The sequence below is a fragment of the Stylophora pistillata genome, chromosome 3, assembly GCF_964205215.1.
Source record: "Stylophora pistillata chromosome 3, jaStyPist1.2, whole genome shotgun sequence".
NCBI classification, from domain to species: Eukaryota; Metazoa; Cnidaria; class Anthozoa; order Scleractinia; family Pocilloporidae; genus Stylophora; species Stylophora pistillata.
The window spans coordinates 28894356-28966222 of record NC_142521.1 but is presented as its reverse complement, the minus strand read 5'-3'; the positions used below and the strand labels follow the sequence as shown (position 1 = coordinate 28966222).

Genomic DNA, 71867 nt, shown 5'->3' with positions numbered 1-71867 from the left:
AGGAAACAGAAAAGAACATAAAATAAACTAAAATAAAAGAACAGTTATCTCAGCATCAATCAGTGTTTATCATTGTTCATGTCCCAAACTGTCTCTTACTTCCGAACAACTGGTTACAGGTCTAGTCTGACTAGTCTTCCACTTCGGGTTGTATAAAAGGGCTGGTCTTTGGCTTCCGCTATGTCTGATGAAGGTGGTACATCTCCAGCTGGGATTTCCTCAGGAGCTGAAGGACTTAAGTGGGAGCCCTGTGGTGAACTCTCCATTTGTGGGCTTGTTGGGAACGTGGGTCCTGCATGTGATTTGTCTAGCTCAGGCGCTATCTGCTGTACGATGTGTCCTTGACGTTTCAAGTATCCCATATGGGACTTTGTTGAGTCGTTTTTCAGAGGTATTCGGTAACGTCTGATTCTTTGGCCGCCCATGTCTACCACATATGACCTAAACAGGGCATGTTTCTGAACTACTGTTGCCGCGCTCCATTCCTTTGACCCTGGCTCCGGTTTGACTCTGACGTGATCACCCGATCTGAGTGGTGGTAGCTCTTTGGTACCCTGGCGGTCATTGTAGTACTTTGCTTATCCTTGCTATGTTTCATTCTTGCCTTTATCTTCTGGGTGTTTTGTGTTTTAGGCTCCAATAGGCTACGTGCTATTGGTAGTGTTGTTCGTAGCCTGCGTCCCATAGAGAGCTGTAATGGGAACAGTCAATTCCTTGGTATGTTACTCCATCGAGTACAACAAGCTCATCCCGGGTGTCCCAGTTTTGGCGGATGCTGTGTGGGACTTGTTGCTTTGTTTCTGGCCAACCAGCTTGAATCATAGCATACAGCTCGTGCAGTTCATTTGCTATGTTCTGTTGAAGTTCTGCATACTTCGATTCAGAAATCGAGATTCTTTCCAACCTGTTTACTTGTATCCCTTCTTCTTCCGGTGGTGCCTCATTTAGACTTGTTCGGCTGCGGGTGTCTGCGAGGACTTGCTTCTTGTCTGAAAGATATTTCACTTTTAGATCATAGCCACTTACTTTCAGCATCATTGCCTGCAATCGTAATGGTGATGTTGCTATGGATTTGCGCAGTATCATTTCTAGGGGTTTATGGTCAGTCTGGACCAAAGACTCTTTTCCCAGAATGTACTCTCTGAATTTCTGTGTACTGAGCACGATTACCTACATTTCCTTCTCTATTGGCGCCCAATTAAGCTCTAATGCTCTAAGTTTACGGAATGCATAGGCTATCGGCTTTCCATCTTGCAGTAGGACAGCACCCACTGCGCTCTTGCTGGCGTCACATTGTATAGTCACATCTTTTCTGACCTCATAGTAGACTAGCTTAGGGGCTTCACAGCACATATCCTTAAGCTTTTGAAACGCAGCTGCTTGTGGCTTGTCCCAGTGGAAGAGTACATCTTTTCTGGTTAGTTACCGCAGTGGTGTTTCGACTTTTGCCAGCATGGGGAGGAATTTGGCGAAATGCTGAATAGACCCTAGGAACCGACGCACGTCTGCTTTCCTTTCAGGAGGGGGCATGTCCTTCATAGCTCTTACTTTTTCTGGATCTGGTTTGAGGCCTTCTGCTGAGATAATTGGTTAGAGCGCCGGATTGTGTTGTGCGGGAGGTCGAGGGTTCGAGCTCCGGCCGGACTAATACTCATGGTCTTAAAATAAGTGAGGAGAATTTGCTACCTTTCTATAATCAAGAAATGGATAGATATTCTAGTCTTCTCGGATAAGGACAAGTAAACCGTACGCCCCGTCTCCTGCAGGGCTAGGGGGGTAGGAGACGTTAATTCCCACGCACGAGATTACTGTGTGGTGGATGTCCTCCCCTGGGTGGGATGGAGGGGTGTTGGCCCTGAAAAACCCCTATGGGGAGTGGTCAATTAACCTATTTATGTGTAATGAGGCCCACATATTGAACCTGCTGTTTTCGTACTCTGACTTTCGCAAAGTTCAGCTTGAGGTTGTAGGTTCTGGCGCGGTTAAGAACTGCTTCGAGGACTGAATCGTGGTGAGCAATGTCATGTCCAGCGATGAGTATGTCATCCATGATGGCATATGCATGATCAATATCTTCCAACATTTCATCCATAGCCCTTTGATGCAGTTCTGGAGCTGATTTGATTCCAAATGGTAGTTTTAACCATCTGTATCTGCCTATTGAGGTGTTCATCGTTGTCAGTAGATTGGACTCGTCGTTTCACTGCTTTATTAAGATCTCTTGGGTCAAGGCAGATCCTGATCTTCTCACCTCCATTCGAAACTATGATGGAGTTAACCCAGTCAGTGGGCTGTGAGACTTTGGCTAGGTGTCCTTCCTTTTCCATCTCTTTGAGCTTGGCAATGATTTTAGGAAGGAGTGCTGCAGGTTGTCTGCGAGGCCCATGCACGACAGGTGTTGCTTTGGGGTCAATCTTGATAGAGTAAGTTCCAGGCATGGCTCCGGATGCACTTTGTAAATTTGGGTACTGATCAAGTAGCTCTTTTAGTTTTGTATCAAGATGTGTCTGTAGGTTATGTACCCGCTGAACCAAGTTGACTTCTTGACAAACTTTGCCTGACAGTATTGGCTTCTGCTTACTATCTATGACAAAGAAGTTCACATGTAACTCCCTGTCCTTAAATCTTATGGGAAGAGTGGCGTAACCCTTTGGTGTGATTCGGTGTTGGCTGTATGACACCAGTGTCTTCTTGGTTTGTTTGATCTGGGCAATGGGTGCTCCTTGCTTGAGCTGAGTGGTGTAAATTACACTTGCATAGGCACCAGTGTCAAGTTAACAATGCAGGGTATTTTTGCTCACTTCGACAACTTCCCACCATTCACCATTTTCATAGGTTTTCTGCTTGTCTCTGAATCCATTCATTTCTAGGCTTGCTATATGTAGTAGTTGTACATTGCTGTCAGAGCCCTCCTCATTACTAGAGAAGTCTTCTCCGGGGTAGACCATTTCCTGCAGTGTGTTGACATTTTTTTTCTTACTTCTGCATACTTTTGCAAAGTGTCCAGTTTTTCTGCACTTGTCGCAGGATTCATTTTTGGCTGGCATTTTTCATGTGGCTTGTGAGGATTGTATCCACACCTATCGCATTTTGAACTTGGTCATGTTTCTTCTTTGACGAGCCATTCTTCTTAAACGAGCAATTCTTCCATGCAAGTTTATTGACTTCCACGTTCCGGTCTTCGCCAGATATCACTTGTATTCCATCTTTGGTCGCTTCGAACATCCGACCGATGTCAATTGCCATTTCCAGGATAGGGTTTTTACTTTTTTCTAAGCAGCGTTATCTTACTCGTTCGTTCAGAGATTTGCATGCAGTGGCGTTTCGGATCAACTTATTTGACTCTGTCATGTCCAGACCACGGGCCAGGAGCTTAAGATCGGTGACAAAGGAATCAAAAATTTCCCCTTGTAACTGGCGTCTTCGATCAAATTTAACTGCCGCCATAATCGGGTTTTTCTTTGCTTCAAGATGTGCTTTTAACTTTCCGACTACTCTATGGAGTATGTCCTTTTCATTTACATTTTGTGCACTTTCTCCAGATCCAACTTGCACAGTTTCCCATTGGAAGGTGAGGTAAATTTATCGGCCTTTGTCGCCGACGAAGCTCATAAGGTTGCATATTTTTTCTTTCTCAGTGCATTTGCTGAGCGGCCCTCCGAACGTGAATTCGCAGTGTTGGTAAAATCTCTACCATTCTTTGCTTAGGTCCGCAGTGGCCCAGTTCATTCTAGGCCAGTTGAACGACGAATTGGCGTATCCTTCAACAATCTTGTTGTGTTTGGTTTTACTCATTTATTCGTGTTTTTCTCGTTGCCATGTTCCCACCAATAACGTAGCTCCATTTTCTGCCTTTAAAAGCACACACAACCCACAATTCCTCTATTCGCTCCGACGAAGGGCTAACGCTCGAAACGTCAGCCTTTGTAATCGTTACGGTAGCCAATTTACCATTCAAACTTTGTTGATATATCCAAATTATTTGGTTTTACTCAGTGGCGCTCGTAATCCCACTTTTGACACCAAGCGACATATTCGTGACGCAGACGCCATGTTGGATCTCCAATCCAAACCGCGTGGTTTAATGTGATTGTTTAACAAAAAAGAACTCAACAATTACATAACTGTGAATAATGGCCAGCGGTATTGCCATATATAACATACAGTACCGTCCCCGTCGTAGCTCCCCGTCCTGGTATCTTAAGGTCCCTTCTATCTAATAGCGAGGAGGACGCGCTCGCGTTCTTTGATTATATCAACACCAGGCATGGAAAGGGAAATTGATGAGAAATTATCGTTTCTAGACATATTATTAGACAACAATCATCCATCCATCGTCACTAGTGTATATCGCAAGAAGACGTTTACTGGTCTTCTTACTCATTATTTCAGCTTCGCCCCTTTGATTTACAAACTGGGTTTAGTCAGAACATTGGTTGACAGAGTATATAAGATCAATAATTCCTGGGTTGGTTTTCATCTGGATGTTAAGAAGCTTATTTTCTTGTTACGGAAAAACTGTTTTCCATCTTGGGTCATAGACGGGATCATTTACAGGTATCTAGCTAAGAAAAACAATCCTTCTCTTACTGGGAGGAGCGACTCAACTTACTCCGGAAAACCTTCTTCGCACTATTATAAACTTCCTTATGTTGGCTGGTTTTAAAAAATCGCTAAGACTAAGTTAAGACAACTACTCAACGTTATTGTAAAGCTGATTTGGATGTTAAATTAGTCTTCAGTACGTTTAAACTCGGTAACATGTTTAGTGTGAAAGATTCAGTACCGCTAGGTCTACGTTCGCGTGTCGTTTATAAATTTTCCTGGGCTGGCTGCAATGCCAGTTACATAGGTGACACCATTCGCCACATTTGTACACGAGTTTGTGAGCACCTCTTGTCGGACAAGTCTTCACATATTTACAGACACCTGCAATCATCAAGGGCCTGTCGTGACTCTAATGATACAGAATGTTTCACGATCTTAGATTCTTCTGCCTCAAAATTCCAATTTAAGATCTAAGAGGCATTGCATATTAAGTGGGAAAAACCCATTATTAATGAGAGATTGAAGCATCAAGATTTATCTCTTTCCTTTGAATTATGTTGTTTCTTTTATCTTTTATTAGTTATTTATTTATTATTATTATAAATTTTTTTTGGTCTAGTTATGCACGAGCTATTTTTATTTTACGCATATTTAATATTCAAATTGGCTTAAGTCCTGACACGTAATAGGCCATTTTACAGTTGTGTACTTAGTTGCCAAGCCTTTGATTCAGAGTGAGGCTGAAGGTGACCTTGTCGTGATAGAGACCTGTATCTAGTTAGTATGACCACAAAGTGATTTACATTTGAAAGGCAGCAAGGTTTGTATCATAACAAGGTCATCCCTAACCTCACTCCCATTCAAAGGCTTGGCAACCAAGGACACAACTGTAAAATGGACTATTTGTAACGTACCTTAATATAAATTCAAATGTACAACCGTTAAAAGCTCATGTGCAACTGAAGATGACATGAGAATGTCGAAACATGTCTTGTAAATTTAAATTTAAAGTTTTCGTTTCTTTATTGAGAGTTATTGTCACTCTGCTGTCTTCACGTATATTTCATTTAACGATATACAAATCAACGTTTGGAAAATCCAAGATGGCGGATGCTGACATGTTTGTTTCGCAGCATTCGTAACGATTTCGCTTAACAGCAGGGACCGCGGAGGGGGAGGGGCCGGTAGGGCCGCGGCCCCACCACATTTTTGCGCCCCCACCACCTTTTTGCGCCCCCACCCCCACTTTTTCCGCTAAAAAGAAAAATAATTACTATGATTTTATTCCTTTTGTCGATTTTTAATATGAAAAAATTATTTTCAACCGTCAGCCCGCCTACTTTACACCTCGCTCCGTGGTCCCTGAACAGACCTCATCGTTCGCACCGATTCATCCACCTAAAGCTTTCTTTAGTTGCAAAATAAGTCAAGGTAAGACATACAAAACCCAAAGAGTTCTGGTCGCCAAATTGGCGACTAATTTTTTAATCTTGGTTGTACGATAATCTTAGTCACATTGGCGACGGTATTAGACGCAATTTTGTGCCCTGATGGGGAGAAGCTGTACTCGTTAGTAACTTCTGGCAGTTAAAGAGTTGTCTGTTTATACTGTTAGGTACTGCTTCTTGATCATCCACGGATGAATATACGAGATACTGCAATTATAGACCATTCCAAAAAATATAGTTACGGTATGAAAGCTGTTCTTGGGGCTAAATCTTTCAAAGAGAGATAATTTATTGTGGGTCTGTAGTTTGCACTGATAGTGTATACAGTCATACTGAATGACTGGTGTATGGGTAAACAGATTAACTCCGTCCCAAACACTGTCAAATAGACAGTGATCTCCATTACAGGCAGTAACCGTTAAGATTTACTGCTATTAGTGCTCCAGTAGTACTCCCTACAAATGCATGGCATGAAAACACTTGGAGTTCTTGTAAGTTCAACAGGCGAAAGAATTGTTCCACTGGTTTTAAAATTCATTTTACCTTATATTTTGCTTAAATTACAAAAGGACACCAAACAGAAACTAATACAATGAAACTGACTTGCGGTTTAATTGAAAACATAGAGTAAATGCACACAAATGGCTTGTGTGTGAAAATGTTCATCAAGCTGAGACTGGCTTGAATTTTGAACGCGATTGATACAGAGGATGGAGGGATTACTTAGAAAAATACTAAATTCAAAATGTGAGGTTTAAAAATTTAATGCTGAGGTCAGTGAACTCTCATTTATAAGCAATGATCCAAAAATTTCTATGAATGTGCCATAGTTTTTAGTTTTAGAAACCTGGTAACATAATTTAGGTAATTTATTATTTGTATAATCTTTTTTCTCTAGACAAAAACCCCTTCACTGAGAAAACTTGCCGAGCAGTTACTGAATATCAGCATTCAAGGAGAACATTCTTCTTTAAGTATAAATGGTGTTTCTCTCTTTAGTAATAAGGAGAGATATAGAGCCGAAAACTGGAGCAGGGAATAAAGAAGGTGAGTTTTGTGGAATCCTGTTTTCTCTGATTTGTTTTCTCTTGCTGATCAAGGACTATCATTGAAAATTAACTGGCCAAATTTCCATACTTGTTAGATTTACAAGCAAAAACAAAGCTGGTTTTGGTGACTTAAGGCCAATTTTGAACAAAAACATTTGGAAAAAATTTACATTCTTGTCTATATTTATATCTATACCAGGTACAAGGTGCACAGGTAGCCATATATCTCTACACTCTGCACAGAAAACAGTGGGAAAGACAATTATATGAAGCTAAAGTAAAGCTTTCTAAGAAAGCACTTGTAAATAGACTTGTTACCACAAGTCATGATAGATAACTGAGCTACTGGAATGGTAAAACAGCAGTACATCATGGAATTGGTTGCAAAATGAAAGGCACAGGGCTACTAAGTAACATGAACCTCATCGAGGTCATTTTTTTACTGGCAGAGGAATTGTGTTGGAGACTTTTTAAGTCAGTGAATTCAAAGAGTTTGTCCCTTGCATGGTTACTTTCATTGAGTATTAGGCATCAGAGACTTTCTTTGGGCATAGCGAGGTTTATCAAGAACCTCAGTTACTCAACTTTGAGGAAAAAGTTTGACTGAAATATTCCAAGTCTCCTAAAGAGACATCTAGCTGTCCATTTTACGATAAGATAGTGAAGCGTAATCAGAGACTTTCTTTGGACACAGCGAGGTTTATCAAGAACCTCAGTTACTCAACTTTGAGGAAAAAGTTTGACTGAAATATTCCAAGTCTCCTAAAGAGACATCTAGCTGTCCATTTTACGATAAGATAGTGAAGCGTAATCAGAGACTTTCTTTGGACACAGCGAGGTTTATCAAGAACCTCAGTTACTCAACTTTGAGGAAAAAGTTTGACTGAAATATTCCAAGTCTCCTAAAGAGACATCTAGCTGTCCATTTTACGATAAGATAGTGAAGCGTAATCAGAGACTTTCTTTGGACACAGCGAGGTTTATCAAGAACCTCAGTTACTCAACTTTGAGGAAAAAGTTTGACTGAAATATTCCAAGTCTCCTAAAGAGACATCTAGCTGTCCATTTTACGATAAGATAGTGAAGCGTAATCAGAGACTTTCTTTGGACACAGCGAGGTTTATCAAGAACCTCAGTTACTCAACTTTGAGGAAAAAGTTTGACTGAAATATTCCAAGTCTCCTAAAGAGACATCTAGCTGTCCATTTTACGATAAGATAGTGAAGCGTAATCAGAGACTTTCTTTGGACACAGCGAGGTTTATCAAGAACCTCAGTTACTCAACTTTGAGGAAAAAGTTTGACTGAAATATTCCAAGTCTCCAAAAGAGACATCTAGCTGTCCATTTTACGATAAGAAAGTGAAGCGTAGTCAACCATAAACTAGGGCACCATCGGCAATCAAATTAATTCACTATTTTACCAAATTGTCCGTACTTAAAATATGGATTTCAAATAATTTGGAAATAACACATTGGTACAGTACAAAAACTAATATGATGGTAATTAAGTCCTGTTGTATTGTAAGCAGTTTGATTTGGCTGAATAGTTCGCAAAGCGGTACAAATTTAAATAAATTTGAGCACACTAAATACAGAATTCTACTAAAAATTTTTTAATTACTATGAACTATTTGTAAATATCAATGTGGAAAACAAGTGAAGGTATCTGAACTCATTGTTTTCTTATATGTTGGAGTTGTGCATTGTTGACTTATGTAAGCACTTGGGAATTTTTAAGAACACTTAAGAGGTGCAAGAAGCATGGGCTGTACCTCAACAATCCAAACAGTGTGTATTTCATTTGAATTTTCTTTATTACACTTTGAGCGTGACCAAATATTTTATCTTGGTCAGAACTATACACTATGCTAATAATCTGTTCATGTTGTCCTTCTGCAGCATTGTTAAAGTTTACAAACTGTTCAAATGAGGCCTTAAACAGTTGTAAAAAGTAAAATTTAAAATTTAAAATTCAAGCTTTCGCCGATCATTGGCATCATATGGTCTGGCATGCCCAGTAATATATTGTAGTGGTTAGTATTCCTAGCGAGAAAGGTTTGCTTTTTGTACCACCATTAATAATACCAATAGAACTGTTATATTACGTCATACCACGTGCTTCCATCGGGCCTCGGGCCGGGGGAGTCTAAAAAAGTATTTGTTTGGGATCCGCCATATTGTGTACTGATGTGCGGTCATCTTGCTAGTGCTTGTTGCGTTGTTAAATAAAGAACTTTAAAGGCGATAATGTATCAAATACTATAATATTTATTATATGGATATCAACGGAAGCAAATTTACGATACTGCACACAAACGTGGGGTTGGCGACTATTTTACTCTAGGAACAAGTTTGTACTCTAATGGACGTACATCCAAAGCGAGTCCACTAGGATCAGACGACAGTTCCCTTCCAGTAATAAACATTAAGGATGATCACAGCTGCAGTATTCAAAAGGTTACTAGAGAAGCTCCTGATTGTGATACAGCGGTATCCTTTCCAGCAAGTCTTAGACTTTCCGTTCAAAGTATCAACTAGAAACAGCTCTTTTGTATTTATTAACTTACGTGATTGAAAGAACTACTCTCGCCACAATCATCACGACGCCCCATAGCTTGATCCAGCCTCTGTCTTGTCGACAAGCAGATCATTGTGTAATGATGAAGGGCGCCAATTCCTCTGGTATATACAGAAGATTGTTCCACCTATTCCCAATACAGCACAAAGGCTCGCAATCACAACAATCGCCGCAATCCAACCAGGTGTACTGTTATTAGCTGGGCATATCTTCATGGAACTTCTACAGATATGATCGTTGCAGCAAAACATATTATCGTCTGTTCCACAGTCCCAACTAATAATACAAGACTCTCCATCGCATGTTTTTCTACACACACTTGTCTGTAATCTTCGGCGGCAACAGGCATGTGTACCGTTCTTACAGTCCGAGTTGTATTGACATTCGTCGTCGCCATAACTCGCCTCTAGAGAAGCAGTTAACAGGAGCAAGAGAGTAACTAATCTATACCAAATCATTCTCGGTTGTAAGAGTTCAACCGTTGAGTAGGCGAGGTTGGAGTTTGCGCGATGTAGTTGATGACGTGTTTCGGTATTTCGTGACTACAGTGAAGCGTACTAAGCGTTGGACGTATATACGTGCGGTTTTTTATGATTTTGTTTCCTCGAAAGCCCATTTTTTACGACTCCATGGGTTTTGTGTTTTAATTTTGACGAAAGTTAAGAGTGGCGATAGTACTTTTTCCATGGATTTGCGAAAAAGGCCCTGAACATGCATCGGGTGTCACGAAAGCTACGACCTAAGACCTCTCGAAAACTAAGATCCATCGGAATCAGGCTCGTAGCGTCCTCTACGCATATACGCACGTGAGTACTTGAAGTGATCAGAAAAATTTGAAAACAATGTGGTGTCTACGCCAAGTTTGCTCAAAATAAGGGCAAGACGCTTTGTTCTTTGCTTGTATTCACGCAACTATTTCAAACAAGAAATAAAGAACGCAGTATTTTTCGCTCAGTTTACTTAGGTCTCTAGATCATATGTACTTGTGCGTACTTGAAAAAATGACCACGCTACGCGCCTGGGAATACTTTTGGGTACGGTATATTTTAAAAGAAATAAGAAAGAAGAAGCTAAGGTGATCTTTACAACCTGGAGGAGCTACAACTTGGGAGATCGTAAATTTAACTTGAGATGTTTACATGCAGGCTACTGAGCTGCTAAATTAAACGTTGAATATGGACAAGTAAACTTTTCTCTGCTAAATTTACACTGTCTATTTAATTCAGAAAGAAAAAGTGAGCTTTCTGTTTCTCTTTTCGCATTAAATAAAATTCACCACGCATTAGTGCGGACGGGGCTTGAACTGCCGAGTGCGTAATTAACAGTGACTAATACGTAGAAAAATGTCTCTCGAAAACTAAGACCCTTCGAAAACTAAGACCCCTCGAAAACTAATACCACTCGAAACCTAAGACCCCTCGAAGACTAAGACCCCTCGAAACCCAAGACCCTCCGAAAACTAACACCCCTCGAAACCCAAGACCCCTCGAAACCTAAGATCCCTTGAAAACTAAGACCCCTCGAAACCTAAGACCCCTCGAAAACTAATACCACTCGAAACCTAAGACCCCTCGAAAGACTGGTTCAGGGTTTAGGTTTCCGCACTTGAAAAGCCCTCCTAAACTAAGACCTCCGTTTGAATTCATGGCCAATTACAGTGCAATTAAATAACCCAATACCTGAATACAGTTCGAGTCACGACTTTTGATAATTTCACGATACAGATGGACCCCGATAATTTGAAGTCCCCGCTAATTCGAAGTAAAATTCATTTCCCTTGGTTTTGCCCCACTTTTCTCAGTCATTTTACCTCGGATAATTCGAAGTCCCCGCTAATTCGAAGTAGTTTCTGTTCCCTTAGGTCGGATTTTACCCCGATAATTCGAAGTTAAGTTACCAGCTGAATGAAAAAGAACAGACGCTGTCGGAAATTAGAATATATATTTATGTAATAACAGTTTCGAACATTTCACAGCTCGTTAATCCCTTTATAATTGTGTAAAACAGTTCTCTGTGCATTAATCCCTTTACTGTATGTGCGGTGCTTTATAAAAGTTATTAACATGTCGATGTGATGAAAATCCATGTGCCTAAAGAGTTGACGAAAAATCCAATTTTAGTCTTTCAGCTTTGTGAACTCTCTTTCAAGAATACTGACGTATTTCTTCTCTCCTTCAAACAAAAGTTTGCATGGCAATTGGATCCCTTCACCGTCGCCAAGATTAACAGGCATGCCTGTCACAATAACAGTGCATGAATTTCTATTATCTACTCTCAGAAAATAAGAGATTGTCTTAGCGAATCGTCCACTCTTTCCCTTCTTCAGATGTCCAACAATGGTTTCTTGATCTTGCATCACACATGCGGCATATTTGTCCACTGGCTTATCGGGCTCTCTTCTGGTTGAAAGTTTTTCATTCACTGTTGGTTTCCAGATTTCCTGGTAGTCGTGATATCCCTTTATGTAGGAGTTAATCTGAAGCGAAGCAACATTCCTTGGGCAAACCATTATTTAAGCAGAGCTTGATTTAGTAAATTCAAAGACAGTATCTGGCAGTTGAGTGCGTGCGTCTAATGACAAGGACGCGATGTGAGTAAACAATGCACGCTAAATCACACTTTTTAGCGGAAGTGGATGACTTTGTCGGTATCGTTTTTCAATTTAGGCTTTTTACCGAGGTGCTAATTGGCATGTATTTCTGTGCTGGAGCTTGTGCGGTGATAACACGGCTATAGAAAATGGCAGCATCTCAGTTTGTTCCGAACGCAGAAAATATTCTACTAAAAGTGTTCGTCAAAAATATGAGGCTTTGAAATTGCTTGAGAAAGGTAAAGCCAAAAAAGATTTTGCAGCTCAGTTCAAAGTACCACCGAATACAATCTCAACATTGGTAAAGAACAAGGACAATACTGTAAAAGCCTTTGAAGGAGGGAGTCATCGAACTCAGTTTTGGCTGAAAGCGAGTACTTGCGATAACTTGGATAAGGCCTTATATAAGTGGTTCATCAGAGTTAGAGATCAAGGCGTACCTGTCGGTGACCCTTTACTCAAAGAGAAAGCAAGAAAGTATGCCGAAGAGCTGGGAATGGAAGATTTCAAAGCATATAATGGTTGGTTTGACGGCTGGAAGAATAGGCACAGTGTTACATTTAAAACAGTCTCGGGCGAAGCAAAATCATGCACAGCAGATATGACTGCATCTTGGCAAGAAACAACTTTGCCGACTGCTTACAAATTACGAACTGCGAGACATTTACAATGCAAATGAATTCGGTCTTTTTTATAAAGCTTTGCTAAGTAGATCGTTGCACTTTGAAAAGTGAGAAATGCATTGGAGGAAAGCACAGCAAAGAGCGCATAACTGGGTTGGCCGCCGCAAACGCTGAAGGAGAAAAACTCCCAATGTTTGTGATCGGAAATTCCGTCAGGCCTCGGTGTTTTTCAGGCGTGTTAAACTTGCCCTGTAGATATCGCGCCCAGAAAAAGAGCTGGATGGACAGTGACTTATTTGAAGAATAGGTGCGAGAACAGGACTGGAAGTTTGAGAGTGAAGGGAGAAAGATTGCCTAGATTATTGACAATTGTCCCGCCCACCCACAAATCGACAATTTAAAGGCAATCAATCTTGTATTTTTGCCGCCAAATACGACATCCAAAACCCAGCCCATGGATCAAGGTGTTATACGGTCAAGCAAAACCCACTACAGGTCTGGTTGTGAGCGCAAATTTATTAAAGCGATCGACAAGAACAAGCCAATGACAAAAATTACTGTTCTTGATGCAATGGTCCTTCTGACACTAGTCTCCTCGCAGCAGTTTTTTTTGGATGTCCAGCACCGCTCCCCCAAAAGAACGGCTGCTGACAACCGAACTACATTCCTTTCTCCGAATTGGCCAATCACAGCTCGGGTTCCATTTTTAGGAACCTTTTCGCCCCAGACTCACCTTTTAAGACTCGTCCAATCAGATATCGTTTTCTATCGCGATCCTCATGTGGAAAACACAAGACAAATGGCGGTGCTTGAAGGAGCTTTTCGCAAAGCGTCGTCAAAGTTCAAAATTTTCGAGCTTAATGCTCACCAGAAGCTTGCAATTAGAAAAGTTTTAGTCGAGAAAAAAAATGTTTTTGTCAAGCTGCCTACAGGATCCGGGAAATCGTTAAAATATCAAGCACTCCCGCTCGTGTTTGACCATGTTACCGATGAAAGTGGTCATATTATTGTTATTGTTGTTGCGTTGTACGAACGTGCGGAAACACTCGATAATTCGGGCCGATTTCATGTACCGGTGATAAGAAGCCACGAACATAACTAATCGGGTTCGCTCCAGCTTGCAGCGGACTGGCAAATGAAGAAGTACAAGTAGTGTAGGAGACGTTGGCCGACCTAAATTGCAGTGTTCTCGAAGCCTTCGCCCGGTTTGTTGACGGCAAGCACGCGCTTTTTTCCTCCTGATCTCTATATGTAGGTCGAAGCAAGAGTTTAGCCCTTGGCCTCGATTGAAAGGCGTCTTGTAATTCGTTTTGATTATTGATGTAATTTACTGTTTCTTTTATATTCTGACTTTTATAATCTGTAGTAACCTCTTGAAGTAGTGCGTGAAAAGAGTTTCAGTTCAGTTTTTAGCTTCTTCTACTTTCTCAGTTGCTCGCTGAAACTTTAACAACCGCTCTAACAATCTAGCGTTCGTGTCGTTGGCGTAGCAGTTGACGTCTATGTTAAGCGTAGATTCTATAATTTCAACGAAATAGTGAGAATTTCTCCCAAGAATATATATTCTATCTTTACCAGGGCACAACAATGAACATGTGAAACATTTTGAGCTCTCACTGACAAATTTCTTCAGTGTTTCTCCCGACATGATAGCTAGATCATCTGCCACATCCAGATTTTCTGGTATGTGATTGGTCTGTTCAATAGACCGCGAACAAACCGCAAGGACAATGAGAAAGAAATGTAGTTCGGTTGTCAGCAGCCGTTCTTTTGGGGGAGCGTTGCGTGACATCCAAAAAAACGGATGCGAGGGAGACTATTCTGACACAGGCCTGGAGCACGATTTCAAGGGATGCTATTCGCAACTGTCTTAGGAAGGGAGGCATCGGGGCAAAGAGCAACAAAGCGCAATCGCTGACGAAGCTGACCCATTTAAAATCCTAGAAAAAGATTTCGATGCATTGAGACAGAAAGACGCGGAACTGGCACCGACAGAAGTAAGAGCTGAAGATGTCATTGAGGCAGATGACGGCGTTATGACATCGGAAAGTGCGCTGTTAAGTGATGAAAAAATATTAGAAGAATTCAGAGAGCGTGACAGCACAGTGATGGAAGTAGATGATGATAGTGACGAGGATGACTCCGAGGAGAGACCACAGAAGCCAGCAAGAGCACAAATAACCGAGGCTATCAACACGCTTTCGTCCTATAGTCTGTTTGCGGCAGATGGAGCTGACGAGATTCGTCGAAACATGAATCAGATCGCATACATCATCGAGAAAAACATTTGCAATCTCAGAGGCAGCTCGCAATTGACAGCTTTTTAGGCTAAGCACCTTTTATGTTGAATAAAGGCTGATAGTTTCGAAAGAAACTATTTGCGGCTGCGTCGGTGGGAGTAAGAAATAATTTGGATATATCAACAAAGTTGAAATGGTAAATTGGCCACCGTAACGATTACAAAAGCTGACATTTCGAGCGTTAGCCCTTTTATGTTGGTCATTGTTCTGCTTTTTGTTTGGTCTTATGAAATTTTAAAAAAACTGTTTTGTTAATGAAAACATTTGAAATACGTTCAGGGATTACATACTGTTCACTAATATCGCGAAAATAGGGTAAATAAAGTTATGCAGGGGTAAAAATTGCGTATTTATTTTTGACCCCTATAATTCGAACCCACGATAGTTCGAACTATTTTGCTTTTCCCTTGAGACTTCGAATTATCGGGGTCCAACTATAGTTCAAGTCAGTCCTCAACACTTAGCTACTTATATAGAGCATTCTCTCCAAATGCCGCGTTTCGAGCGAAAGGCCGTTTTGACCATCATGCTTGAAAATTTTGGTTTTGCGGCAAAGAAAAAATCAAAAGATCTCTCAAATACGCTTCCGAACATCGAGCGCTGTTAAATGGCCCCTGAGATTCTATAGTTTGTTTTCCCTTTTTTGTAGCTGCGATACGTCCGTCGCATGGTCGGTTGCTTGACGGCTGTGTGGGTTTTCAATCGTCTTCCAATGCCATTTATATATCCTTGATGCAAATTGTAATTCGCTCCAGGCTAAACATATTCCCGAAAAACGTCTGCCCTAAAATATGAATAAACCATTCATCTCAGTATCCGAGTGAACTGATTGGATAATGTGACTCCTTGTAATGGAAGGAAAGAAATTGGCCACACTCATCAGTTGTTTATCCTCATCTTTTAACTGGTTTTACATTAATAATTTTCGTAATCATTTCTTGGATAGACTATCTTCAAGCACTGCTGCGAAGCCTTTTAAATTAGGCTGTGAAGACCTGATTTGCATCAGCCTTGTTTTGTTATAAATAACAGGAACCTTAAAAAATTTGAAGCGATAAATTCACTAAAGCAAAGTCTAGGAATCTCGCAAACAAGAACATAGGGAACAAATCACCGCTGTAATGTAAGAGACAATGCAATTTGCTGTATCTAAAGAACAGCAGCCACTGACGGTTAGTCCCTATTGAACATCAGGGAAAATGGCCGTGCCCAAATTCCTAACAGGTCTTGCGATAGCAAACAATTCTACGGTATTTTCGTATGGGTGCCACGAGAGCTAAGACCTAAATACCCTATCTAGTGTGAAACAATATTTGATTCGTATTTTTATCAACGTTAAAATCACTTTACAAACGATCCCTTTTTGCAATCAATTGCGTGTCACGGGATTTGCCTTCAAATTGACGCGAATCAGGAGTTGTGGTGAACTGCGCTGTATTAATGGTTGTTCGAGACTTCACAGTCTACTCGCTCCCCTGATTGCGCTTCGGACGCCAGGGATTTCTGTGGCTGTTGTCCTTCTTTCCTACCCTATCACGCGAAAGAAGATAAACTCAGCTGGTCTTGAATTGTTGTCTTTTTAACATTTTACTGCTTGAAGAATACTACCGCAAGTCACGCACGAGAGCCGCCATCGGAAAAACTGATCTTAAAAGTTGGCTTAAAGTTTCCCGAAAATTGAAAACAGGCAACGTATTCTAGCAGAATACGTTAAAACGGCCTTTCGCTCAAAACGCGTACATCGAAAGCATTCTCTGCTGCGCTGACTTGAGCCGCTGTTAATTACCCACTCGTTAATTCAGGCCCCGTTCACACTAATACGTGGTGAATTTTTTTCAATACGAAAAGAGAAACAGAAAGCTCGCTTTTTCTTTCCGAATTAAATATTCGGTGTCAATTTGCAGTGAAAAGCTTATTGTCCATACTCAACGTTTAATTTTGCAGCCCAGTGGCTTGCATGTAAACATCTCAAGTAAAATTCACGATCTCCCAAGTTGTAGCTCCTCCAGGTTGTAAAGATCACCTTGGCTTCTTCTTTATTTTAAAATATACCGTACCCAAAAGTTTTTCGATGGGTCTTACTTTCGAGGGGTCTTAGTTTCCGATTGGTCTTAGGTCTTAGGTCTTAGTCTCCGATTGGTCTTAAAATCTTGGGTCTTAGGTCTTAGTTTCCGATTGGTTTTAGATCTTAGGTCTTAGGTCTTAGTTTCCGATTGGTCTTAGGTCTTAGGTCTTAGGTCTTAGTTTCCGATTGGTCATAGGTCTTAGGTCTTAGTTTCCGATTGGTCTTAGGTCTTAGGTCTTAGTTTCCGATTGGTCTTAGGTCTTAGGTCTTAGGTCTTAGTTTCCGATTGGTCTTTGGTCTTAAGTCTTAGGTCTTAGGTCTTAGGTCTTAGGTCTTAGGTCTTAGGTCTTAGGTCTTAGCTTTCGTAACACCTAACAAGCATCAGCTATAGTAGCTTGCAAACAAAGTGGCTAATGAAACTGAAATAAACAATTTCGATTAATGTCTGCAGTATTTTTTAAGAGAGCTCCCGCAATCATTTTTTTGATAGGTGCCGTAATTAAGTCACTTACCTATTAACTTACAATATGGGCATGATTTTTCTTGCTACTCAGTGGTTATCATTAATTAATCGTGTAACTTTTGCCTCATTAGCTGAGGTCAGGTTAAACTCATGCCAGTCTAATATTTAGGTTAACTGAGCAGTTTGAAATTGTTTGTTAGTCCCAGATCGAAAAATACAAACTATCTCACTGCGATGATTTAAGAAATTGTTGCTGTGTCGCTTTGTCAGTTTTTTAATGAAGATTTTCGCGCGTTGATTGAGCTTTTCCCTTTATGTAAACAGAACGAATTTCAAGAAATATGTATACACGAAACGAAAGATGTTTGAAAGTCTCAACGTTAAAAAAGAGATGGTTAGCGTGCAGCGTGCAACCATCGAGTTATGGATGCACTTGGGGGTTTGCTAAGAACTCAAGAAGCTAAAGTCCCACTCGGCTATCGCCTCGTGCGACTCTTACGCTTCTTTCGTGCTTTGCAACCTCCCGCGTGCATCCATAACTCGATGGTTGCACGCTGCACGCCAACCTTTTCTTAAAGAAGTGTAAGTGTACTTCCACGACCTTTTGGCTCTACAGAATCTTCTTAGCTCGTTCTTAGTTAAAAACCAGTTGTTTAAACAGCCCAGTACATTCTTCCAACGCGCGTCCCATGTTCTCGTGAGTCCTGACCCGTTTGATCGGACTATAGCCGTCAGTAAATTGTCAACTGACAAACGTACAAATTAATGAAACTGAAAAAAAAATTCCTATTTTGAAGAACAATGCTCATTGCGTGTTAAATCTTAAAATACTATAAAATTGTCCAACAAAGTGACAAAGATAAACAAGGAAGCATGTGCGTAAATAAAAAGCAGACCAATTATCACGTCGGATTCTGCAGTCAAACCTGTTGATTTAATTTGGATATATCAACAAAGTTGAAATGGTAAATTGGCCACCGTAACGATTACAAAGGCTGACGTTTCGAGCGTTAGCCCTTCGTCGGAGCCCTTCGAAATTATTTCGTTATCCCCACCGACGCAGCCCCAAACAGTTTCTTTCGAAACTATCAGCCTTTATCTACTGTTGATTTATTTCATTTAGAACTGAACCTTAAATTCGCAATTCCTTTCAGATAAATTGTCACTCAGACAAAAGACGCTGTATACCTTGCTGTGTAGTATATGTCAGTAACTCTTGTCAACATAGGAGGTCGAGAGTTCAATACCGGCCGGACCAACACTCAGGGTCTTAAAATTAACTGAGAAGAATATGCTTCCTTTCTTTAACATCAAGAAATGGTTAGATATTCTAGTCTTCTCGGATAGGGACGAATAAATGGAGGTCCCGTCTCCTGCAGGGTTAGGGGCAGGAGACGTTAATTTCCCACGCACGAGATTACTGTGTGATGGATGTCCTCCCCTGGGGTGGGTTGGGTGGGTAACAGGACCCCCGTTGATACCAGTGTTTACTACACTGAAGGGGCTATCCTGTATAAATATAGATGTCTGTCTGTCTGTCTGTCTGTCATAATCGCGAATTGGATTGCTGGCAATGAAATTATATATCGGTTCTTAATCATGCATAGGCCTACTCTGGGGCCTTAACTCGCCGTAACTTAGGGCGATTTAAGGCGACTTAAGGCGACTAAAGCAAAATTGGCAGAAAAACATCCCGACTTGAGGGGATTTAAGGCGATTTAAGGCGATTTAAGGCGATGTAAGACGATTTTATTTGACTGAGGCGATAAATAATAATATAATAATAAATAATAAATGACAATTTATTTAGCGCCCTATCCAAAAGCTCTAAGGCGCTTCACAATCAAGGTAAAAGTAAAATAATAATCAAACGTAATCATTCATTAAAATAACGCTTAAAAAGATAAGTTTTAAGATTAGGCTTAAAAGTGTTAAGATCTATACTACAATTTATGGTTTCAGGAATGTCATTCCACAGCTTAGGTGCAGAGACAGAAAAGGCGCGATCGCCATAAGATTTCAACTTGGAGCGAGGAATCACTAACAAGTTCTTACTCGATGATCACAAAGACCTAGTGGGCTTATAAGTTTCTAACAAGTCACTGATGTAACTAGGGCATAAATTATTTAAAGCTTTAAAAGTAAAAATTAAGATTTTAAAAATAATCCTCTGCTCCACGGAGAGCCAGTGCAGTTCCCTAAGTAAAGGAGTAACGTGATCATGCTTGCGACCACATAAGATCAGCCGTGCCGCACAATTCTGGGCTAATTGCAATCTATGAGCTAAATGTTTCGGAAGACCCTACAACAGAGAATTACAGTTGTCTAATCTGCATGTAACGAAGGCGTATACTAACGCCTTAGTATTACTAACTGACAAAAACTTTCTAATCCGAGAAATATTCCAGATGTGAAAAAATGCAGATTTACAAATAGCCGAAACTTGACGTTCCATATTTAACTTATTGTCAAAGATTACACCTATGTTCTTGGCATAGTTCGATAAAGGGCGAGTTAAGGCGACTTCAACCGAAAATTGGCAGACAAAACATTGCGACTTTAGGCGTCTTAGTTAAGGCGACTTAAGGCAACTTAGGGTCCCAGAGTAGGCCTATGCATGACATTGTGTTCGCGTCCAAACTCGAACAATTTGATTCTTCTCTTGGTGTTGGATTTCTGATCCTCTTTTCATGTGTCATGAAACTCTCTTACTCAAACTTTTTGTTTCAATTCTGTTCGATTATCGCACTAATAGAACCGAATCGTTGAATTCTGTACGATTGAGCTTGATTACAAAACAGTTCGATTAGTTTGGCTTGAATACGGTCAGCGTTTGTAACGTGATAACTTCCTTTTTGGGTAAAACACTGAACGGAAGCCGCGTGTGCCCATGAGATTCGTCCTCAATGAGCCAACCAAAATATAATCTCCGCCTCCTTTGCAAGAGTTTGACCTGACCTCAGCTAAAGACGCACAAGTAACACCTACGTCGAAAGAATTTGAATAATAAAAGCTTACGCCTTTCAATACTGTGATAAACCATACTTGGGAATTTGTTCTTTATATCTACTTGTAAGAACTTGTAGCACAACCGGAAGAATGCCAAGGATACAGCAGTGACGAGCGGCGAGGGAAAGCTTTCTAGTCCTCAGCTGGTGAACCAGCTGAACGCAGTCGTAGATGCCAACACTGTTGTTTGCTACTACTGTAAATCCGTCATCGAACAAAAAAATATCAAAGTAGCTGCTCTTTAGAACCTTCCTGTTCATCAAAACATAGCAAGGAAGCATGCCCAGCACTGGCAAGAGAGTGTTGAACCAACGATTCGGCAATGTTTCACCGATGCCATGAACTTTTCTAAAGCCTTTTCAGGGAAGTACTATCATCTAAATTCATTCATTGACCAAATGAAGAACGGGAACCAGCAGGCTAAGGATGAGTTTACCACTACTTTTCGGAACCTTACAGTCCAACTTGGCGCTGTGGTTGGCCACTCAAAAGATATCACAACCGAGGTTAGGCAGTTCAGTGAAACGCTGAATCAAGACACGAGGAATTTCAAGTCCGATTCAGAAGAGACCCAGACCAAGATTATCGGAAATAATGGAGACCTTAAAGCTCTGCAGGATCAGCTAGATGGGATCAATAAGGCCATAAATCGAGACATTGGCCTTATTGCTGGCGGTGCTTTCCTTGTTTGGCTTGCTGTTGCTGGAGAAGTAGACCTAAAGAAACAAAAAGATGCGAAACACAACGTAGAGCTGAGGATGGCGATGGAGAGGCAAGAGCTAAGGGCATTGAACGCGGCTAAATCTCACATCGATGGATATGTAGGTTCAGTGGCTCAAATCTCAAGCACTTTGACCTCCTTGGAGGGGGCATGGGCTTCACTGAAAAGCGATTTTGAAGAAGTGGCCACGGAGTTAAAAAGCCTGTCGACCACGAGTGCTGCCGTATATCTGGGTCCTTTGCTAGAGACAGCGAAGAAGGACTTGAATGTTGCCTTTGAGAGAGCCGGACAGTTGCAATGCGGAAAAACCGAACATCTCTAACGAACACCGTTTTAAATTCACAGTTTATTGGAGCATCCTGCAAGCAGAATGTTCATGGTTTTCTTTTAGGGCTTAAGCTTACACACATTCTCAACCCAATGAAGTAGTTCAGACACGAATCGAACAGAAGCTCGTTTCGGCTTCCAGTAGTCAACTGTTTGGTTTCTGGATTCTCTTGAGGATATGAAAGGAATGTACAGACTAGATTTTCTACGCGCAGTAAAGATTACAGTGATCTCTTAATTAAAAGTTCCAGTTAGATGTAATGTTAGTCTCTTTTTTTAAGAAATTAGAAAGCTATGTTCTACACCATCACTCGCCGGTTTACCATGTCGCATTTTGCTGCATATTCCTAAGCCCTTTATTAATTTTCATTAGCTTGTAGAGTCTAAATTTTGTCACTTTCTATTCGTCATAAGTTCAGAAGAAATACATTCTTGATCGCATCGTAATTTACTGCCTCTTTCTAATCCGAAGTCCTTATTGCAAGATCTGAGAAATTCTGATGCTCGTGGTTGGAAACATATTTTTCCGCGTTCAAAAGTCGCGCAACTTGTCCAGGCACACGTAGTTCCAAAATAGTACACGTGCCATGAGACTTTTCTGATGTAGACACAGGGAGCGAATGCGCGGACATTGACAGCTTTTGTAGAGAAAAGAACTCATTATTGATCAGTATTGCACCTATCTAGAAAGTCGTTTTGTATGTACTTATAAGCGAACAACACGAGAGTAGATTGTTGACCCGTCGTTAGCCTGCGAGAGCATCCACTTTTCTTTCAGTGAAAACAAATGTCGCGTTTACCTTGTTAATGTCAGTCTGTAAACAAACACCTAAAAAGAATGTTCAGCCAGTAAATCGGCCCCATGAAAACGCAGTCACGAGCTTGTGTGGTATCTGATCCAAGTGGGTGATATGACAAGCCACTTTCATGCCTAGGTATAGTTAAACTGACGGAGCTATCTACAAGAGAAAGGCAAAGGTGGTTTCAGCCCTGGTCAATATCTCAAGCACCTCGTTTTCTTAGCATACAAAATCGGAGCTACACAACTGCTTTACGAAACTTGCATCTCTATGGCGCAAGCTAAAATATGAGGGCAGAAAATTTCGTGTTCCTGTTTATGAAGTGACGGAAATTCGTTAATAGCATCGGATATCTATTCGTCCGGCACGCACTACTATAAAGTTAATATCTGTGTTTTAATTTAATGGTTTATGGCTGTAATCCCCGAGAGGGGAAGATGGAAGGGGGGGCTACCGCTTTTAGTTTCTGTGGGGAGCGTTGAGAGTCGGACACGATTCTCAAGCCCTCTATCCTATTACCCTATTTCTGCGCAAAATACTCTATTTCCGACCTGAAATAAAATGTTACACCCTCACTGAGTTTACACGTTCTCGTTGTGCGGTCTCCTTAATGTCCCACAGTGTTTACGGGCTCGACTGTACCGTCCTAGATAGAAGGCAGAAACAATATTCTATCTCAAAGAAAAATGTTTGAAATTGTATTCTTCAACGCTCCACTCACGAACATTTCAACAGGGAGGCAAAGGAGGCGACCAAAAAGCTTGAAGGAAGTGATGGCGAATTGGCAACGATCAGCTCACAGATTAATAAGATCGACGATCAACTGCATGGAAGAAGAGTTAGTATGGTTGGAGGAATCGAGATGATTATTGTCGGCTCATTTGCTGAGATCGAAACGGCGGGGGCTTTCTACAGGATTAATTGTGGCAGGCACTGGACTGTTTCGGACGTCATTCTGCTTCTCAATTTTATTGTAATGTTTGAGTGAGACAGAGAAATCAACACCTGAATGATCCAATTCATCAAAAACTCTTTATGTGTTTTCTTGATCGTACGAGGATTATTAGCTCTCGGGTTCAAATGTTTGACATTACATTAACGGAAACACTCATCGTCTTCAATCTGTACACTGAGCAAGCTCTTTGTTACCCTTAATTTTCCAGGAAGATCAATGTTAGAAGATCCTGTTATTGGGTTATAGAGAACGACATTCAAAATGAAATGCTGTTCGATCCGATCAAGAGACCATCCCGAAGCTACAGAAATCCAATTCCCAACCTTATTAAGAGTGACTTTGTGAATTGACTGAGTGAAAATCGAAAAATGTGGCACATGGTCGAAAATCTGAAAACCTTGATATTTTGCTCAGAGACACCTTATAGTGAACATAGTAACGTGGTAAGGTTTCTTTTCCCAGACTTGCTTCTCTATTCTAGAAAATTCACGAAAACTGAAACGAGCGTCGGTAGCCGTAAAATGGCAGATGTCAGTGCCCTGAGAAGAGGCAAACGAACTTTGCTCATGAGCAAGCTCGTATCAATTTTATAAATTTGTGCAGGAAGGATCGAGGTATAGTTTAAGTCTAAAACAAGACCATTTAATTTAATTTGGAGCTCACGGAACGTTTTTGAAAATCACCACTATTTCAAAATCCAAATATCACATTTCGTAGCAACTCTTTAATTCTCATTTCCCCATGCGGTATAATTCAGAATCAGTTCACGTTAAGGTCATGAGAAGTGGAAATAGCGTTGTTTTAGAGGATATAAAAATTAGTTTGGGGCTTTTCATTTCCGCACGGAACAGCCAGGCTGAACTTTGTGAAAATCGCAACATCGGCATTTACCTCAAGACATAATCTAATTAGGCACCCTGTGGTTAACTTCGGGATTCCAAGCACATTTCAGCAGTTAGCACCGTGTTCGCTCAGGAAATCAATACAATAGGCTAGCCTAGCATAGGTAACGAGGACAGATTGGTTTTTATCCCCGCTTTCGTTTCAATTTCTCATCCATTTCCCATGACGAAATTGTTTGCAATATTACATTCCTTAAGCTAGCGGAGTGCGCTTATTATTTCGCATTTTCGAACACAATTAAGTTTAACGAAAGTTCTAGGATAAAATCGAGCTTCACTGTGGACTTGAAAGAGGACAATTCAATCATTTGTACGAGTAGGTCAAATGGTCTTTGTCGAAGACATTGAAGACGGGAAGCAATACAGATGCTGCTATATGTGTAACGTACTCGAGCGCTTGTCACGCAAGGCTGACAAAAAAAGAATAAAAACATTTTCTTCATCCCTTCTGGTGGCTTTTCGGCCCAGAAAGTCACGGACAATAATATGCAAACAAAACTTGTTTATTAGGTAGTATAGAATATGTTACCTCGAAGAGAGTTTCACTGAAAAGCAGATAGAACTGTAGGAGGACTCATTTCCACCCCGTTGGTAACTGAAAACCGCTTTCGTAACTGATAGCTAGCTGTTTCTAGATAAATATCATTAGACTCAGTCCGTGACTGAATAAAGACACTAGCAAGATTTTTACGGTGATTATCAAACAGATGACATCGTCAGACGGAGGGATACTAAAATTATCCTGCTAGAGAAAAAAATGATGCGTGAATCAATTGATACTTCAGCACCGCCTCCCCTTAGATATTTTAACTTTTTATGATGGGTTCCCATCCGCCTGGGCCAAAATCAAGTTCAAATGCCCTGCCCAAATGCCAGATTTTACTGGGTCTCAATGGAAGAAAACGTATTTTGCAAAACGTAAAACATGGAACGTATTTTTGCCATAAAACGGCAAAAAATAATTTAGCCGTTAGGCGTAAAAATTGATAAATTCTAACCGTTTGACTAGACCGGTGCTTTGCAACAATTTGGAAAACCTCCTCGGAATAATAATTTTTAGACAAAAAAAAAAACCCTGAAAAAATAGTTAGCTTGAAAATTTTCCTAAGAAATGCCGTACTAATTCTGCGATCAGTCTAGCGCCTTATTCCTTTGGCATGGCAGGATAACCCCATCTTTGTGACACTCTCCTTCATCCAACGCATAAAGAACACTCATGCCCGGAACAAGCGGTCTAGTCTGATTACTGGAGGGTGTGCTAAGAATTGGCGCTCGAGCTAAAATAAAATCTACTATGGCCTCAACATCGGTATTGCTGACAGCCTTTAGGTGTTCAGAAATGACTTAAAGGCACGATATTAGCTGAAGTAGCTTTAGCTGAAGTATCAAAAGAGTAACCTACTTCTCGACACAATTGATTTAGTTTGCGAACAGTTTCCAACCTAACCAATGCCTGAAAAGATTGATTTCAATTTCCCTGAGCTTGTAACTAAAAATCTCAATTTGGGAAGAACTTTCTTAACTCAGCTAAGATTCTTTGTTTGTATTAGTGATTTCAAATAGCACACCGTTCATTGCACATTTATCCTCAGTTCTAGTTCACCTTGGCATTTTTATACTATTTTAATCTTTTGCGCTTTACCTCTGTTTCGTCTTTACTTGGACTTTTGAACCCCTCCCTAATCTTTTTTTGTCACAATTTTTCCTCTCTTTCCTTTGCTCTGCTAGAGATATTTGTTGTTTTGTGTTCTGCTTACTGGCTCTTCTAAATGTTTGATATCACTTACATTCAATTCTGCACGAGATCCCCGCTGCGAAGTTGACAAGTCTCACAGCGATGACTGACTGATAAGAAAATCTATCACATCCACAAGGTTTTTAAAAACGTTTTTAACGGATATTCGCGACTGTAAAATTAAAAGTTGGAAACAAGACTGAAATACTTTCAGCATTGCGTGACAAATGCTTGATCTATACTATTGTATCAGTCTTTGGCAAAGAGGAACATTTTACCTACCCGTTGAAAAAAGCTCGCTCTTGAGGAGTTCAGAGCTTGAAACACTCAAATCTCTGTTGATTTCAGAATCATTCACAATCGTTTTTTTTTTCATCCTTCACTTTCTCGAATGCGACCTTCAACGTCACCTTTCATTTCCAATAACTCACCCTTAAATTTTTGCATGAGTGATTTCCATGTCAATGCCAGTTGTTTAAGGGCATTATTTCGTGCAGTGATAACAACCTCAAATGACTTGGTGAAATTCTTCAATGCCTTACTCCTCAAATGTACAGTGTTTTCATCATACCCTTCAACTATTTGTTTGACTGATTTCCTCGGTTTTGGCATCAGTTTGGGTTTGCTCTGAGCATAGTTAACTAAGCCTTTCATTTTACTAATTCGTCATTCTGATTCATCACCAGGTGGATCAAGTTAGATTTTGACAATTTTTTTCAGATCCAACTTATTCATATTATATGGCTCGATTATTTTTTCACTCATCTTTTTATAAAGTCATTTATCCATGAATAAAATTTGCGTATTACAGGAAATCTTCCTCAAGACCCTCCAAAATTTTTTGACATCTCTGGACTCCATACTATAAAGAAGTAATTTACCTTTAAATAGTTTTTTGAAAATTTTTGAATTAGGGTAAGTTTTGACGGCCCTCAGGACGAGTGTTCCAGAACACCCAGAATCAGAACTACTGACTTCCGTTAAAAGGTCAAGTGAGTATGTATCACTTTATGACAGTTCTGCTGTGATGTGATTGGTTGAAATTCCTCCATTGTGATTCGCAAATTTTGACGAAAGTTTCCCTCAGCGAATTTTTCAACAAATTGAACCAATCATTGCTGAACTTGTTATGGTCAAGAAGAGGGCCATATGTTAGAAAACTTATGTAAGTTCATATGTTACCCTCGTTATATAAAGATGTGTGTATGTAGACTATAATAGGTCTCCAGTGATTGACTGGCAACAAATCTGACACAAGTCGAGAGTGTGCATTACACCTTGTTTGACAAATTAACAATACTTGGTTCATTAGAGCAACTTTTTGGAAAGAACAGACAATTCTATACAGTTTCTAAGAGCTAATGTGCAAGAAAATTAATCTAACATTTTAACGTAGTAGCTTTTAAAAGGTGAATATTAATATAGTGCAGAGGGAAATGCAGGGGGAATATTCTGAGATATGTTATAAAGAAATATTATAAAGAGTGACAGCCTTTGACATGTACACTTACTCGGTTGTAAAGGTAATCTTAGGTTTTAACAGATTTTCTGTAAATACATATTATATATTGGAAAAAAAAAGTATAGGAGACCATTCACACAATGCCAAATTCAATACAGGAAAACACGAGGGAAAAGTTAAGACGTAAGGTTTATATTCTGGTAATATAAAAATTCATACTCGGAAAAAAAAACTCATGACAAAGAACAGCATACCCTAGTTAATATTATATAAATATTCTTTGATATAAAATTTCAACAAAGTTTGCTTGTCTCACCTCTACATAGGCTTCAGGAAACAAACCTCTAGATCCGTCAGGTTCAATTCCCTCCCACCAACCCTCGCCGACGTCCAGTTGTAAATAAAGAAATAACGGAAACACTGTATCGAGGAAGTCCCAAATGCAGACGGTAGCAGCGTCACATAACAGTCTAAACTGTACGTACCGTTCGAATCACGGTCTCTGGGTCACGGTTAAAGTTTCATCCGCGTTGACGGCGAGTTCTCCAGAAGGTTGGTCACCTTCAAAATCGTAGAGTACGCGAACCTACGGACGAATGTTACTAGGGTGAATAAATCAGAGAGGGGAAAAGGAATAAGAGAGATGAAAACTGTCGGAGATCACGTCAATGTATTTTACAGCCACTCGAGACAGCCACACTGAAGGTATCCTAGTCCATTTCAGATGGAATGATGTTATTTTTAGCTGTGATATCACGTAAGCAAACTCTGATTGTGGACGCGGAGAGTTAAAAACAAAAAGGATTTCTCAACTTTTTTAAACAGACTTGATCTTACTTGCGTGTCAGATAAATGCGTGCAGTTTCGGAACTTTCCCATAACAACCTCATCTCTCATCTTCCAGCCCCCTGGAGCGAGCGAGGAGAGACCTGGTTTAGGCTGGTCACGTGTTTAGAGAGCAAAAAATTTCCTTAGGGACGAGTCGTTTATTTGCTCTATTTTTGCCTCATATCCTTTGTCATCTACAAATTGACGCTATCGTTGTTCAGGTCGCCACGTTTTATAGCAGCCTTCAAGTCGCTATATCTCGGAGTTGGTATTGTAACCTTAATTTAAAACCCAAACAAGTCCAGTGTTTAGAAGCGATGTATTCGGGCAGAGATGGTGTGGCCGTTTTACCGACGGGATACGGTAAATCTTTGATTTTTCATCTTCTTAATTCTTCACTCTTCTTCGAGAAGTTAAACAGTCAACGACCTGTACCTTCCTTGTCATTTCGTCCAGTTGTTTATGTTGTTTCGCCTTTGAATACCTTTATTAAAGATCAAATAAGAACGAGCACCGGCAGCCGCAGGTTTTTTTGCGAATAAATTGAACACTGGCACGTCAAATTATGTAAACAAAGGAAAGCGAACAGTTATTTTCCTCTTCTGAAGGAAATAGGTACTAGAAAAAAAGAGATCTGTATGAATTTTCCTGGCCATGGACAACACCTTCGCAAACATATCTAACAGCGGTTGAGTCAATCGAAGGTAGCTCATTCTGAAAGAAATTTGTCACCTTTCGTAAAAATACTAGCAACTCAGAAGCGGCAAAGAAGTATCTGGGACTGTCGAGACGTAACAAAAAACAAATATGGCAAAACACTATCGAACATACAGTTGTTTACCTCTTTTCCAGCCAAAGACTGCATTTGTGTTGGTGCTTTTACGAAATTGGTGCTTTTACTCAGATTCCCTTGCATCATAGCCAGGGTGCGTGACACAGATTGTGATAATTCTGTACATCGCTTCACCGTTTCGATAAAACTCTGACTTTCACTGATCACCGTTTTGAAAGAAATAAAATTTTTCAAGCGTCTTTTCAAGGCCTACATAATAGATGTGGAAAAAATTTTTCTTGTCTCAACGACCGGCCGTAAATGTCTTCGGCGGCGGCGAGCGATGCGCGATTTCTTTTCGCATAGATGTTCTTAGAGAAAGATACGTCTCCAACTAATTTACAAAGCCTGCAACAATTGACATTTACCGTAGTGGAAGATTTACTGATCTTTTTGGGCGTCTGCTGAATATTCTCAGTTGACATTCGGTTCGAAGCGCTTCACGTGTAGTTTGTTTTTATTGCCAATAAGCCACGCTCGACAGTGGACTAAGCGGAGAGAAAATCCCACTTATCTGCCCTTCCCTCAAACCGCTAATTTGAAATCTCCTAAAATCTGGGAGACACGTGACCAGCGTAAACCAGGGTCTCTCCTCGCTCGCTCCAGGGGGCAGGAAGATGAGAGACCCTGGGAACGAGGTTGCCCAGTACAGCGATACGTTGTGCAGGGCACATCGACTTTGTTTATTCGACAACATATAAGCTGAACATTTACAGCTGGACAGGACGATTGCCGTCTCAGGCTTAAATTTCAAGATGGCAGAGGTCGCGAACGAATGCAAGAGCGAAAACTTAAAGCGAAAACGCAAACACAGCCGGAACCCGCATTCAAAGAATTGGAATAAAAGGAGGAAAATCGAACCCAGCAAAAGAAACCGAGATGCGAAGAAAACTCGGATTATCCAGCCTCAATTGCCACAAACTGCCACAGAAATATCGTCCAACTGGAAGGCTTTACATGCGGTGAGGAGGACTTCTAAATCTTTTGATTGCCAATATCTAAGCGTTGATCAACCTTAAATACCAACGCAAGCTCGGTCAATAAGTTATTTTGTTATATAGCGGAAAGATTCATCTTTATTAAGAATGACTTGTTTGTTTTAAGAGCGGAGAAAGATAGCTAACCGTGCTTTTCAGCAGCATAATAGATACACGAGAGTCATTTATGCACTCTTTGTTTTGACTGCCTTCTTCCGCTTTTTGTAACTCCATTTCCGACTTTGTCTAAAAAATTTTCAACTTTGTAAGTCTACTGCAAGCTATCTTTTTCTTGTGCAGGATCAAAACAGGCAAACCTGAGTGGGCCCATCTTGTCCACTCAAGTAGCTGATCAGAGCACAGAATTGGTTTCACAGTCGTTGCCAACGATATAGTTTTACCAACTTTGGTATAAGTACTATTTGCAATCATACTCTATACGCTACAGACACTCATTATAACTTAGTATATCAAAGTACATAGAAATATTATGCTTTGGCAAGATACAGGTCTGAATTAGAAATTTTAGACTCGATATATTACAGTGGAACCTCAATTTAATGACGTAGTTGTGGGTTTGTTATGCTAAAATCTCCATTTAACAAATTGTGGAAAATCAATTGAAATGTTTGTTATGTTGAGGTATGGTTAATAATTGTTTTTTTTGTTTTGTTTGCTTGTTTGGTTTTTTCGGTGGTGTGGCATTGTGCTATCCAGTATTTTGGGATGGGAATGTTACTTGTAATAACATTTGTTCTTTATGTTTATATGAAGTTATAGTACTCTGTACAGATTTCTACCCAGCTATGGCACCAGAAAATTAAATGGTTAACAAAATTTTAAACATTGTAACTGGCATGTCAAATGTGATAATAAAAAGGATAATGAATAGCCCAACTAAACAGAAAACTTTAACATAAGAAATCCAATTCACTTCATTTCTAAAATTGCTAATCAAGACCCTCAGTTAAAAAATTCTTGTACTGAAAATTGCCTTATTACTTTACTACTAAAATCAAAAAAATTTTTGAATGGCCTTGAGAATTTTGGTCTGTTTCACGTTTGTCTTAGTCATGTGTTGACATTTCTTTGTTATATTTGAGTATATTATATGTTTGAGCTTCTGGATTATGTTTATAATGACAAGGGTTTTTTAATTATATCAAGGTTTGTTCTATAGAACTTTATTAAAGTGAGGTTCTACTGTATTTCAGCTCAAGTAAGATGCAGTTTTAAAGACCAAATGGCATGTGAATTAAGGTGATCATCAATAGGCTAAATCAAGTCTATCTCATGTGATGTGCTATTTTTTAGTTGCTTGAGAAAGAGAAAAACACTAAGGAAACCACAGAAGATCTAAAACAAAGACACAAGAAGATGTTTAAAAGAACTCTGAAGCCAAAACCTAAATTGGATAACACCGCAAGGTAAGAACTTTTCATATAAATACCACCAAAAAAAATGACCAAGAACAAAGATGTGGAAGCAAATATTTGGAAACACTGGTTGTTGTTAACCCTTTCAACTTCCTGGATCTGATTAAAAATTCTACTTTCCTCTTTTAACAAATTTTCTAATATTTGTTCAGAGAATTTGGTGTTACATCAAGGCAACACTCTATAGATAGAAAAACTTGATTAGACCCAGTGGTAAAAGTTGATTATTTACCCTTGCAAATGTCCTGATCTAATCTGAAATTCTCCTTTTCTCCCATAGCACATTTGTTGTATTTTTAGTGTAGAGAATTTGGTGTAAAGCTGTACATTAAGATCACATTCTCTAGAACAATGTTGTTAGACCCAGTGGTAACCATTGATTGTTTAGTGAGATCTTGAGGGTACTGGTTGTCTTGAAAAGAATTGTGCCACAGACAGTTTGGGGAGTTACTAATGAGATCTTGGGAGTGAAAAGCTTATTTAGAGACAAACTAGAAGAAAAACCTCCAAGTTTTACCTGTCAATTACAGAGTGTGTAAACAAGATTAACCCTCTATTTACAATAATTACTTTATTTGTTGAATTTTAGTTCAAAGGAAGTTTGGTTTGATGATGTGGATCCAGAAGATCTTGAGGAAATTACTGGGAAAAAAACAAAGACTGAAACTGGAGATGCAAATGATATGCTAGTTACTGGCAGTCTGGAAGGGTTAGTAAGTTATACTAACAGTTTACTCTTCACATTTATGGATAAAGAAAGAATAACAGTGTGCACAAGTAGTAGACTTATTAATACACCTTGAATTTTAATTTGCCAATATTACTTTTCACAACCTTTACACTGATAAAAAGGTTTATGGTGGTTATGCTTTAAATAGCACTTGAAAAAATTTTTACGCAAAGGACACTTTTAAAGGTCTACTGTATCCTTAAGCGTATCAACTTTAATGCAGTTAAACTCTTAAATGGAGATAGAACATATAGAGGTGTAAGAGTCCTTTATATAAGATAATGTATTAGTCCTACACTCAGCTCCTACAGTTTACATATTGTGGATAATTTACTTTATTAAAAACTGGATCATTGGATAAAGCAATTCATGACTTTTTATTGGCTTAGCCGTTATGGTATATGAGCCAATATACCATAATCTAATGTCTGTACATTGTAATATCCGGTTTCTTCGGACAAAATAAAGTCGAGAAGATTTGTCTAACATCTTGGGGGTGTTTTTTTTAATAAAACAATTATTCCACTCGTGCTTGTTGGATATGAGATGAGTATAGCCAACTTGGCGCTACTCGCCTCGTTGGCTATCTCTCATCTCATATCCAATGTGGGCTCGGGGAATAATTGTTAAATATTTGTTGCCTTCATTAGCCACTAATTTTAAATTATGTTATAGGATAACAAAAAGGATTGCACTAGACTGTGAAATGGTAGGAGTTGGGTCTGATGCCAAGGGGCACATGTTGGCACGAGTGTCCATTGTTAACTCTCATGGTAATGTGGTGTATGACTCATTTGTTGCACCACAGGAGAAAGTGGTGGATTATCGCACTCATGTCAGTGGAATTAGATCTGAGAATTTGAAAAATGGTTAGTGTTGACCAAAATATTTATGAATGTGTGCCACATTAAATGTTCTTTGTTTGAAATACTTTATGTAGGTAACATTCTTTAGGATTCTATACAGCAATCTTACAAAGGATATTACTGGGTTTCCTGGCTCCCGATTTGTTACATGAATTATATATCAGTAATAATATTTATGTTGAGTGGCTGACCAGGAAGATATTTGTTAAAAATACAACATCTCTTTCATCTTTTAAGTCTTCCCTTAAAACATTCTTGTTTTGGAAATTTTATTCTTGATTTATTTTATGAGGAACTGTACCCAGCTTTCATATCCATTAATTATTTCATTTATTTTATTTATTGCTGTTATAAGAAACATTTTATAGGTATCAAATAATTTATTTCTATTTTTCTACATAGTAATGTAGGTGCATTGACTTTTCTAAATGTGCCTCCAAAAACTTTTTTTTTTTATTATTTTATTATTATTTGCTTCAAGGTCATGACATGAGTCATGCAAAATGCATCAAAGTAATCATTATTATCTAAATGTTGATATTTCAATATCTAATTCTAGTTCATATTTGGTCTAATGCCTTTTTTCAAACTCGTAATCATGCTTTTATCTTTCACCGAAAAAGGAATAAATTCATGTTTAACAAGGATACAATTTATAATTCAGTGCATAAAACAAACTGAAAAAAACTTGATTGTAAATATTTTTGGCCTGTATCTACTGCTCTTGAACACTTTTCTGCTTGGTTTGTGTATTGCAATTTGTTTATTTTAATGAATTTTTTTTCATGTCTAGCTCCAGAATTCAAGACCGTTCAACTTGAAGTTTCAAAAATTCTTAAGGAGAAAATCCTAGTGGGACATTCCTTGAAGAATGACCTTGAGGTGAGTTTGGTTAAAGGCTACAGATTGGTAGTGGCTTTAACCCCCTTTACACCAAGCACCAGTGTGCATATTCTCCATACCATTCTCTATACATTTGCTAAGGTGCTGAAAAGGAGAATTTCTCAACAGCTAAGATCTCTTTTAATTGTGGATCATTTCCATTATTCTCATGACCTTAATGTTTGATTCAGGGGTGATATTGTAAGGAGAAATTAGTTGTCAGTCCCTCTGAGAGGATAAAGGTCTAAAGTCCATACAGAAGTTTGTCAAAGGGTTCGACTTGATCAACTGTAAATATATTTCTAGGTGCTGCTTCTTGATCATCCACGAAAAAATATACGAGATACTGCTAAGTATAAACCATTCCAAAAAATTGTTAAGGTAAGGAAACTTTTTTTTGAGCTAAATCCTTTTATGAAAGATAGTTTATTGTGGGTCTGTAGTTTGCACTGTATATGGTGTATTAAGTCATCTTGGATGACTAGTGCTAGGGTATACAGAAAACTTTTGCTTCAAATGCAGTTAAACAGACAGTGCTCCACTTTTAAGGTAGTAACCATTAAGATTTACTTCCTGTAGTACTCTGTATAAATGCCTAAAATTGCATGGTATTCTTGTAAGTTCAATAGGAAAAAGGATTGTTCCACTGGTTTGAAAATTTCTTTAACTTTTTGTAAATAAGAGAAGCAGACTGAACAGAAACTAATACAAGCAAACTGACTAGATCATGGAGGGTAATGGGTTCAAGTCCCATCTGGGGCTCGGATTTTTCTATTACATTAAAATTGTTTCAACTGACCTATTGGATCTGAATTTAATTTTAATGGAGATGTTGAGAACATGGAGGAAATATGCTTCAATGGTTCAGAAATGTGCATCAAGCTGAGAATCAATTTGAATTTTGCATCTGATTGATATAAAGGATGGAGGGAGCACTTAAAAAAAATATCCAACTCCAAATTTTAAGGTTTTAAGCTTTAATACTGGTGTCAGTGAATTCTTATTGGTAAGCAATGATCAGAAAGTTGCTACCATTCTTCAATAGTTTGTAGTTTTTAAAGCTTAGCGGAGCAGTTTTGGTAATTTGTTATTTGTATGATTTGTTTATCTCAGACAAAAACCCCTTCACTTAGGAAACTTGCTAAGCAGTTACTAAATATAAGCATTCAAGAAGGAGAACATTCTTCTGTAAGTATTAATGATATTTACTCTCTGTGGTGTCAAAAATAGACATGGAACAGAGCAGGGACTGGAGCAGAGCAGGGACTGATGCAGGGAATGAATCCTTTAACTCTTTAGATTGATTGATTTCTAATATCTCCTAACAGTGTCACCCCGGAATCCAATGCAAAGGTCATGAGAATTCAGCCAATGATTGACAATTTAAGAAGCTGCTGATCATCAAACAAATTCTCCTTGTTGATGACACAGGAAATATAGAGACAACAGTGTGGAGAATATCAATGTTGATGCCAGGGTGTAAAGGGTTAGGGTTAGGGTTAGGGTTAGGGTTAAGGACTATCAGCAAAAATTAATGGGCAAAATTTCCATGCTTGTTTGATTACAAAGCTGTTTTTCTTGAGTGTAGGCCAATTTTTAACAAAAACATCTGGAAGTAAATTCGCAATTCTGTTTACATTTGTATTTATACCAGGTACAAGACGCGCAGGTAGCCATGAAGCTTTACACTTTGCACAGAAAACAGTGGGAAAGACAATTGCATGAAGCTAGAGTAAAGCCATCTAAGAATGCACTTGTAAATAAACTTGTTACTACAAGTCATGATAGATAACAGAGCTACAAACATGGTAAAACAGCAGTTCATCATGGGATTGATTGCTCAATGGAAGCCACAGTGTCACCAAGTAACCTGAACCTCATCAAGGTCATTTTATACTGGCGGAGGAGTAGTGCTGTTTTAGTGAATTCATTGAGTTTATTCCTTGCAAGATTATTTTCAATAAGTATTCTAAAGGTGTCAGAAACTGGTTTTTGGGCACAGCAAGGTATAACAAGAACCTCAGTTATTTTGTTTGGAGGAGGAAGTGTGACCAAAACATTCCAAGTGTCCTAAAGAGAAGTGTAGCTGTCTATTTTACAATAAGATAGTCAAAGGTTGTTGATCATAAACTAGGGCACCATTGACGATCAAAACCAAATTGTCTACACTTAAAGTAAGGATTTCAAATACATTTGGAAATAACCTTTTACAATCTTATATGATACAACACAGAACTAATGCAATGGTAACATAGCAAAGTTTTATTGTGTATACAGTTTAATTTTGTACTGAATAGTTAGTAGAGCAGTTCAAATTAAACTGTAAATTTAAGCAAACTAAGAAAAATGAATTCAAAACAGAATTCTACCAAAAATATTTAATAACATTTAACTCTAAGTAAATATCAGGGTAAAAAGCAAGGAAGGATGGTCTGCTATCTCTGATATTTTATGTGTTAGAGTTGCCTGATTACAATGGGAGATTGGGAGTACAAGTAAAGAAATTACCCCAATAGGTAAACAGTAGGGAAAAGAATCCTTTAAAAGAACAGGTGTCAGGCTTGGACAGGTGACTAGTTAGATGCTTGTGGTTGGAAGTGGTGCTTGGCTAGTATTTGTGAGGTAGGGGTTTCTTTTCAGCATTTTTTTTTTTGAACCTCAGTTGCAAGGATCATTCATCTCTGTACTTGTGTATAATGTGTCACAGCTCCAACATCCTCCCTGGGCAACCCTATAGGCATTTGAACTTTTTGAAGATTGGTTTGTTCAAATGCCAGCACCCCCAGGCCTTACCCAAGTGCAGAATTTAATGATCACTGTTTTTTTTGTGTGTCAAAAGGAAAAATCAGGTACGGTGACTTTGTACTCATTGAGCAGCAAATGATTTGACTATCCAAGTTTTAAACTACACCTGGTGGACCTATTCTTCTGAGCCATCAGCTCGTGAAAGAGAGCTCTTTACCAACCTACATGTTACAAAAAGATAAACTCGCATGTTCCACAGGAAATGACTGGACAGTTCCCGTTAAAATTCCCAACCCACCATGGCAGGGTTGGAATCCTCCATCCCAAGGGCACAGACGACTGTTAAATGCCCATGGTTTTCCCAGTGGAATGGGGGATGTTGAAACTTCAATTGTTTGGTTTGTAACCTGTAGGGAGGAAGATGACTTTTTTCATTATAAAATTGCGGGAACTATTTCTATTTAACTTTTTTCCCTTTTCGCCCCTTGTTGGTTTGTTTGTTTGTAAAGAGGCATGAATAGAAGTACGATAAGAGGTACTTGCGTGATCGCGTGACGCTTGGGATCTTGTCTAGTTGCCGGTCACGAAATTTTCCCCTTCCAGCCACATGCTTCAAAGAGCTCAATAGACACCGCGTGACACGTAACGTGAAAACAAAGCCAATTTTAGGGGTAGATTCGTGTGAGATTTTTCGCGAACTTACTGTTCGCAGACAAAACTGACGGTGGTTGCTTTTCAGCGAAGAGTTGATCTCTCCACCAAGTGAACCTTCTGCAACCGTTACTCTTTCGCTGTTGAATTCCTGAATATATTTTACAAGTTCCGCTTAATCGCAGAACGATTCAAGTTGAGGTATGCTCTGAGAACGTTAGTATCTTTGAGCTTATGTCGGGAAGTTTTGTTTGGCGATCAAATGCAAACTGCAGCGCTTGAAAAATCTGTTGAATTCGTAATAAGTCGTGGTAGATTGCACGGTAAGATAGGAAATGGAAAGACGCGACCTGTCATGGCGGCTTGTTCGGGATGAAATAAACAGAAAGTTGAGTTTACTTGTACTAACTTTTCTCAATACATTTCAAGGTAACTAGTGTATTTTTTTTAGTGTACAGTCAGGGGTTCGATCTCTTCACACAAAAAAGAAGTTAGGAGATGTTGACAGCTGAATAAAGAATTCCGATCCTGGCTTTTTGCCACTGTCGACCATTCTATTCGTATTGAAACAAAAGTTCCTCACGATTCACGGGGGAAATACAACTGCGAGTAGCTACGCCCAGTCCGAAAAAAGCGTTATCATCGAGGAAATTTCAATGCACTTTTCGTTTCTGTGAAATTAAGTACAATCTGATCATAATCAAATGAAAGAGATCGGAGGTTTACCCGCGGATGAAATATAAGTGAAGAAGAGGTTCTCATAAGTGAGCTGCAATAAATGAAGATGGAGAAAAGAAGCTTAAAAACAAATTCAGGCTTTGAGGGGTTTGAATCTCTTTGCTTTTGCTCTCTAGGTTCTTGCTTTTTTGTAAAGAGGCTTAGATCATGTAGGCTCGATCTCCGCCGCTCTTTCAAGTGTGGTCTTTTTCGTTTCCCCGAGAAGAAAGGGGCGTCTCTTCCAAGAGGAGCGCGGACTTCGTTTTCCGAACAGCGGCCGGTAACAGCACTCTAAATCGGGACGTGCTGGTTTTTCTCTCAAACTTCAGGCAGTCGTTCCTATTTCTTCACGCGACTAGTAAAGTGAAAATAGTGGATGCGGATTGAAATGTTGTAAACTTAAGACTGAAGGTGCGTTCTTTTCAGCTTTATAGACATCGTGCTGAACATCTACGGGCCGAATCGGCATCTATATCTAACAGTGAGTAGGCAAGATTTTGTTGGTTTACTTGGTATAAATGTGAGTGGGGCGTAGTTTAAATGTGAGTTGTATCATCACACTTCCGCTTCATCAAAGAACGACAGAAGTTAAGGTAACGTTTTTTCGAGAAGAAATGTCTGAAGTTATTCAACAGGGACAGCAGCAAGGACTCTGGCAGTTGGGTTAAATAAAAAAAAAATTATTATAGCACTAAAATGTTCCGTCAGAGTAGAGCTAGACCGCAAGGGTAATATACTGTAAGTTGTGTAAATTTATCAGAAGACGAATAAATAGAGTATCAACTACACAAGGAGTGTTAGGTGTTGTTCTGGCACAAATATACAAACGAACCAGAAAACAAAACAAGAGTACGAGAAAATTAACAATACAATTCTGGTTGTCTTCTGCGTTAGCGTTACTAGGCTTCGACTTTTAATTTATTACACCCGTACCGTCAAAAAGGTCCCACAAAGGCTAATACAATAAAATATTTCGCAGAGGTATGGTAACGTGCAATATGCAAAACAATATAGAACCGAATAAGTAGTTCTAAGGTTTTAAACGTAACGCAGTGCTCGGAATAGGCCGTTCTACTGCAACAGCTAAGCGACGATGAAAAATCAGACAAGTTTTGAGAAGTTGACGCAAGTGACGTTGACGCAAGTACACAAACCAGTTAACTCGAAAGTCTACCAGGGTGTTAAATTAAGTTTGAAATTCTATCCACTTTCTTCAGAACTTGAAGACGTTCTTATGACTGTTTCTGCTCACTCCTAAAAACATCCACTGCTGCAGGCTACAACTACAACATCAAGCCGTCCAGTTAGAAAAAATATATACTTTATTGGAATTGTTTGCTATGATATTACATCAAGTAAATATGTTCGAACCTATCAGTTTTCAATCGATAGTGAAGCTTTAATAAAAATAAAATAAAATGTATCACATGTTACCCGTACAAACTAAAGCTAAAGTAGAAATACAAACTACAAAATAAATTCTAAATTCAAATCATCCATAGTTCGTGATAACTCGCACCAATCAGTCGTCCTTGCCTGAGCTGGCGAGATACAACTACAGTTTACTAAATCAAAGGAACAACACTGATTTTCCAAAATTATGACTAATGAAACACCAAAACTGTACTATCTTCAGTCGCAAAAAAATCACAAAAATATAACATTATTGACAAGTCGAAAACACAAACCACGCATATATAGTGCAATGGCCTCTCTTAAAACCATGGAGCTACCTCAACCTCGTTCCCAGGGTCTCTCATCTTCCCGCCCCCTGGAGCGAGCGAGGAGAGACCCTGGTTTAGGCTGATCACGTGTCTCCCAGATTTTAGGAGATTTCAAATTAGTGGTTTGAGGGAGGGGCAGATAAGTGAGATTTTCTCTCCACTTAGTCCACTGGCGAGCATTGCTTATCGGCAATCAAAACAAAGTACACGTGAAGCGCTTCGAACCGAATGTCAACTGAGAATATTCAGCAGACGGCCAAAAAGATCAGTAAATCTTCCACTACGGTAAATATCAGGCTTTGTAAATCCGTTGGAGACGTATCTTGCTCGAAGAACATCTATGTGAAAGGAAATCGTGCATCGCTCGCCACCGCCGAGGACATTAGTGAGTTTACGATCCAAAAATGTTCAACGACGCCGCGGCTGAAGGCACTCAACTGCACATGCGTCAGTCGTAGCATGACGGCGTAGGCTGACGGCGTAGGCTGACGGCGTAGGCTGACGGCGTAGGCTGACGGCGTAGGCTGACGGCGTAGGCTGACGGCGAGGCGGGAAGATCTGCCATTTTGAAGGCGTCTTGCAGGACGGACGCATCGAAGGAGAAAACCAATATAAAAAGGTAAGTTTTGTATAAATTATACCCCTTTGCATCAAATGCTGTTGTCTAATAACATTTTTTGTCTCATAAAGATAAAGCTTATCTTTTGCTTGGACTATGTACGCATTTTAAAGATGCCTTCGTTGTTTATAAACCAGCAGTCAATGACTGCACTGTTCCCAAAACATGACAAATGTATTTCTTAGAATATTCTTTCTTTTCTGAGACAACTTAATTTATAGTTGTATCTTTCTCTAATCCGTTTCTACTCTGAATCAAATTGGCTAATTCCAAGGCTAAATTTAGTCTCATGATTGCTGTGCGAAGTTATTGTGTTGGTATCTGGACAACTCGCCCCCTGGACAATTAGCCCCAGTCTTTGGACGATTAGCCCCCTGTCTCTGGACTACTAGCCCCCAACCCGCAGTCCTTGAAATAAACTATGCTCTTGCTATCGTGTATTTTGAACTAAACAATGTTCTTGCTATTTGATTCTTACAAACGTTTCTCTGCCGTGCGTGTCGAATTATAAAGTATATTTTACAAAAGCGAACTGTGTTCCTTCTGGTTACGTATTTTACGGATGTGTCTTCGTCATGTTGTTTATTTCGAGAACTTAAATAGGAAAGGAAAGAAACTAGTAACAAAACTTCGAAACTTTAACTTACTGGCGACTACTTGTTAATGTCAATGGGGTTTTATTTCAAACTCGCCACACACATTATGCGAACTTTTACTAATTATTATTTATTTGTTTATTGAAAACCCATGCGCAATGTGCGAACGTTTACTCATTGTTGTTTGCTTATTTCAAACCCATGCGCAAGGTGCAAAATTTTATTCATTGTTGTTTATTTCAAAGCCACGCAAAATGTGCGAACTTTTACTAATTGGTATTTTAATGTTTATTTCAAACCCAGGCGCAATGTGCGAACTTAATATGTAAATTTGACGTGAGACATTATGAAGCCCTATGGAGAAAGGTACGATCTCAAACTGTTAAATCCTTGATTGGTCAAACAAATCGGCAATGATTCACTTTATTCAAGCTATAGTTAGAAGTGTTGAAAGGGTTCACTAGGACGACAGATAAAGCAAATAAAAATGAATTTCGCGCAATGTTTAAAACGAAACTAGTTTAACATACAACTAACAAAATATTAATTTCGCCTTTCTACTATAGGTGCAAGGGCTTGGACTCCAGGATGCCCACAGAAATGACCGCGGCACCCACCAGCCCACCAGCTAATAAAGCAACTGATTGCTTTATCGTACCTCCCTGCTGACAAGATCGAACGCAGATTCCGTCGACTCCAGCAACAAGCAACTGTCAAACCCTTGCAGAATTTCTGCAGTTACGTAGATGAAAACTGGATAACCAGTCAGACCTTCCAGACACAGACCTAGAGCGTGTTCCGGGAAGCGGTAAGAAAGAATAACGACCTAGAGGGTTGGCACAATGGCCTTAACCGGCGCACCAAAGGACGACCACAGCTGCCCCTGTACATCCTGATCCAGGTACTTCACCGGGAAGCTACACTGGTCAACATGCAGATACGTCTGGTTTCAGACAAAAAGCTGAAGAGACATCAGCGGTCAGCCTACTGAACAATGCAGAGAAGACACTTCGACCTCTGGATTCAATATGAAGACGGCCAAAGGAACTCAAAAGAACTTCTGGAGGCCTGTGCTCATCTCGTGCAACCCATGTAAATTAAATTAAGTAAAAATTAAGTAAATTTTAATAAAGATAACCATTCACAAAAAAAAGCTCCTTTAGGAGCCACAAACTCATCATATGTCAATGACCAACAGATGAACGTAACTTCTCCTTTACATTAACTAAGACTGGGTGCTAATCGTCCAAAGACTGGGGGGCTAATCGTTTGGGGCTAGTTGTCCAGAAGGCGAGTTGTCTGACGTTCGTTGTGTTACTCTTGGAGCCTTTCGGAAATCAGGGCCCAATCTCGAAAATAATTTTCTGCTCACGTTAAATTACGAAGGGATTCAGGAAAATCGGTCAACAAAACCAGTCATACTAAAGAATAGCAAGAGTGAAAAAAAGAGTTATGGCATTTGTAACCTTAAAGGTTTTTTGCTCTCGAAATTAAAGGGTTGTTTGTTGAATTATCAAACTATAAATCTTTCCTTTGACTGCTTTAATGAAATTTTCACTGTTTAAATCATCTGTTCTCTGAAATTAAGTCTTGAATTGATTTAGACTAGCCGTCTCTTAGCCATGTTGATGATTTTAAGTTGAAAATTTTTATGTAAGAGTTTTAAGCGAATATAAGTTAATTGATTAGCAACATACCATTAATGAATATTTTTTGCAGCTCGCTCAAATTTTTTAGCTGCAAGATATTCATAGAAAAGTGATGTCGTATGTAACAATGGAAACAACAAATCGATTTATATTGTTTCTGTAACTTTTTCCCTCACAATATGTTTGCCCTTACAGTGTTAAAAGGCCAATGGTGTGGACTGATCAACACAATGATGTGTTATTGCAAGAAATGTATTTGTTTGAACCTTGGAAGTACAAACGTGGAAGTAAACAGCGAGGTCAAGTTTGGGAGAGAATAAGCGAGTCCTTAAATGAGCATGAATCTCCCAGGTTTACTGTGAATCAGAAATCTGTACGTGATCACTACATCCTGCTAAAGAAAGAACAAAAGAAAAAAATAAGAGAAGAAGAAAAGGCCAGTGGGATTGCCCTCAACATACACCATTCGATGACTCTATGACAGACATAGTTGTCAGTACAAAATTCAAAAGAATACAAAAGAATACATTATCTCAAGCGAGACCAGAAAGGCTAATTTAAATTTAAACAAAAGAATATTAATCCGGCAGCCATTTATGAAAGTGGTCTATTAAACGATTCAAAAAAGAGAGAGATGCTGAAGATCAGCAACTGGATTCAGAAAAAAGGGGAAAGGCAGAGGAAGGGACTGCAAAGGCAATTGAAATGCGAAGGGCTTCAATGGAAACATTTGCTCAGAGCGAGAAGAGGAAGGGTGAACAAGAACAAAAGAAATGCAAGCGTTCCACAGGCACTGAAACTGTCGCTTATTCAAGAGAAAAAGCTGAATTCGACGCCAGCCTGAAAAGAGAAGAGCTTCAATTAAGGAAGGCTGAGCTTGATGTAAAAAAAAAAAAAAAATCCAACAAGAAAATCTCATGATACAGCAAGAGACTCTCACAAAGGTGTTATTAGACAACATCAAAAGCCAACAAAAACAGCACGACCAGCTCCTACAGCAAATGCAAGTGCAGAACACCGCTTTGCTAGCTTTACTGCAAGGTGCATTCAAGTCAAAGGATGCTTGGAGGCACTTTTGACTTTTAAATTATTTTGAAACTGAGCATTCATCACTTCCATTTTTTACGAACATTAGTATGGTTTTGCTTGTTGAGACTGCCATAACTTTGCAGAAGGCAGAAATTTTAGGTATGTCATAAAAGTGTGATCCTTATACCTTAGCCGCATTCTAAATTTTGCAGAAAAAAGGATAATTTGTGTGAAGTAGACATTTCAAAAGACCAAACATTCTATTTTCATATAATGCAAGCTCTTTAATACAGTGGTATAATTTTATTATTTTCTATCATTTGTAAGTGTTCAGAATAAAAGTTGTGTCACAACAGTGGATGCTGTCCATTTGTCTGTCACTTACCTTAAACACAGAGGAATCAACGCAACTTATTGGTTTTATTTAAAAGTAACACAATAAATTTGGGTTAAAAATACAACAGTGAAATATTTGTCAAAATGAAAAGTTGCCACCTACACAGCTTCAGTTAAAATGATCTGACAGCTTGAGCTATGTTGCGTGAATGTTGTCTGATTTACAAAAAATAGTCTTGGAGAGTTGGTGGTTGAACATTAAAATATTCAGAAGTTGTCGAACCATATAAGCAGCACCTAGCACTGTGAAGTAAAGTGCAAACAATGTACATTTTCCCCACTGCGCTGAGTTGAACTTTTAAATTCTTTTTGAAGTCTAAGAATTTAAAGTAATTGATTATGTCCTTGAAAATCCATTCGACAGATACCCTCACACTACCCATAGCACTATTCCAGTCCTTCCCATTCTGTGTCATCCTTGCTTCCTGAAAAGGACCTTGCAGTTGTGGACGATGGGGATAGGCGGGATCACCATAAATACATATTGGGTCTCTATTTATGTTAACAGCATATTGCACCAGTTGGTTATATAAATTAGATTCAGCTAACATAGAACTGTCATGTCGTTTTCCCTCCACTGGGCCAAACAAATTAGCTACCACGGCAGACCGTTTGGAACCGCGTCCGACTGAAATTTTATTGCGTGAACTTTTCTGTGGCCATTGTACAGAACTCTTTAATTTTTGCCAGGTCGGGAAACAGGCCTCACCGTTCCGTCCACAAAACCAAAACAATTTTGTAAAGCACTGCCAGCCTGAAAAGTAGCATTAACAAAGTTCTCCAAATTATCAGGGGAAAGCCAAGGTTGATTGAGCGAGATTAGCAAATGGTTCCAGTGCGTATATAGATAGAATCCATAACCAAATTACTTATCATACAGAGTTGAGGCACGGGCCTAGCAAACCTTGGAATCATATGTCAAGATAGCAGTAAGGATAAGCAAATCGTATTAAAAAGATGCAGAGGCTATCAGTGCCAACTTTTGTCCAAAGGAGCCGGAACATTGATGACAATAATACACGTTACTTTAAACTCCCTTTTGTCGGCTATTATTCTAAAATAGCGAACCTGCGTATAACAACAGAATAAACAGAGAATGCTGAGAGGAAAGGGCGTAACCAGGCTACCGCCCCTAAAAGAGCGACACACTTCTGGAACAAGTTACCTAATTACAAATTCAGTTCGGAGGATGTAAGGTACAAGTTGCTTGCACAGTAAGTCACCTTAAAAGAAAGAAGTATTGGACGTGCTAAATCAAAAATTAAGAACTATTTTCCTAGTTGGGAATTCGACATGGAATAAGCCTGAAAGTGAGACTAAAAGGGATTGAAAATATAAGAAGAATGATTTCCCGGGAGTTACTCTCCAGAGGTCAACTTTGACCGGTGCACTAACCTTCTTCTTTATCGATCTAATTAACATAAAAAGAATAGCTTGTCGCAAGATGAATAAAACACTCTACCATAGATTCTAGTTGTGAAGGTGTAGTCTGATCGTCCGGGTGAGTGTAGTCCTGAGAAGGACTGTTGTCGGTGGTAGTGACTGACGTTTCGACAACCTGTGCGGAAGTCATCATCAGAGTCAAGTGATTGTTGTCAGTAGAATGTTCTTATTCCAGTTCGTGTGAAATGATCGGTTGGTTTTGCCGTGATGTTATTGGCTGTAAGACTCAAGTGACGTAAGTCGGTCGTGATTGGTCTGTTTCGATCTGTCGGTAAAGTTAGGTCGTTCTTTTTCGGTAGTCTGTGATGTTTATGTCGTGAATGAGTCGTTTGTATGGAGCGGGTAGTTTTTGACATCTGTTTAGGGGAGTCTGTTCTAAGTTAGTAAACCAGCTTTCCAGAGTCAGTCGTTGAAAATAGTCAGTGCTGTAGGTTAGGCATTGCGCAGAGTCCCAGTCAATGTTGTGGTTGGTAAGTCGATGGTGTTCAGTAATGTGATTGCTGACATCACCTTTCCTCGTCGCCCGTCTGTGTTCAGTCAGTCTTGTGGTGAGGTTTCTGCCAGTCTCACCGATGTAGGAGGCTTGGCAGTCGGAACAATTGATCTTATAAATCGTTCCCTGTCTGTTCCTCGGTTCGTCTTTGTCTTTAACGTTGGTTAGTAACTGACGTAGTGTGGTGATGGGTTTGTGGGCGACGCGGATATTGAAGGGTAGTAAGATGCGCGAGATGTTTTCAGACATGCCTTTTATGTACGGTATGGTTGCTGTAGTCGTAGGGGTTGCGGTGTCGTTTGTTTCGGTAGTGGTAGTGGGTCGGTGAGTGTTTCGTCGGATGAAGTCGTTGTTGTAGTTGTTCTTCGTAAAAACACGGTGAAGGTATTTGTTCTCGTCGGATAAGCTGTCTGTCGAGTCGCATATTAGTTGTGCGCGTCGTGTTAGAGTTCTGATAGTTGTGGCTTTGTGTGATGTAGGGTTGTAGGATGACTCGTCTAGCAATCTGTCGGTGTGTGTCGGTTTCCTGTAAACTGTCGTCCGTAATGAGTTGTCGTTGTGGCTTACCAGGCAGTCTAGAAAAGGAAGTTTGCCATTTTCTTCGACTTCTCTGGTAAACTGTATGTCAGTGTTTTGTTCATTAAGGTGGTGGTGGAATGCGTCAATTTCGTTGTGTCGAACGGCGGTGAAGGTGTCGTCAATGTAACGTAACCAAAGCGGTATCGTTTGTCGGCAAGGGTGCGTTCCTCGATGTTCTGCATCACAATTTCTGCTACAACAACAGAAACTGGAGACCCCATGGCAGTGCCGTGTAACTGTTTGTAGTGTTTACCGTTGTACTGAAAGTAAGTAGACGATAGGCAAATGTTTAGCAAGTCCATAATGTCGTCTGTCGGTAGCGGTAGTGGGTCGGTAGATTGTCGGATTGCAGTCTCAGTACATTGTAATACCGTTTGAAGTGAAATACTTGTGAACAGTGATTTCACATCAAATGACACTAGTTTGTAGTCGTCAGGTATCTGAACAGTCTTGGTAGCGTTAATGAAGCCTTCAGTGGATTTTAGTTTATGTCTGGATTTGTCGGTTAGCGGTTGTAGTATTGTCGTCAGGTTCTTGGATAGTTGGTTTGTGGGAGAGCCACAGAAAGAAACAATAGGTCGCATCGGGAAACCAGGTTTGTGTAGTTTCGGCAAACCGTAGAGTTTCGGTGGCTGTGGTACCGAGCACCTCAGTCGATAGTACCGTTGGGTGTCAAAGGCGTTCGTTTTCTTGAGTGTCAGTAGTTTACTGTTGAGTTTACGTTGAAGTGCAGGAGTTGGGTCACGTTTGAGTTCTTCGTAGGCTCGTTTGTCGTTAACTAGTGCGTCCATTTTGTCGTGATAGTCAGTTTTGTCCATAACAACAGTAACTCGTCCTTTGTCGGCTGGTAGGATGAATGTGTTCTCGTCGTTTCTCAGTCATTTCAGTGCGCGTTGTTCGTCTTTAGTCAAGTTGCTGTCATTTAGTGACGTTGATTGTATAGTGGAGGCAATTCTGCTTCTGATGTTATCCTTGGTCGGCTCAGATAGCTCTCGTTGCCGAGACAGGGCCGCCTCAACACTAGATACAATAGCCTCGGTCGGTATGCGTTTAGGTGTTACTGAGTGTTTTAGTCCGTATGATAGTACCTGAGTTTCAGTCTTGTCTAAGGAACGAGAAGAAATGTTACTTACCCAGTTGTCGTCCGGTTTGCTTCGTCTCTTTTCTTTGTCGCGTAGCAGTCGTGTCAATTTTTGTTGATGTCCAGTGCGGGCGCGTTCAGTCGTCTTGTTGGCTAGTTTGTCGGCAATTGTCGTAACGGTGTCAAGTAGGTCAGTTGGTATCAGCTGTTTCAGTTGGTCGTGTACTTGCCGTAGTTTGTTTCTGTGGCGTTTGAGTCTTCTGTGGTAATCATTTATCCGCGCTTTGACCAGTCGTCTGCAGGTGGCTTTGACGATCTGGATGGCCTCCTGTGTGTTCAACGGGGGCTTAAGTTTGAGCCCGGCCGGAACAAGGCCGTGATCTTTAGAGCGGTGATTGAACCAGAGTTGTTGTCGTATTCGCCTGACAGTGCTTGCGTAGGTGATGTAGTCGTTCGCAAGTCTTTCGCTCTGTCGTCCAAGTGAACGTAATGCAGTAAATGGTTTGAACCCGGGGGTAACACGTGAAGGTGTAGTCTGATCGTCCGGGTGAGTGTAGTCCTGAGAAGGACTGTTGTCGGTGGTAGTGACTGACGTTTCGACAACCTGTGCGGAAGTCATCATCAGAGTCAAGTGAATGATTGTTGTCAGTAGAATGTTCTTATTCCAGTTCGTGTGAAATGATTCTAGTTGCCGTAGAAACCGAACATCTGTCTCCATGTCAAATTCACGATCACAGTAAGGAAAGATAACTATTACTCAACTTGCAAAGGAAGACCGTGAAAGAAATAGGAAATGATCAAGTAGCTTATAATATGTTTTTTTTCTGAATAGCTCATGATGATAGATTAATTCCATTTGTTTTCTAATAGAAAAATATGGAAGCTCTTATAATGCTCCTAGACGGATAAGACATGGGCTAATTTTATCGTTTAGCATTTGTAACTATGCAATGTATTTTACTTTTCTCTCATTTTTCCTGTAGTCTGACTTTAAACTAAATGAACTGTAGTGAAAACATCTATCAAACTGTGGACGTCTCTTTCGATGGGGTAACTAAATATCAAAGTCATGTATCCTTTGGAAGGTCCTTGAGCGTAACTCTGATTTTTCATTTTCGCTTAGCTGTTGCACTCAAAGGCCTGCTCCAAATGTTTCCCTTGAGATAAGTCAAGTTTGATAGTTGAATTTAGTTTGGCCTGCCTCTACAGCGGTGGTCTCGGTGGGAAGCTGGGATTTTTCAAAGGGGGTGTGCGTTGAACCCTGGGAAGCCACCAGATTGTCATGATTCTTTGCAATGTAGAGGAATTTTCGTTTTTTTGCAAAATGATTAATAAGCACGAAGGGGAGGAACAATTCTGCAGAAGAATTGTGTAGATGAGTTAAGTTTCATATAATAGAAATTACTCCGTTCCAGTCTTACTGTTCATAATTCAAAGTGTCTTCTATTAAGAGCTAGCGCTAACGATCAATGAAAAAGTAAAAGGGGCTCCGACGAACATTTCCCCCTCCGCCCTTTTCTTGGATTCCAACGACAAACTCTTGTAATGTTTAACTGAACTCAACAATTATTTGTTGCTGTTGCCATCAAATTTAACTCGGAATGAAAGTAGCCCTGAGTATTTATTCCAGTTTGTTTTATTTTAACAAGACGAGAGTAAAACAAGCACGATGACAAGCGAATCGACTGTGAAAACAAATCGATTAATAGGATATGTTCGAATTCATATTAAAATATTGGTTGATTTAAGCTGTTATGAATGTATTGGAGTCGTAAAGTATTTATATGGATAGTTAGGGCACGTCAGAAACATTTTATTCATGAAAACTTGTTAACAAGGCTGGTAATATAATGACTTCAAGTAATAGATGATAGTCCTGAATGACGCTTTGTCAAGAAGAAAGAAAACCATGTGAATTTTATCTGCGAAATCGACCCCGATTATTGGTAAAAATATTTGATTTGATAATTATAGAAGGAATTAAAGAATAAATTGGAGTCATGTTGGCCTAAAAAGTATCAAGTTAGATGCAATAATAACACCAAATGCGTTTATCGCATGACTCGCGGACTTGAAATTCAAATAAGATCTCAGTCACGTAGTTCATGCAAACATATCTTCTTCCCAGATTCCTCTCGAACGGTCGTAGAGAGTCATGGGAACCAGCAAGGTGCCTGGGCAAGCAGATTTTTGAGGAAGGGTTGTTAGTGGTGTGTTGTAAGTTAATCCGCTTTTAATTTAGCAATCATATACTCATTGAGAATTCTGAAGATCAACCAGTATTACATCAACGACATCAAATGTAAACTTTTGCGAGAACCGTCAGCTCAGTTAAGGAAAACAGTAAAGAACTTCACCTGCCGTTCCTGACACTTCTGCGCAAGAGAAAGCCTGTTAAGGTATCAATCAATCAATCAATACTTTATTTACCCACGTAGCGTCAAGGAGCTCATAGAGCTCGTTCAAAATACGGTATGTGTTTTTTCATTCTCAATCTTCACATGTCCACCGATCTCTTACCGCAACCTTTGTGATATCAATACATACTGTTAGCGTGAATTCGTGATCATTTAATTTCTTTCCTAACTCGATTGAACTACTTTGAGTATAGCATGCACGAGTTAAATTTCTTTGCACAAGTTGTGATCGATATGAACCTTCTTGGAATTAAAAAGAGCAATCGTGGAGGATATTGGTTCCTGTCAGACAACCTTAATTGAAAGTGAATATTAATTCCATCATGATTCTAGAAATCGATGACGGAGAGATTCAGATTGGGTACAGGCAGGTTACCTGGTTGTCTTTCCTAAATTGAGCAGTTCGTTCAGCGTGCAAGTCATGCATGAGACTTGGATAGAACTAATGGCTACTGGTATGTCCCACGCTAGCTCATTTTTATCGCGAAAATATTTAAGTATTTTACCGCTTAGGTATACGTATTATTAGCCATCAAGCAAGCAAGCAACAATTAATTTTTATTTCTAGCTCATATTCCTCGGCCTCCCTCCCACACCATAGGGAGGTTTGATTCATTTTATATTTCACTAGTCATGTGCGTACGATTTCTTCCTAATTAACGGACCGTTGTTTTAGATTATATCCGTCGAATACCCTTGATGTTGCTCTACAGTACACATAACAAAACACATAACTATTTCCTTTTATTTGGTAAACCTTTATATTTTATATTAAGTTATTTACTTTAAACCGAGGTAGGATTTATTGCTTAAAAGAGTTAACCAGGCTTGGAGGGTGTATTATGAGCACATCAGTTGGATTTTTATTTGATAATTTTGACTGTTGATACTAATTAACACATTTTAGAAACTGTGGATGTGCACAGAGGCACTGTTATGTTATTGAGGTACACAGAGGCACTGTTAATCAAGGAGATATATATCTCAAACAAGTTGTCAGTTGAATGAACGAGGTTCAAGTGATTTAATTACCATTAATGTTTTGGGAAATGTTTACCGAAACCTAAACTCAAATACTGTTTTTGAATTAATTGATACTGAGTACTCTCATCACTTGATCCCATAAAACTATAAACACTTGGTAAATTTCCTCTGGAAATTACAAGCGTTAACCTCAGAGTAAAAGGGAATAAATTACCATTATTCAGGAGAAGTCACTCAGCAAATTTTACACTTATTGAGCTAATACATGTAAAAGAAAATAACGAATGCTAAAGATAACATAGAATTTGATGTAGTTGATCATAGCTTGCTACTTCAAAAGCTAAAATTTTACAGAATAAAAGGAATTGCATTGGAATGGTTTAAAAATTTAAATGACAAAAAGGTATCAGTGTGTCAGATACAACAATGAATTATCAGAGAAAAAAGAAATGATGTGCAGAGTCCCTCAAGAATCAGTCCCTGGTCCTCTATTGCTTTTAATTTATATCAATGACATCTGTAACAGTTCAAATCTATTATCTTTCACTCTCTTTGCCGATGATACAAATTTATTGATTTCTCATAAAAATCTAGACATGCTGGTGGATAAAATGAACAAAGAACTAGTGAAAATCAATACTTGGCTTCAATTAAAGACACTATCAGTTGATCTTATAAAAACACAATTTATGCTGTTGAAATAATCAAGGAACAAAATCTACTGAAAGAACCAAACTGTTAAAATCAAAGATCAGTACACTAAGCAAGTAAAAGCACAAAATTTCTTGGAATGATAGTTCAAAACCTACATGTATTAAAAAGGAAAGAATACCTTAATTTTGGTGCAAACAAAATATCAAGGTTCAAGGGAATATTATGCAAAGTGCAACATTTTGTAACTATATACAGTTACTGAAGTCAATTTACTTTGTCCTGATCTACCCCTATATTTTTCCTGGCAATTTATTTTGGGCTAGTGCATATCAATCCATCTTGGGAAAATATATACACTACAACAGAAAGTTGTACAAATTCGGTCACAGCTCAAAACCATGATTTGTTAAACTAAAGATACTGAAGTTTTTTCTTTCCTTTCTTCTTTTTGGTTTTTTTTTTGTTTTTTGTTTTTGTTTTTGTTTTTTTTGGTATTTATTTCTCGCATTTTTACCACGACGCTGTTCTACATTACCAGTTCTTCATGTTAAGCATATGTTCTTAGTATATTTATCACAAGTAATAATACTTTACTAGTTACTAGAAACCATGTTACCACATAAATGCATTCTTTTGTAGGAAGTATATTATATTAAGTAATTTATATTCTCATTATTTTAATATATAGTATCTGTATATTTTTAGTTAACTGTAGATGTAGAATTTTATATATTCAAATGTATTTAGTATGACTTGCTGGCTCATTGCACATCTCGAATTGAAATAAATTTATCTATTTATCTATCTATCAAGTCAATTGTTACACCACTGCTATGTCTTGAGTAAATTTTCAAACAGTCAATTAATTACCCATCTCATTGAAGAATATTTTCAAGAAGAAGTTCACAACCACAACACTCGTTCAAAGAGCATTGTGTTAAAAAAAATCCAGAAAATTAATCATTAGTTTTAATGGAGCAGGTATATATAACAATTTACCAATTGATTTAAAACATATCTAGTGTAAATCAACTTTTAAGCAAAATTGAAAATTAATTTTCTCAGGAATAGTTTGTAGAAGTATATTCAATGCCAATTTAAAATATATAATGGAAATCAATGTACAGAATCTGTAAATCTTTGACCATCAGACCATGACAGGACGGAAAACGTGTGCACTGTAAGTACCTCCCGTTGTCTCATAGAAAGCCTTAGAAAAGTTTTCTAAGGCTTTGTATGAGACAACGGGAGGTACTTACAGTGCACACGTTTTCTGTCCTGTCGTGATATCTTATCAAGTAGCAAAGGGGGTCTCCCAGATAAGCCAAAAAAAGGCTTCTGAGACTCCTTGCTCAAGATTTTGTTAATTTTATTGCAGTATGAAGTGTTGTAATAATGATGACGATCTTGTGCAATTTTTGGCAGTGACACCTGTGATCAGACGAAATATCTCAAACATTACTTTCCTATTTATTCACTACTGGCCTGACACTCACATGAGACTGCAGTAAGTCTGGCTGGCTATCTGTGTTTTGACATCTACACTTTCAATTACAATTTGAATCTGGAAATTATTGCAGGTGCATAATTATTTAGCTTACAATAGCTGATATGCATTTAGCTCACTTGCCATGAATCAGATGTTTGTTCTCAGAAATAATATCAGTTCTGAGAAGTGAACCATTCTCCTAAAACAAAACTCAAATAAATTAAGCTGGGGCTTTGGGAAACAAGTTTTATATCAAGGACACACAATTATTAATTTTTTTTTTCAAAAATAGAAGCCATCATATCTACCGTAAATCCTCTAATAATCCTCCAAGGGGGCTTATATATTTCAGGTACTTGCGGGAGTGGCTTATTAGAGAGGGGCTGCTCATTAATTTATCCCGATGTTCACCAACAGGATACAATAGGATATGACGTAACATATTTATTCAAAAATTGTTCTCATTTTGCATTTTTTCAGTTACCAAATTGGCAGAGTCAATATCCTCTGTAAGGTCTGATGTAGTTGTATGATTTGTCATAATCATCTTGTAAATCAGTTAAGTAGAAACACAACAAACAGCAAACTAAAGTCAAATGAACAACAATAATGAAACACTTCATCATACCAGTAAGGCTCGATTACAGTTCAACGTGAATGATTTCATCATCTTCATCCAAAACTAGAGGTGCCATGTCTTCCAGTGCCATGTCTTCTTGTGAAATAGTTTCAAGCAGATCTTCCATCTCTTCTTGATCAAACTGACATGCTTGTAATTTTGGTAGTAGGCTTTGACATGGACTATGCTAAATGCACACTAATTGATTGTCCTGTGATCCGTCGAGGGAAGATGATAACACGCAAATCTCAAACGATTTCTTGATTTACTACCATGGGTAGCTTGTTCCAAGCTTCCAATACCCATTCAACCATCTTTTGTTGGGATGGTGGTCTCATATTGTCATGTGATGTGAGCTCATGTTCATTTTATGATCTAACTCTCATGATGGACCTTGTTTACATTAGTCATGTTTTTTTTTAGCGTCACTCTGTAATTTCCATATACCATATTCTATTGATGTCAATGTGATAACATTCATCAATCAATCAATTGCCATTATCAATTTTAAATGACAAACTAAAATTACAGTAGATGAAGAAATTTATTGTTCTTACTGACGTTGTTTCTTATTATATGCACTCAACTTTCCTCTTGGACTGTTTCTTGTGTTAGAAATGACAATTTATATGATCCTAAAAAGGTAGTTGTATTTAATTCCAATACAAAAATGTCTGGCTGGACAAGAGCCAGGTTAGCCTGACATTTGAACCAGACGTGAGCCTAACATCAACTGGACAAGAGCCACACCTCAGTGTTAATTCCTAGCCACAAAGTGAATATGCTTTTGCAGTAAATGGTTTGAACCCGGGGGTAACATGTGAAGATGTAGTCTGATCGTCCGGGTGAGTGTAGTCCTGAGAAGGACTGTTGTCGGTGGCAGTGACTGACGTTTCGACAACCTGTGCGGAAGTCATCATCAGAGTCAAGTGAATGATTGTTGTCATTACTGTATGTCACTTGACTCTGATGATGACTTCCGCACAGGTTGTCGAAACGTCAGTCACTGCCACCGACAACAGTCCTTCTCAGGACTACACTCACCCAGACAATCAGACTACACCTTCACATGAATATACTTTTATTAGCATGTTATTACCATAGACATAAAGTCTTCAAAATAACATTAATTTTTAAGTCTGTTATTTTTAAGTTATGTATACATGTACATGCATCATAATTTGGAAAGACTGTGGTTGTTTTTTCTCTATAGTAGGAAAGTTGGGCTACATTTCACAGATCATTACCTCTGTACCTGTTGAGTACAAGGATACCTACACCTGTATGTCAGAGAGGTTCAATGAAAGAGAGAAAAAAAAGGGAGTTAAACTGGTAAGATAGACTACCTTTAAAATTATAGTCTAAAATGCTTTTGGTTTTGAATTTTTACATAGTTTTGATATGCATTTCTAATATCCCAAGAAAGGCAGTTTTTGATATAGTTGAGAAAAGTAGACAACATTTTATGCCAGACAGGGCTTTTTCAGTGAGTTGGCCTTTTAATCTGTCACTTCTATTTTATTATTTTAAGGCCATTATAAGATTATGGATTAGTAGGACAGTTTGTGTTATTACTGTTGGAAAATGTTATGCACAATATTGGGTGTTAAGCAAACAAGTGTAAGTTTTATTTCACAAATCCTGTAAAGTGTAGTTTGTTTGAGGTGGCTCTTAATGGGTTTGTTACTATACAGGTAGAAATTGGTATCAAAATATGGAAGAGAAATACTACAACTCCCATGAATTACAGTGTGTATTTTATGTGGAGGTGCTGCAGACCTAGTACATGTGAGTGGCTTTGTACATTCTCTTCCATTTTGAATGGTCTAATGGTCTACTCATTGGTTGATTTTTCATCTCATTTTCAGTTGTACCTTCAAAGTTGTATAATTCTTTGCAATGGATAATCTTTCTCAACTTGCCCTCCAGTCACAAACAGTTTGTGGTGCTATACATTTCCTTTTGTTCCTGATCTCCTGGCCAACAATAATTGGTTTGCTGAGGGACTTACTTGATAAGGATAGATTGACTTTCAATTGTGACCCTAAGCCCAGTGACTTCGTTAAACAACTCTGCTATGGGGATTACATCTCCACGGTCAGCCCACTGTTGGTGCCCCTGGATTTTGCTTACATAACAGTCTCAATCCAGGGCTTTTTCTGGATGGCATTCATTCTGTATGGTGTCCTGGCCCGACGGCAAATCAAAATGCAGCAAGACAGTGAAAGGAAGGAAAGTCTGGGGAAAAGGTTTACACGGATATTTTTATTCCATGTGTGCATTCAAATTGTTGTTCTCATGGCTATGATGGTGGTCTTCTGCGTCATCCAGACTATTAATTTTCCAGAAGTGTACACATGTTCACGGAGAAACAGCACAAAGATCCCAGCAAACCAGATTAAGAATATAACCTGCAATGACTTGCATCATAAGCAAAAATCCAAGCTGAACGTTGGCATCATTGCAATCATGGCAATTTCTATCATTCTTTGTGTGGTTGCAATTACTCACCTGTTCTGCACAAGGAAACATTTTCTGAAGCAGTTGCTTGGAGATCCGGAAGGTGACAATACTGAAGGTAATTTGTGATTTACAAGATTTTCTAGTGAAATAAATCTAGCAATTAAGTTTTATCAAACAAATAAAAAGATTTACAAAATGTTTTCCGGTGAGCGCTTGACCATTAATATTAAGGCGGTCCATTTGGAAGGCCAAACAAAACACTGCATGCTAGAATTAACTAATTAATATTTGAATATATGTCGCATCAGTGCCAGTTGTTGTTCAGCGTTCAAAGAAGTCGGACAAAAAACCAGTATGTTTAGAGTCAGCATTTTTGTATTCAAATTTGTAATTGTTGAAGAGTTTATTGTCGAAACAAAATGTAAGAGTTAATTTCTGCAATAGAAAAGAAAGCTGTTGTATGGTTTAATCATGGTATTAATAAGTAGTTAATTTTTATTTAAGACACCCCAGCAAACAGTGAAGGTTCCATCGGTGATTCAGCAGGAGAGGATATTGGGTTGTTAAATGGGAGGGGTATATTCCTCTTTAAGATAACATTTTCTTCATTATTTGATATTAATTCTTCTTTCCCTAGGACTAACAGGTCAGCTCTATTAGAATTCAGTTTAAATGTTTGTCTCTATTAACCCCATATATTGTCAGAATTTGAAACAAAAGCACTCTGCACTTCGGCCATACCATAAACACCTCGGGATGTTACATTCTTTCAGCTCAGTCACAAGACAGCTTCAATTACGAAAGAGGACAATTCAACGAGTGGAGATTGCGTATATGTCGTTGTCTCCTTAGAGTTTCGCATGCTTTTCCAATAATAATAATAATAATAATAATAGTAATAATAATAATATATCGTTTAATCCATTCTTTAAAGTTGAAACTATGTACAAACTGAATTATCAAGCGGTATCATTTACAAAACTGTTAAATGTAATTAAAATATAGTAATGTATAGTCTACGCAATAATTAATTTAAAAATCGAAGTTGTAAAATCATTATCTCCCTTGGTTCTTGCCTCCTGGCAAACGGACTTTTCACGCCCAGATCTAAGATTATAAGGAACATTATAAACATTAGCTTGAGGGCGGAGTTTCCATGTCGCAATGAACTTCCTACTTAATGTTTCTCGCCTGACTTCTAGGCTTGGGAGGCCAGATATGGTCAGGGCTTCCTTATATGGTCAGGGCTTCCTTATATAGTCAGGGATTCTGAACTCTCCCAAAGCATGAAAACAGCTCTTGCTGCCTATGAAACTCAGAGAATTATTCAATTTTACTTGGACTGTTTTCTTAAAACATTTATTTTATTTTTCCTTTAAAGACACATCAGAAAATAATCAAGGCTCCATTGTTTCACCAGGAGAGGATTTTGAGATGTTACCTGCAGAAGGTATAATTTTCGTAAAATATCGATTCCTTAATTTTTTTTATATTTCTTGTCTCCTTCCCTGGGACTGACAGGTCAGCTTTATTAGAATTCTCTTAAATGTTTGTCTCTGTTAACGCTATACTGTCAGTACTTGGAACAGAGCCCTCTGCACTTGGTCCATACTATTCACGCCTCAGGGTGTCAAATTCTTTCAGCTCAAGCTCAAGAAATCTTGGTTAACTAGCTCTAATTTTAAAACAACAATTTATTGTCTTGAAATTGCCTATAATTCAATGTCCATCATGCCTGTATTTATGCGCCTTTTTACAACAACGTTGCTGTAAAAAGTAAACCAAAACGGCAACTGATGAAAATCAGAAAAACAAAAAAGGGAGAGCGAAATAGGAACGTCTCAGCAATTTTTCTCAAAATTTTAACGGCAAGATTCTTTCAAACTTCTGGATAGTATCAGGTGTTAATTTAGAAATTTCCAGGGATTCCAACAAATTACGTTGGTGTTATACGTAATGAAATATCCAAAATCGCTAGTTTCTCGACACTTAATGCTCAGTGTAATAGTCAGAAATATTGGCAAAGCTCCCACAAAAACATGATTGAGACTGAATGAGAGTATTCGATTTCTTCTGAAATAGTCTTCCTGAAAAGATTTGTATTGTTTTAGTGGGCGAATTTTTCCCAGCCGGTGCACACCAGAAAACTGCAAAAAATTGGTCTCTCGAGGACAAAGGAACTTTTTAGTATGCCAAAGTTTGTAAACATCTTCAGCTGCTTAACTGCCCTAAGCAGCTAAAGTAGATGAAGAAGGAGCTTACGTGTAGATCGTAGAGCCTGGGAACCACATCCTTTTCCATTGGTGCACGCTCTTCAGAAATTTATCTTTTACATTTCACTGAAGAATGAGTAACATCTCTTCGCCTTCTACTTAGAAAAAACTCTTGTGAAGGTGTAGTGTGATCGTCCGGGTGAGTGTAGTCCTGAGAAGGACTGTTGTCGGTGGTAGTGACTGACATTTCGACAACCTGTGCGGAAGTCATCATCAGAGTCAATTGAATGATTGTTGTCAGTAGAATGTTCTTATTCCAGTTCGTGGTGAGCCACGATTACATACTTACCTTGTCTGCTAGTGTTGTAAAGACCTTAGTAAGAGCCAAAGATTCTAGTTAATTAACTTGCTGGCTTTTGTTTATCTTTTTCGCTTGTGACTCTTTGTTTTAAAACGCTCTCGCTACTCTCGTGATTAATTTTTACGGGCTTGTATTGTAAATTGCTACTATAGTCAGAGTACATATGAAGCACGATCCTCGCAGTAGGTAGCGCTATGTAAGCAATAGCGAAAATCAGACCTGAAAAAAATCAGGCCTGTACGGGATGAACTTCATATATTTCGTTGTATTTCATATATTTCATATATTTCATTGTATCTTATAGTCAGAGTGTTGATTTGTGTTTAATCCTTTAAGAGGAAATGTGACCAAAAATCGAACATTTTCGAAATATCGTGGCAACAGCCAAAAAATCGATTCAGCTCACTTTTCAAGGTGGGCCTTACAGTAGAACAAACCGCTGTATACTTCATTCTGCTAAATATCGATTTATTTTAGGGAAAGTCGATAATAACTGAATTCCGCCAAAATGCCGCTTTAGAAGCTCAAAATTTCAAGCAAATTTCGGAGCGTCGCGCCACGAATTGAAAACACTTGGACCGATAAAAAGTACCAAAACTTGGAAAACAACATCAAAACACAGGTTGACAGCAATTTGAGTAATTCTTGATTGTTTATTTACACAATCTAATTGAATTTATCCGACCATCTTCCAGCTAGATTAAAAATAGGTAAAAAATAATGTATTTTCGAAAGCACACATAATAAACCGGGTGGAATGTTATTTTCATCGATTTTTCAAGACTTAAGGACTGAAAGGAACCGCTTAGAACCTTCATGGATATACTGTCACGCCACGCAATCATGCGAAATTTACTTACGAGGCTCGTCCGCAAAATACTTTACCACGTTGCTTAAAATAAGAAAGGCGTATGTTAATTTGAAAATGAAAATTTCCCCTTTATTGTGCGCAAAACTGACGATATGATTCGTATTAACTGACCTAGTTTTATACAGTGCAGTTGTGAGTAGCTCTCGATCCTACTTTCAGCTCTTGACGCTTGGAGGTCTTTTAAATGAAGAAGGTTATAGAAAAGACCCCAGCTAGATGGCGCAGAGGATAGTTTATAGAAGTTATATGAATATCGTGTACTTCTCAAACCTTGGAAGATCGGGGGCCAATGACTGGGCAAAGAACTTGTCATTTGGGAGGTATTACAGAGTGTTTCCTGGCAATAAAATCAGTGAAAAATAATTTTCAGGTTACACGAAATTTACGCTCAGATCCATGGCAGTTTCAAGTTGTTTTAGATTTGCAAAATTCAATTTACCTCACGGGTTGCGAAGCACAAAATAAGGAATCCAAGCTTTTTATCTTGCATTTTAAAATACAGAAGAACATGTGTTAGCTTACGAAATGTTGCACATTCCGTGAGCCTTGAAAATTGAGATGGGTTAATTACAGCCAATCTCAGCTCTCGACACCTACTTCGCAAAACTTTACCCTGGTACCGATATGGTAGGAGTAGGTCTTTTTGATTTAGTAGTTTCGAATCTCAGCAAAAAAGGGATACGCCCAAGTCATCGACATGAATCGGAGAAGAACGGGGCATAACGGAGGACATGGCAATACCCCCATCGAACGAGGCGATCACAAAGCGCTAGAGAATAGGGATGTTGTAAATGTAAAAATGGAAAAAATTCAAACAATTATAAGTAAAGTACATTTGCGTTCTGAGAGAACTGAATTGAAACAGAGTCGGCGACACATAATAGGACAGAGACAGATGCGGGGACAGATCAGAGACATGAGGGGTAATGCCAAAATAGTAGTGTAAAAAATAAATTAGGGGAAAAACATATGTTGTCGCGATGAGTGAATGAGAGAGTACTGTGAGTGAGTGTAACAATAGAATTCTGATCTTGACCCAATTTGACCCGATGTTACCAACTTATTGTTTTTTTTTTCCGGAGTATCTTGGTAATTGGACATTTGCACTCTATACACAGTTCATTTCGTTCCTTTTGTGTACCTCCTAATAAGTTTCAATTATCCAAGTCCATCAATTTCTCTTCTCTCTTTTATTCCGTGAGCGGGCTCACATGAGATTTTCATTTTCCTCTAGGGTTCATTTCGATTCCTGCTTGTTACCCATTTCTGTGATTGTTGTGAAAATTATTTTTACCTTTGAGAGAAGTTTGACTTTCTTTTCACTTTTGCAGACATTTCAGCAGGAGAGGAGAGTTGTAAACAGGATGATCGTTCAGAAAACAAACGACGAAGGCTTGCAGGTATTATAATTAGCAAGTGAAGAAAGTTTATATTCAGGTTACTTTTAATAACTTATACCATACCTATAGTGGTAGAGTGTCGGAGCGCTGAGTTCGTAGGTCTGAGGTTCTATTACTGATGAGTACTCAACATTTATTTTTCGCCCAACGATTGTGAAATGACAGTAAAACATCTTTACTTTTCCTTTTCCTTTTTTATACTCAAATGTTTTTCTTGTTGAAGAAGCTATACTCCGCATAAATTAAGGAGAAAAATTTACAAAGTTTTTTTTGTTACTTTGGCTACTTGATTTCTGAACATTCATGATCGATGATGGAATAAACACTAGGAATTTCATCTTTACGATTTAAGAGGATCTTCTAAGGATAGGAAAGTTAAAGAGACGAGTGTCTGCTTTTACAATGCGGAGAGTAGGGATAAAATTGTATTCCATCCGGAGAGAGTAGCGGTACTCTTGATCCATTTATGCTTAAAAAAAAGAACTGCTCGAGTTCGTGTGGTATTGGAAACTTGGTATTGAAACTTCGTGTGGTATTGAAAAACCCCCATTAGCTTATAGCTAAAAACATAGACACTTAAATAAAGTTTTTCATTCCATTTCATTGGCGTCGTATACATTTTCATTCCTTCATTAAAAGTTTGCTTCTGTAATTTTTATTTTTCAGAACCGTTGAATGTTGAGAATTGCCAAGAGCAGCTAAAGTCTTATTATCGTACCTTCAGTAAAGTCAAAATCGTTCCATGGGACGACAGCTCTTCCATTCAGATTGATGAGATCTACACACCTTTGCGTTGGGTCAGAGATCACAGGAAGCCCAGTGGAGTGAGACAAGAGGTACTTGAAGACTACACCGACATGTTCAAGGGAAACCCAACACGAATTCTTGTTTATGGTCGGCCAGGAATTGGCAAGAGTACGTTTTGTAAAAAGGCTGCATATGACTGGTCGAAATCCTTAAAAGAAATCATGATGAACTTTTACATTTTGCTTCTGATTAAGTTGCGAGATGTTTGTGATTTGGAAGATATCCGTAATGTTTTACTTGCGTCTAAACTGCTGGCCGGTGATGGTCCGATCTCAGTTGACAGTCTTTATGATTACATAATTAATAATCAAGATAAGGTTCTTCTGATTTTGGATGGTTATGATGAATACAGCTGTGCAAAAGAACACTCACCCATCCTTGAAATTTGGAAGGGCGAGCAACTAAGAGATTGTCACGTCATTGTCTCCACGCGACAAATTAAATGTGACGAGATAAGAGGCCCCAGCCACGTTCAGTTTGAAATTGGCGGTTTCAAAGGCTGGGGACGAATCGAATCCTTTGCGAGAAAGTTTTTGGCAGGCGAGGATATTCAAGAGTTCATGTCCTACTTAAGGGAGAAAGATCTCCTCGACATGGCAGAGATACCTCTCCTCCTAGTAATGCTGTGCCTTTTGTGGAAAGAGAAACGTCCTGAAGGACTGCCAACAGCACGGGCCAACATTTACACGCAATTTATTCAAACTATGGTAGATCACAAAGATGAAAGTCAACAGCCTATACCATTTCAGAAAGTGACTTCAACAGAAGCTACAGAAGATCTCAGCAATCTTGGAAAGGTTGCCTTCGATGCACTGCTACAAGACCGTCTTTACGTACGCTGCAGCGAACTCGCCGACAGTATTTCAAGAACTTTTGAAAAACTTACTGAAGTTGGACTTTTCCAGATTGTCAACATGACGAGTCTGAATCGCGAGAAAGGGGCCTATTTCATTCATAAATCCATACAGGAGTTCCTTGCAGCCTGGCATATTAAGGAGGAAGTGCTTTCGATTGAAGGAGACAGTACGCTTAGCTTGTCCAAAGTTGACTCACTTGAAAAGTCCTTCAAGATGAATGAAGTTCTCAAATTTGCCTGTGAGCTGTCAACAGAAGCAGCGTGCACAGTTTTCCATCATCTTGAATCTGTTGGAAGAAAGGAATCTTTGTCGGAGTTTAAATTCATTGAGCCGCTTCAGTCGATTAAAGACCTCCCTAAGGATCTACAACAGTATCTAAAGCTAATTTCACACAGTTATTTTTGTTGCTCGGTCGAGAAACGGCGAGATCTCTTATCCACCTTTTTATCTCTCACTGGTGGTATCTTGCCTCTTGATTCTAACCAGCTGAACATTGTTGCAAATGAACAGTTGCTGAACTGTGCCGTGATACCCGAGTTCATCTTTTTCTTTAACGATGAAAGGAATTCAGAGAAAAGCCATCGAGACTTGATCACTGTAGCGGAACACACAAACGCTGTTGTGTTGAGCTGTTCGGGCGAAAAGAAAGCCGCTGATTTTTTAATGAAGTATTCGCATGAATTTTTGGACGATTTCTTCTTGAAGAAAGAAGGAAAAATTGTCCTTTATGTCTGTGAAATACGTAGAGAGGGAAGTGATGATGTTACTCTGTTTGAAATGCTGCGAGAGTTGATTTCATCAACAGCAGAGTCTACTCAGATGAAGTGCCTCGGTGATCCGTTGAATGAACATGACAACCAAACAGCTTCGTCTTCGACTGAGAAAATTGATAGTATCACTGGTCGGACTCCACACAGCTTTTCCTGTACGAGGAATATTTATGTTTTTGACATAGAAAAGCAAGAGATGGAGGTGTTAGTTAATTTATTACCAATTTGCTCTTCTCTGCGAGAAATAGTTATTGGTGGTAAACCCTTTGAAACCCATGATGCTCAGTTGACAGAGACCCTGGTGTCTGGTATCATCTTCACCGACAGACTTGATAGGTTAGAACTTTGTGAGATCAATTTGACAGCCAAACCTGCCGAAGCCATCGTCAGATCTCTGCACCAGGCTCCTAGCCTGAGGGTGCTTGCACTGTCAGGTAACCCTCTTGGTGAAGGAGTAAATTTTCTCAGTCAACATCTCAGCTATGTTTCTCACCTGGACCTTCTGGACCTTTGTGATGTTAAAATGACAAAGGAACAAGTGAATGATCTGAGTGCAGCTGCACGTCAGAGTAACATCCCGTTCGGTACAAGTTACCACGTAAGTTTGTGATCTTCGTTTGCATTTGTAGCCATTGTTCATGTATATTCTGATTAATTAGCTGTGGTTTTGTTTTAAAATTTTTTTCCTCCTCGGCTCGCGGAACGAGTGTGATATTTCGTTTGCTTTTACAGAACAAGACTAGAGTTTTTCTCACGAAAGGTCACCGCTAGTCAGTTCAAATTAGTTTAAATGTATTTTGAATTGCGTTGACTTCTTTCATAGAACATGTGTAGATACCACGGTGTTCAAATCTATTTGCATTTCGCTGTTTACGTGGCTGTCGCTTCGTTGTTTGCTCTTTGCTGTTTTTCTGGAAAAAACTCCGAGTACAGACCACCTTGCATAAGTTTCTCGGCGTGTTCAAATCACTTTGACTTCAAGTCCGTTAAAAAATGAGATTTTTTTTTGTATTTATACAGAACTGAGAATGCTGTTCACGATGAACATCAAAAGGGTTTTATAAAATTAGTCAGCTTATTTTTTGCGGAATCTTCCATATTCGTCATTTGGTAATGGACCATTACATAATGTGGAAAGTTGAGCTGGAATCGCCGGAAAGATCAAAAGGTGTACAGAAATGTTCTTCCTACTTGAATTGTCAAACACGGCGGAGCTTTAGTATCAGTGGTAGCTGCTTGACAAGGAAGCGTTCATTAAATTTTAAAAGGATGCCAAAATGGGAGAGGAAATCCAAAGCAAAGGAAATGTTGAATTTTTCCGGTGATTCTGATTAATTCAATTAAAAGATTTTACATTCTAAATTACTGAAAAGGCTTCCAGAAATAGAAACATCTACATTCACTCTTTTTGCCACCATTTATTCTTTCACTGAGCTTGGAAGTAAGTAAATTCAAAGTTAAGATGAGAACCCATCGTAAAGAAGGTTCTTTACGTCCGAAGAAGGCTGAAGTCTGTTTTCTAATCATCTTGGAAACGCGAAAACCGTAATACACCTCCACAGCCATCGTCAGTTATCTATCGTAAGGTCGAGTTTATTTGGCCTTCATGGCGAGTTTCGCAAATATTTTTGCTTTATACGGAGGATCTCTTTTCTGATAGGATCTTACCAGGCGTTTCTGGATCGTTCGCCCTTCTCGTAACACCTCAGCTATTTTACCATCTCTCCACAGTGTTAACCTCTTCGCTAAGTATTCTTGATGATCCCTTGCCTTTGACTTTTGACTTCGTTTTTGCAGCCCTGGCGCCAGGAGAACAGAGGCCACTTTTAAAGCTACATGTTGACTGTCCGCCCTATTGTTCCAGTCATTTATGTGCTTTGTAAGTTGATTAATAAATTCTCTGCCAATTTTCCCGTACGGAAACCAAGGGAGGTGTTTTTGCGCCAAGAGGTTATCTCATTATACGCTTTGATGATTTCTGAAGATTCGACTGCTATCACTTTTTCTTCCGATTGACCCCAAACAATCGATTGCGGCGTGCCCACAGTTGAGAATCCCGGCAAGGACCCTGGCACCTCGGCGAATGGGTTCTCATCAATCGTTTCGTCACACTCTATGTCTAGTTGTCCTTCGGAGACTTTAGGTGGAGATGTAAGCAAATTCAAGCTTGATTCGGAGGAAAATTAGCATTTTGGCTCTCTTGCATTTCAGTATTTTGACAATGATAATGAAAATAATGTTGATGATAAATATAATAATAATAATAATAATAATAATTGTAATGATAATAATAGCAATAAATGCATTTATTTTTGCCTGATAAAGTAACATTGAAACATGTTAAAGTCGGCTGATCTACACGAAACTATCCTATCACCAATCAATTGTCTTTACTCGTACGTTGTCACGATGGTATGACACTGTATTTCTCCATGAAGTTTCCTTCGGTCGCTCCAAAGAAGACGAGAAATGGACATTTTCGGTATTTCAGCAGATTTCTGCGCATTCTGAAGTAAAAACAACAACAACAACAACAACAAAAACCAGGAAAACCTCAATTGAACGTTAATAAAAACTGAGAATCTGAGAGCATGAATCGCAACTTGTCAGCAGTAGTACTCCATGTAAAACCCAGTTGCAAAAAAAAAAGCAGCGGTTTCGGGCAGTTGTCATTTCCTAGGGACAGGAATTGAGGTATTTCGAATCATCTGAAAGCTGTGAGAAAACTGTTAGAAAATTTGCACAAGATGTGATGAGGAGAGACTTATCACCGCCGCAGTGCAATCGAGTCGGTCAATGTTTCCTTCTATGTCTTGATAAAGAAAATGTGATGACAAAGTGCGAAATAAAGATATAATGAAATCATAATATCGTAATTCCACCTTTCAAACTACTCATTATCCACACGCAAATCGCAACTCGTCACTTGAACGAAACTCCCCATGGTTAATATGTAATCTGGATGGCCTCAGGTCCTTCAGGAAAGAGAACAGCGATTTAATTACGATTATTTTCCATAATTTTCTCCCGGATATCTCTTACAAGCTTAAGAAAGATGAATATAACGCAATCTCCCGGTAATTTACTCCAGAAGAAATCAAAGGTCTTTAATTTCCCCCCTGGGGTGGCTGGCTTACCAGGAAGAAAAAGGAGATCGTTCGGACCAATAACGTTAGCCTGTGGAGATTATCAAGCTAATAACTGAGAAGATTGTGCCCGTTGGTTAATCAGTGACAGCACTACTTCAAATCTGTACTCCTCGGTCCAAGTGAAACCAAAAAAAGAACCTTTGTAATTTTGTGGGCACTTACTGTAGCATTTTATTATCAAGAGGAATAAATCTCAAGGCTCAAAGCCAATTTAATATTTGAGCATGTAAAAGACTCCCTGTAAGAATGTTAAATCTCTGGAAATTGTTTGTGATGAAATCCCTGTTTCATTTGCTGTACTACGGAGATACTGGGTTGTTCAAATTGCTATCGTTGCAACAAGGTTTTGCATGGATTACTACCGCTGACAGTTTGCGATTTATGCTCCTGGAAGTAGCTCTCAGATTCTCAGTTTTTACGAGCGTTCAATTGTGATTTTCCTGTTTCTTTTTTTTTTCGGTTGTTTTTACTTCACAAATCTGCTGAAAATATCGAAAATGTCCATTTCTCGTCTTCTTTGGAGCGACCGATGGAAACTTCATGGAGACATACAGCGTTACGCCATCGTGATAATGTACATGTTTAGGGCAAATGATCGGTGATAAAATAGTTTCGTGTAGATCAGCCGACTTGAACATGTTTCAAATGACATACAAGTATAACAGTGTATATTCAGAGGATTTTGAATTGCTCAAATTCCCATGAATGAAGTTGTAGCACTCGGAATCTGGATGATATGCGCACGATGTGAGGTATATGTTTGTAGTTGCGTCGAGTAGTCCTTCGTGAAGGCTTATCAATTTTTTAAAAGATGATAGCCATAGGCGAGATTCTCTTCGGGATATTGCTTATAAGATAACATTCTTTCAAAGCCTTGCACGACGCATTTGTCTGAAACGTTTGTTTAGTTGAGAACATTAGATGTAAACATCGCCAAATTATGCAGTATCTCAGTGAGTTTTGAGCTTCGTTCGCGAATTGCCCCTATGAAAAGTAGAAGCCGGCCCGCAAAGATTTTTACATATTTAAAAACTAGAATATTGTAACCAACTAGGTAGTTAATTTCAGTTCCAGAATTGGTGTACTTTTAGAGAAATTTAGATAAACGTTTTCCCTGTTTTATCTTACAACAAAAATGACCGAAACTGTACCGAGATAAAAAATCTATTGGTGTGTTCACATCCTCTCCCAGGGAAAATTGAATATATTAAAGTGAAGACGAATGATGTCGCTCTTTATGGTCGAAGTACCAATTTGTAGCGTTGTATTTAGCTTGAGATAGAGATATAAACATTTTACACTTTTTTTGCGATGTTTTTGTATGAATTGAGGCTCCAGGCCTCGAACAAACAGCCGTTGTTACCATGGCAACAAAAAGGCTGCAACCTTTAGAAAGGGCATTTTTGTGCATCCCCACTGAGTGCCTAGTTGCATGCAAAATTTGAACGGATGTTGAACATTTTCATCTCCCAAGATGTTTGATTTTTACAGAGACTCGTTCTTAAAAAAGAGACATTTTCAATTTACTGATCCCTCCTGCAGATATGCTCCCACATCTTTAGAAATAGCCTTTATTTTTTGCGCTTGGTAGATAGATGTGAAAACGAAGAAAACTTTATCAGTTAATAATTTTTTCGTAACCATATAAAATAAAATTTATGAATTTAAAATGTATATGTCCGGAAAAGTTAGTCGATAACTTGTAATTAGTACGAACCCCAACGTGGGTGTAAATTGGAAAATATTCAAATTTTGATAAAATTTGTGGTCTTGCCTCACATGAAACGTTTCTCAATAGAATAACGTTTGTTAAATGACTCTGTCAACGAGACTCAAGACATAGCTTTTCTTACAATGAAAAGTATCTGTGGAAAACAAGTTTGATTTTTGGCATCTTCACCGGTAATTGATGACCAGTGATTGTTGTATGACGAGATGATACTTAGTGTTGGTTTGTGATTCATGACAGGATGAGAAAGGAAATGTCAAACCTGAGAAAGATTGGCCAACAGATGAATATTGGAAGTGGAAGGAGTCTGGTAGAGTTTCTGACTCAGACGACGAGAAGGAGTCTGGTTCAGTTTCTGACTCAGACGACGCGTGGGAGTCTGGTTCAGTTTCTGACTCAGACGACAAGAAGGAGTCTGGGTCAGTTTCTGACTTAAACGACGAGTAGGAGTCTGGGTCATCTTAAACTGAGGAAGCTTATCACTATTCAGAACTTGCTGGTCAGCCAGGCCATACTTCTTAATGAGGAAATCCGTCAGAACTGTAAGGTCAGAGAACTTGCTTTGTAAACCGAGGGAATACATTTTAAGGATTATTATTTTTATTTTTTTAATCCAAAGCTTCAGTGTGCTGCCCTCTCCAATGAAGTTCTTAAACGATCAAAAAAGGTTAAGAGAACATGGTGAATATAATATACGTCCCTTGGATGAGATTGGAAAAGTTTGATTTGTTATGATTGTAGCTTCATTTAACCATCTGCTAAAATCGCGATTTTTTTATTGGATAGTAACACTTGACCCCTTTTCGGATTTGAGCTTCAAAGTAGTTTGCATTTTTTTGGGTAAAAAAGATGGCTTTCATCATCATTTTGTAGTTTAATGAGCTAGGATGTGAGCTGCTTATACAGTCCTGTTTGTAGTCACACTAGGTGTGAATATGTTGCATTTCCTTTGATGTAAACTGGAGAGATCTTTCTAGCAATTTTTTCTCGATAAATATGAGTAATTTCCACATTGGAAAAGAGAGAACTTGGCACAGATAGAAGTTTAGGAAATGCTCAGACGCACTGTGAGTTGTGTCTCAAAATTAGCATCTTAGAGAAAGATGTCGTTTGTCTTGTCTCGAGCCTGGGACTAAGAAAAAATTCTGAGTCCCCATGAGGAATCAAACCTCAGACCTTTGGATTCTGCGCTCCGATGCTCTACCACCGAGCCACACATACTCTATGGTGAGCAAGGCTCATTACGAAGGAAACTAGCATCATTAGCATTTACCATGTAAACAAATCTGGCATCTTAATACTTGTTACAAATATGCTTAACTTGTAAAGTACTGTTTCCTAAATTGTAGTAAAGAATAATAGGAAGAGTGTATCACAATTGGAGATTAAACGTAGTCAAATAATTATAAGAACGCTTTCCTATTTTTGTACTGAAGAGAATTCAGGGTGCTCCATTTTTGTAATCGTAGATATAGCGTAGACTGAATTTTTTTTAATGGGTAACCATGATAAGATAAGATAAGAAGGTTAACCGTAGAAAAACGTCTGGTGACCACGAATATTGACCTAACCGAAAATCGGGCAAAAATCGTAATAGTAATCACCTCATTGAGATCCTCTATTAAATGTGTGATGTTTTGGCATGTTCATCAATAAGCTCTAACTTTAAGGTTGAAATTGTACTAATTCGTGTAGGTTCTCCAAAAGAATTGAATTTCTCATGTTGTGTTTGGTTAACTTAACGGCCAACGATATTTTTACTGAACTGGTCACAAGGGAAACGTTGGAAGCCCTGTTCCTGTAAGGAGAGGTCACCAGGCCATTAGGGTGTGGTCCATGCCTTTGCAGTCAAAATTAGAGTCCTATTTCTTTTTTAGTGGGGGGTGGGGGGGGGGGCAGTGTATCCATTGGAAATTTAGATTTTACAAGTCAAAAGTGTTGGACATAAACTTTTTTATTTTTATTGAGTACATGATGACTAGCTGTATCACCTCACCTGATGTGTAAGGTCGTACCTGAGTGGTAAAATTTATCATTTTATTTATCATTATTCGGCTTATTTTTCGAAAAGATGAAATACATTTTGTTTACGTTTTTAACTTTGAAACTTCCTAACCATTAATTATAAGTGAAAACTGATTAGCTTCAAAGATATTGTAAGCAATGAATAAACTGAGAGAAACAAGGAATTAAAATATTCTTGTCTTAAATAGATGAGTTATTCTTGAGTCTGAAGCCCGCAGCTGATGAGCGATTGGGAAGGGTGAGTGAAAACAGCTCTAATAAGATATTAGAGCTCTAATCAAAACTCAATGTGGCGGCACATACGTATCTTGGCCAAATAAGGAAGTCCCCCTCCCCAAAGGAAAAGAAGTATTATGTAGAAACGTCAGTGTCGAGTTCAACGTAAGAGAAGCGCTCTTATTCATCTTGATCCCGGTCTGAATGACTCCGGAACTCTCTAAACGGATGCTAGCTGGAGATCATTTTCATAAAAAAAGCAGTCAAGTCCAAATCTCCTGCTAACTGGTCCACATACCGTAAACTCAGGTGTAAAACAAATGAAGCGAAAGAAGCCAAGTCCAACTATCAAGAATGCATTAACAACAACAAAGAAAATAGTGCTGGTATCTGTAAAACCCTGAATGAATGAATGAACATCTCGTGATAACAAATCTGGAAGCGCACCCACGTGTATCTCATCTGACGAAGTTTTGTAGAACCAAATTAAACCTCAACCAAAATCGCGTTTTCGAGGTGGACTTGCTCACAAGTCGCGCTTTTGAGCGCGTAGCGCGACAGTGAGCGCAAAGCGCGGGCGAAGATCCTGCGGGTCCTATCACACCAGAACAGGAAACCAAGCATACAACTTTGAGAAAGTCTATTTTCGAGGGGTCTTAGTTTTCGAGGGGTCTTAGTTTTCGAGGGGTCTTAGTTTTCGAGAAGTCTTAGTTTTCGAGGGGTCTTAGGTCTTAGGTCTTAGTTTTCGAGACACCCATAAGAACCCATTGTAAAGAAGGTTGTTTACGTCTGAAAAAGGCTGAAGTCTGTTTTCTGATCGTCTTGAGCAAAATTATTTTGGAAAATTACTTTGGAAACGAGGAAACTGGATGCACTCCACTCCTAATTTCATTCCTTTAACACTGATACAGCTGTGTCTTTTACAAGCGCCCAAAAAAAACAAAGAAACAAACAAGCAAAACAACGAAAAAACCAAGGTGATTCTGTTACCATA

At 38.9% G+C, this 71867-nt stretch overlaps 2 protein-coding genes and 3 pseudogenes across 4 annotated transcripts; 3 read left to right on the top strand and 2 right to left on the bottom strand.

Moving 5' to 3' along the window:
* Positions 1–113: 113 nt before the first annotated feature.
* On the bottom strand, positions 114–688 carry LOC148735460 (uncharacterized; annotated as a pseudogene).
* Positions 689–29584: 28896 nt separating this feature from the next.
* On the top strand, positions 29585–38725 carry LOC111323841 (uncharacterized). Of its 2 annotated transcripts, XM_022927278.2 has the most exons (8): positions 29614–30198; positions 31528–31640; positions 32239–32358; positions 33055–33248; positions 34039–34127; positions 34434–34508; positions 35241–35315; positions 35782–38725. In XM_022927278.2, exons 1-8 carry the CDS (start codon positions 29992–29994, stop codon positions 35917–35919), a joined length of 1011 nt encoding a protein of 336 aa, XP_022783013.2. In that variant the 5' UTR covers positions 29614–29991; the 3' UTR covers positions 35920–38725. The 2 variants fall into 2 exon arrangements, with proteins under 2 accessions (XP_022783014.2, XP_022783013.2); XM_022927279.2 differs by lacking the exons at positions 34434–34508; positions 35241–35315 and having other exon boundaries at positions 29585–30198.
* A 4298-nt stretch (positions 38726–43023) lies between these two features.
* LOC148735459 (uncharacterized) lies at positions 43024–44215 on the top strand (annotated as a pseudogene).
* A 94-nt stretch (positions 44216–44309) lies between these two features.
* Positions 44310–45257, bottom strand: LOC148735458 (uncharacterized; annotated as a pseudogene).
* Positions 45258–50023: 4766 nt separating this feature from the next.
* LOC111323814 (NLR family CARD domain-containing protein 4-like) lies at positions 50024–70842 on the top strand. 2 transcript variants are annotated; one of them, XM_022927249.2, is made up of 8 exons: positions 50024–50248; positions 55226–55344; positions 55707–55800; positions 55881–56590; positions 57857–57925; positions 61252–61320; positions 61987–64352; positions 68873–70842. In XM_022927249.2, the coding sequence occupies exons 4-8, from the start codon at positions 55912–55914 to the stop codon at positions 69077–69079; spliced, it is 3390 nt and encodes a 1129-aa protein (XP_022782984.2). In that variant the 5' UTR covers positions 50024–50248; positions 55226–55344; positions 55707–55800; positions 55881–55911; the 3' UTR covers positions 69080–70842. The 2 variants fall into 2 exon arrangements, with proteins under 2 accessions (XP_022782984.2, XP_022782985.2); XM_022927250.2 differs by lacking the exon at positions 55707–55800.
* The last annotated feature ends 1025 nt before the right edge of the window (positions 70843–71867 follow it).

What these genes read in the sequence shown, in the direction of transcription:
- LOC111323814 (XM_022927250.2), top strand. Translation starts at nt 55,912, where the DNA reads ATGGATAATCTTTCTCAACTTGCCCTCCAGTCACAAACAGTTTGTGGT. An exon ending in TGAGATGTTACCTGCAGAAG is followed by an intron (nt 57,926 to 61,251) that starts GTATAATTTTCG and finishes TCACTTTTGCAG; the next exon opens with ACATTTCAGCAGGAGAGGAG. An exon ending in CAAACGACGAAGGCTTGCAG is followed by an intron (nt 61,321 to 61,986) that starts GTATTATAATTA and finishes TTTATTTTTCAG; the next exon opens with AACCGTTGAATGTTGAGAAT.
- LOC111323841 (XM_022927278.2), top strand. Translation starts at nt 29,992, where the DNA reads ATGGCAGAGGTCGCGAACGAATGCAAGAGCGAAAACTTAAAGCGAAAA. An exon ending in AAATTGGATAACACCGCAAG is followed by an intron (nt 31,641 to 32,238) that starts GTAAGAACTTTT and finishes GTTGAATTTTAG; the next exon opens with TTCAAAGGAAGTTTGGTTTG. An exon ending in CATTCCAAAAAATTGTTAAG is followed by an intron (nt 34,509 to 35,240) that starts GTAAGGAAACTT and finishes TGTTTATCTCAG; the next exon opens with ACAAAAACCCCTTCACTTAG.